General features: G+C 50.5%; 1 long non-coding RNA gene across 4 annotated transcripts; it reads right to left on the bottom strand.

Moving 5' to 3' along the window:
* Positions 1-3,072: 3,072 nt before the first annotated feature.
* Positions 3,073-28,050, bottom strand: LOC149128616 (uncharacterized). 4 transcript variants are annotated; one of them, XR_016222094.1, is made up of 5 exons: positions 27,591-28,050; positions 15,633-15,944; positions 12,422-12,599; positions 9,603-9,678; positions 3,073-3,753 (listed from the first exon to the last, which is right to left on the bottom strand). It is a non-coding gene; the product is annotated as an uncharacterized LOC149128616 (long non-coding RNA). The 4 variants fall into 4 exon arrangements; XR_016222099.1 differs by lacking the exon at positions 3,073-3,753 and having other exon boundaries at positions 7,729-9,678; positions 27,591-27,689; positions 27,894-28,050; XR_016222091.1 differs by lacking the exon at positions 3,073-3,753 and having other exon boundaries at positions 7,729-9,678.
* Positions 28,051-60,948: the final 32,898 nt, after the last annotated feature.

Raw genomic sequence — 60,948 nt, 5'->3', positions numbered from 1 at the left:
TCCTATTTAGGATCAGGAGGAGAGAATGTGTTTGTTCCTCATGAGTGATGTCACAATTGTCAAAGCACTCAAGACGCTCAGTAGGAGCCTACTCCAGTGGGATGACCACTCTGAGCCCTACAAAGGACAGAGAACTGGAGCTATCCAAATCCTAAGACACCTCTGTTTCTAGTCACACCTGAGTCCATTCATTCCTTCCAGGCAATGTTTTCTTTTCCAACCAGACATTGTTCTATAGTATTGCTTGTCCGGGGTACCTCAGCCTGGCAACGACCACAGCCCAGTACAGGCTCCAGGAGGGAATGGGGGCTCTGCTATGATTTAAGACACAAGACTATCCTTGTGCACTCCCCTTGGGAAGGCAATGGCATCCCCACAGCCACCAGTCTACAGCAAGCTTTGTCATTCTCATCTTCACTGATAAAATGATCTTCAGGCAGCTCTTCCCATATCCACTTTCCTTTTCAAAATGCTGAGTAGGTCAGCGCCTAGACCAGTAATAGATGGACTAAGTTGGAGTGAAGGAGTGAAGGAAATCTCTTACGATGGCTAAAGAAGTCATGACTGAAAAAGGAAGTCCCACGTTCATGAGCATCACATCTTCAACATCTCATACTGCAAACTCATCTCTCCTCTTGAGTCTGTCACACTGAGCAAATTATGGTCCTCAAAACTTACAAGTTGGGGCTGGCGCAATGTTGCAGTAGGTTAATCCTCTGCCTGAGGCTCCGACATCCCATATGAGTGCCAGTTCTAGTCCCAGCTGCTCCTCTTCCAATCCAGCTCTCTGCTATGGCCTGGGAAAGCAGTGGAAGATGGCCCAAGTGCTTGGGCCCTGCACCCATGTGGGAGACTGGGAGGAAGCTCCTGGCTCCTGGCTTCCAATTGGCGCAGCTCCCGCTGTTGTGGCCATTTGGGGAGTAAACCAATGGAAGGAAGACCTTTCTTTCTGTCTCTTCCTATCACTGTCTGTAAATCTACCTCTCAAATTAATAAATAAAATCTTTTTTTTTTTTGACAGGCAGAGTGGACAGTGAGAGAGAGAGACAGAGAGAAAGGTCTTCCTTTTGCCGTTGGTTCACTCTCCAATGGCCGCCGCGGCCGGCGCGCTGCGGCCGGCGCACCGCGCTGATCCGATGGCAGGAGCCAGGTGCTATCCTGGTCTCCCATGGGGTGCAGGGCCCAAGCACTTGGGCCATCCTCCGCTGCACTCCTGGGTCACAGCAGAGAACTGGACTGGAAGAGGGGCAACCGGGACAGAATCCGATGCCCCGACCGGGACTAGAACCCGGTGTGCGGGCACCGCAAGGCGGAGGATTAGCCTAGTGAGCCGCAGCGCCGGCCAATAAATAAAATCTTTAAAAAAAAAAAAACAACAAAACTTACAGGTTCCCCCAGGCTGCTGAAGTTGCTTATATAATACCTTTTGGCTGTAGTATCCCCTCCCCTTCAGCCTTGTCAGTTTTCTAAGTTCACCATGCCTTTTAGAAGCCTCTTAAAGCTTCATGTCCTCATGGAAGTATTTCTTGATCCAGAGGTCTCTCCAAGATGATTTAGGTAACCTACTTCTGTTCTTGTGAAATAAACTGTGGGTGCACCTATTTTGTATTTTATGGTAAGGCATTGCAAAATTCTGTTTTCTCTGTGGTTCTTTTTCAGACTTCTAGAACATAATACTGAGCTCAGCCTTCATTCTTTGCTAGCATATGTCTTTGGGGCTATGAACAATGCTTTAGCTTCATCCACAAATAGCGATGTACATTGTCTTCATCATCACTTGTTCCCAAGTATTTTACAATGTCACTTAGGATCTCTTTATGGCCATCATCATTTACAAGTCTGACTTATTAGTTTCTCAACAGATAACCATATTGCCATCACCAAGAACAAGTTCTGTATAGAATCAAAAGTTTTGTCTTTGTTGAGACAGGCTTTATGGCTTATAAATGGTTCTTTTTTCCTTCTTCTTCTTCACACAATTTGTTGAACTCTGCTTAGCATAAATGTGTATAAAATCAATTGAAAATAGATCTCAGTAAATAATAAGAGTGGGAATAAGAGAGGGAGGAGGAAGTTTGCAACTGTAAAGCTGTATAGTTCTGCATACATTCCTACAGACTTACTTCTAAGGGTACAGTTTAAAAACTTGCCAAGAGACCCCAAATTCCATTAAGCCAGGTGATAAAAATGCCATCTCAACTGTTAACGTGATCATACTAAGTGTTAAAGTGAACATATAGATGGGATTAAGTGTTAAAGATATCATATAAATAAGATTAAGTGTCTGGCAATAATAATAGAATTAAAAAGGAGAGAATGTTGCAACATGGGAAGCAGTCCACACAACAGACTCATGGAATGACAATCACTTTAAATAGCACTCTGACCTCATAATCAGCCCTTAAGGCATTCTGGTCTGGCTGAAAAACCCATGAAAGCATTTCAGACATGAAAAACTAAGATACTGGGCAAAAAATATCCTACGTGAAGGATCTCTGTGAGACTCCAGTGGAAAGAAATGGCCATAAAAGAAGTATGTAGTTTTCTCTGAAGGGAGGAGAGAACTTCCACTTTGCTATGGCCTTGTTTAAATACTAACAGAGATTGTGGATTCAAAAGGCTTCCGTAGCCTAGGCAGTGCATGTCAAGAGCCTTGAGTGGTCACTGACGTCATACATAAGAGTGTTAATTATAAACAGGTGTCACTGTGCACTAACCTCCCCTGTAGGACCTCTGTCCTCAATGAGTTGTATTATGAGAATTAAGTGTAAAACTTGTTCTAAAACAGTTGTGTGTGTTGTGTATGCGTGTGTGTGCAAATTGTTGAAACCTTTACTTAGTATAAAGTTGGTCTTCTGTGTATAAAGTTAATTGAAAATGAATCTTAATGTAGAATGGGACTGGGAATGGGAGAGGGAGGAGGAGGTGGAGTGAGTAGGGTTGGGAGGGCAGGTATGGTGGGAAGAATCACTATATCCCTAAAGTAGTATTTATGGAATTTGTACTCATTAAATAAAAGGTTTCTTTGGAGAAAAAAAAGAAATGGTTCTGTTTTTAAGGTCTTACACATTCTTTTAAAAATATTTATTTATTTATTTGAGAAGCAGAGAGAGAGAGAGAGAGTTCTCATCTACTGATTCATTCTCCCAAGGCCCACAATGGCTAGAATTGGGCCAGGCTGAAGCAGAGAGCAAAGAACTCAATTCAGGTCTCCCATGTTGGTGGCAGGGACCCAATCACCCTAGCCATCACCACTGTCTTCCAGGGTCCACATGGCAGGAAGCTGGAGTTAGGAGTCTGGAACTGGAGCCAGGCATTGGACCCATGTTCTCCAATATGGGATGCTGAGTCCCAGTCAGCATCTTAACCACCAGCCCTAATGCTCTCCCCAGGCACGATTGTTTAAAATGTGCTGTGTGTGCTTAAAAAAGAAAGTGGGCCAGCTCTGCGGCTCAATAGGCTAACCCTCCACCTGCAGCGCCGGCACACCAGGTTCTAGTCCCGGTAGGGGCGCTGGATTCTGTCCTGGTCGCTCCTCTTCCTGTCCAGCTCTCTGCTGTGGCCCGGGAGTGCAGTGGAGGATGACCCAAGTGCTTGTGCCCTGCACCCCATGGGAGACCAGGAGAAGCACCTGGCTCCTGGCTTCAGATCAGCGTGGTGCGACGGCCGCAGCGGCCACTGGGGGGAGGGGGAGTGAACCAACGGAAAAGGAAGACCTTTCTCCATGTCTCTATCTCTCACTGTCCACTCTGCCTGTCCAAAAAAAAAAAAAAAAAAAAGTGTAAGGGCAATTAATTCACCAGTTAAAATACCTGCTCCTATATCAAAGTATCTGGGTTTGATTCCCAGCTCCGGCTCTAAACCCCAGCTTCCTGCTATCAGAGGTCCTGGGTAACAGCAATGCTGGATCAAGTGGTGGGGGGTTCCTGCCATTCACACAAGAGATCTACACTGAGTTCCTTGATCCTGACTTTAGCCTGGCACAGTCCTGGCCTTTGCAGGCAGTCAGGGAGTGGTCCAGAAAGGGGGAGATTTCTCTGTGTGTCTGTCTCTTTGTTCTCAAGCAAATGAATAAATTCTTCCCCCAAAAGCATATTCTTTTTTGTAAAGATTTATTTTATTTATTTGAAAGACAGAGTTACATAGAGAGGTAGAGACAGACAGAGAGGTCTTCTATCCACTGGTTCACCCCCCCAGATGACCACAATGGCCGGAGCTGCACCAATCTGAAGCCAGGAGCCAGGAGCTTCTTCCAGGTCGCCCACATGGGTGCAGGGGCCCAAGGACTTGGGCCATCTTCTGCTGCTTTCCCAGGCCATAGGAGAGAGCTGGATCGGAAGTGGAGCATCCGGGACTAGAACTGGTGCCCATATGGAATGCCAGTGCTCCAGGCCAGGGCTTTAACCCACTGTGCCACAGTGCAGGCCCCAAGCATACTCTTTAATAGTTGTATAAAAGGTGCTAAATATAAATTCATTTATTTACTATGCTACTCAAATCTTCAATACTTTTGTCTCCAGGTATAAGCATTGCACAGACGTTGCAGAAGTGGCTCACACAGGGCATCTTGTTGATGCTTCGGGGCTGGACTGCTGACTCTTTGCTTGTTTATGTCCCAAAGCACACATTGCGTTGTTCCTTACTACAGCTTCCTTTACAGACAAGCAGAACAGGACGACCTGGCTAGGCCAGCATAGGCTAATCTCATCATCTGTGGTCCTCAGGCATCACCATGAGGAAACAGAGAAGGGAAGTCTTGCCATGAAGCTGGTAACAAGCCTCAGTGCTGGACACCAGAGGCTAGAAGCCCCTTGACAATTTCACCAGACCAGATCCTCCACTCTTGTAGTTTCCTTAAAAACTCACAAACACTCTTTCAGCAGGAAGATGGTTCTTAGGACTCAGAGAATTAGCTATCGTCCTCACCTACCCATAGATTGTACTTTACACTTCCTTAATCCTCAGCCCTTGTTGGAGCCCTCCATGGAGCCTTCGTGGCTTCCTCACACAGGCCTATTATGCACTGTCTTTCCAAAAAGCACAATCTTCAAGAGGAGTAAAATTATACCCAGTGCTCTCTCTCACATCAGGTGAGAGTCGTGATTTCCAAATCGGCTCCTTCCACTAACTGGGAGCAGAGCTCATCTTAGCAGATATCCAGGGCCTACTGCACAGTGTATGTGAGAAACACGTGAGAATGGTAATTACAGAAACACACACCCACATCGGGGTCACAATGATGCACCTTGCAGAACCTCCTCTAAGGAATACCTTCATACTCAGAATTTTGGAGGACATTTTCCTCCTGAATATGGAGAAATACCTGAACTATAACTTCTGATAATCACCTTCCATCATCTACACACCCACCCAACAAGCATCACTCTGTGGGTGCATGGCTGGTACCAAGCTGGGAACTCGGGACCATGGACGACACGCACACAGGTTCCTGCCTCAGAATGTCCATTGTCCGGTGGGAGGGGCAGGGAGGAGAGAATGATAACCAGGGATCTGGTAGCCCTCAGGATGCTGCTGTCCACTGATCTGGAGCATCACACAGAGAAATTCCAAATGCAAGAGAACAGAAAAGTTAAAATGCATGCAGAACTTGAACTAGCGAAAGAGACTCCCAATCAACTTGCAAGTCAGAGGCAAGATACTGGGAGTGAGGGAGGAGTGGGGGAGTGGATCCCCTGGAATGAGGGGAGCAGAGACAGCACCCACTAAGTGGGGAAGTTAGGGCCCTGGAATTCAAATCCTGCTCCTTCAAGGGAAGGTGGCCAGGAAAAAAAAATATTCCATCAGGTTTTTCCCCAGGCTCTAACTAAGAAGAAAAAAAATATTTTCCGGTGAGAAACTTGAGTCTCCATGCCTGTGTCCCAGGTGGGTGTGGGGTGTGAACTTCTAGTATCAAGTCCCCAGCCCATTAACACCTGTTCTCACGCTGGGGAAACCTCAGCCCAATCTGTAGTAGCAAGCACAAAACTCTTCCAAGGGTACCCCGAGAACAAAAAAGACCCCCACAGAACAAAACAAAGCAATCCCCGTGAAGATGAGCTCACAGCAAAGGTACCAACTGCAGGGGAAAGCCTGCCCAGAGAATCAGCCCTGCCTGAGCCTGAGACAAAGAAATAACCTAAAGGGGATGATCAAACAAGGAGCTTATGAGATAGGAAGGATGAAATAAAGAGGGCAGGTGGATGAGAAACAGAGCCGTATGGAACTCTTAGAAATGCAGCTAGTCAGAAAACAAAGCCAAAACGGGAGGCCCTCAAGGGAAGAATTAAAGAGTAGATGAAAAGAAAGCTAGTGAAATTAAAGAGATTATCAGGAAGAATCCCAGGGAGGTAAAGACAGGGAGCTATGGGAGAGGTGTTCAGGGATGTGCAGCATAGAATAAGAGTTGCAGTGGAATAACATCACAAAGATGTAAATAAAGAAAGAGGTAATGGCTCAGAATTTTCCAGAATTGATGAAAGACATGAATCCTTAGTTTGCAGAAGCTATCCTAAATATAATTTCCCAGAATAAAGAGATACCCTATTTGCTGAGTTGCATGGTCATTCCCGAACATAATACAATAAAATACTAGAACCCAAAGAGAAAAATATCAAGATTAGTTACATTAAAAATACTGGATATTTGCAATGAAAACACAGCCACAGGAGACACTGGAATAATTACTTCAAAGTCCTCAAGAAATGAGAAGTCAGTCCAGGACTCACCAACCAGCTAAATTATGATTCTGGGGCAAAGGCATTGAGGCTCAGTGGGTTAAGCTGTTGCCCATGATGCTGGCATCCCATATAAAATGCCAGTTCAAGCCTTAGCTACTCCACTTCTGAGCTGCCTGCCCCCATATAGGAGACCCAGATAGAGTTCCAGGCTCCTGGCTTCAGCCTGGCCCAGACCTAACTGTTATGGCCATTTGAAGAATGACCTAATAGATGGTAGATAACCCTCTCCTCTCCTCTCCTCTCCTCTTCTCTCTCTCTCTCTCTCTCTCTCTCCTTCTCTGTAACTCTGCCTTTCAACAAATAAATAAATGCAAAAAAAAGAGCAAAAGCAAAAAATCTGAGAGAGCTTATCATCTTTTACTTGTAGAAAGAAATACCAAAAGATGCTTTAAAAGAAAAGCTTAAATGGGGGAGGAAATTGTGTCTGGAAAGAAGCCATGGAGAGAAAAAGTTTAGTAAGGAGGTAGACATAACTACACTTTCTAAAACTCGACAACAATAATAGTGTATTCTGTGAGACTTAAACCAATAACATCAACAAGAAAACTGGGGTAAGAAGACATATGGAGTATGAGAAAGCCAGTAAAGGTTTTCAAAGCAAAGCATATACTTTCGTCATGTAGGAGTGCTCCTTACAAGAGTATAAGGGCAAAACCCATCTTCTAGACCAGGAGTCTGAGAAAATAGGTATCTGACAAAGGGCTGGGTTGTTTGGAGAAGGAGAGGAATTGCAGGCTGTCCTGTAGGGGGGCGATGCGGATCACATCTAGCCCCACCTGATCTTTCCTGGGCAGAATTAAAGCACCCATTCCATGTTCCAAAGTATTTTTGGAGGCATCTCTGAAATAGCATCTATCATTTCACACATTCCTCCTGTGCATATGTGTATAGCACACAGTGGGAAGAAATATCCTGCACTCCAGTTCTTTTCAGAGGACGGCCAGGGGTGCACCTGTCCCCCACCCGCCCACCCCCGCCCCCCATGCTCAGAAGACGTCAAGTGCCTGGCAGTTTCTGCTTCCTGGAGTCTTGTTTCTGGGGAGTGAGAGCACAGTGTCCTTGCTTCTAGCTGGGACAAACTCAGAAACATAATTTCTCCTCCCAAGTTCCCCTAGGCATCCCCTGAGGCTTAGATGTCCTTGAAAATGTGCTCTTGGTGGCTTCTTTCCCTTCCCTGACCTGCTTCCCACACGCTCTGCATTTCCCGTGGGGGCAGCACCTCACCCCCAGGTCAATCGTCAGTACAGAGTGGGGTTTGCCCCTCCCTAGAGGCAAACCCTGTAACAAGTTGTCATGGTGCATTGGGCTTCACACCAGGCACTCTCAGAAACCCCAACACACACACACACACACACACACACACTCACACACTTTCCCTTTCTATTTTGTCTCCCTGAGCTGTGCAGTGCATTAGCCAGCATTTTCCATACACCAGGTGGGGAGTGGGGACGCCCAAACTTTCCTATGGAGCGCTGGTCCTTGGTTAAACCCTTTCACTTCTTTCGGATATCGTATATTCCCCTCTCTCACCAGTTTTCTAAATGGAATGAGAGATCCAGGGGTATTTTGGAAGAAAGAAAAGCCTGTGGCAGACACTTGTGAAGGATTAGGAGTCTCTTCAAGGCCTCAAAGAAAGCTTTCCAGCCACTTCTGCCTCTCCACCACCCCCTTGTTCTCCTCGGGGCTAGAGCCCCTCCCACAGCAGGTGCCGAGCCTTGTCCTGCCTGCACCCAGATGCCAGCCAGGGAGAAGCCTCCGGACTCCCTCTGCAGAGTCTGAAAAGTATTAATAACTGTGGCAGGGAGGATTAGCCATATGCCACCTAATTCCTGCTAATCAGGTTTGAGGCTGAGCTTGTGTTCGTAAGTAACAGATGAGCTGGGCGGCCTCCCCCAAGCCCGGCTGTGCTCACAGCCAGGCCAGCCCAGCCCCACAGCAGGCCTGGCTCAGGGCTGCTCCTGCCTCTCCCTCACGTGTCTGCTGGATTCCTTCTTCTCCCTGCTCACTCCTCAGACCGGACTCCTGTTCCCCTCTCTTAAGTTATCCATTCCTCAGGCATGTCCCTTGCTCTGGGCTTCCGGGCAGACCCCTTTCAAACGGAGGCCTCCCGCCTCTTCCTCTGTCCTTTCTCCTCCCTGCCTGTCCCTCCCCCCACCTTTTTTTTTTACACACACAGACCCACGCACACATAACTTCCTTTGCATCAGCAAATTGTTCTGACCCTTAGTTGCCCTGGGAAGGTCAAATCCAAGGACCTGAGGCTTTCTTCCTTCCCCTACTGAGACCAGCTTCTCCCGGGTGTGTCTTCCTCACAGGCCCCTGACCTCATAGAAAATTCCAAATCAAAAGCTCCTTCTTCTCTCGCACGCTTTGTTCTAAAAGCTGCACAGAAGAGGCTGCAATCTGACAGCACTTCTCGACTGTTTCTCCTCCCCCACCTCTCTCTCCACACTGGGCACTCCAAGGTCAAATGAGCTCAGCCCTCCAGCTGGACGGGATCCTTGTTCCCGTCTCCACATGACGCTGCGCCTGTCCTCTTGGGGACGTGTGTGCACGCCCACACACAAGCATCGGCCTTGCTGTGTACGAGGCAAACAGGTCCTCTGCAGGTCCTCGCCGCGGGGACGTGGAGAGGGTGGAAGCGGCGTGGCACTGGGTGTGAGGCTGAGAGGAAGGTGGATATGTGGTGTCTGCTCACCAGCGGGCTTCGGGCAGCATTTGCAGAAACTATTGAGGAGTGTCTGGAAAGGGCCTTTGCAGGAACGTGCATCAAACGACAGATACGATCTGAGGTGGGAGAGATCTTTGATTTTCGTGATCTACGTGTCTCATGGGTTGTGGATGAAGAACAAAAAGGAAGCTCACCTGTGCTGCTTCGAAGCGTCAGACCCTCACAACATCCAATTTCAGGGCAGCCACAAACATCCAGGGTGTGGTTTTCCTGCAGGAAAGAGCTCCTTAGACTAAGACAAAAGCATCTTTGACCCTGCCCCACAGAGCTCCAGCCTCAAGGACAAACACACACGCAGAGCTCCCCCTGTCGCTCACAGAGCCTCTCAGCTTTCCACTGGCACTTAGGGCTGCTCCTCTCCCATCTGAATCACGGCTTCTCACAGCAGGGTCCAACGGCAGTGGACCTCTCAGGTGCCCTGGGTCCTGCTCTGGGTCACAGACGGCTTCCAGAAAGAGAGGAGAAGCAGCAAGAGCAAAAGTCACTTCTGCGAGTCCTCCCCGACCGGGTCTCCAGGATCCCCCGGGTCAGCCAGATCTCCAGTCTTCTGAGCTATGTGGCTAATGGGGAGGACCCCCTTCCTGTCCTGCACAAGCCATTTCCCCAGCCTCACTGCTCCACCTTGTGGTCGATTCGTACTATTACAATTCTTGTTCCTTCCACCTGTCCCGCCCCCTCCCCCTTCCCAAGCAGCCCTTTAAGGCCAAATGCTCACTTTAAGTGCCTAATCGTTTAGTGTTCTGTGTAGAGTATTTTAATTCTGTGTCCCAGTATTTTAAGAGTCTGTGCTTGTGGACAAGAGCCCAGAACTGGGCATGCACATAAAACAGTCGAAGGTGAATGTGAATTTGTATTCCTGGTGAGGATGAGGAAGAAGAAAGGAGACCTGCCACAGGAATTCCAAATATTTCAAACTGGGCTAGGAAGCGTCCAAGCCAGGCCTCGCCTCAGCTTGCTAGGCAGATGCTTCTACCATCTTCGAAAGCATTTATTTACTCTTCCAAAAAAGGCAAGCAAGGAGGACCAGCAGTCTGGATTGCTACCCAGGGGTCATCTCTTTGCATCCAGGGACCCTCTAGGGAGAGGGGAGTTGAGGACAGAAATGTCCAAGGAGCACCGAAGAGGACTTCAAAGGCCTGTGACCTTGAGAAAACTGCTTTGCTTTACACTGAAGAGCCGTCCCTGAGCCCTTGACCTTGGCTCAGGCCCCATCCACCACACTTCCTGTGTGCACAGACACACAAGGACATTCTGGTTTCCCCAAACAGAACGTTGCTAGGAATGCCTGCCACATCCCATCTGTGCCTTCCAACCCCATCCGTCCTCCAGGCAAACCCAAATTCCTCTTCCTCCATGGGACTCCCAGCCCCGGGCACATCCCCTCACCCTCACATCAGCCCTCCCTGGAACTGCATGGATCCCTCTCCTGGGAGCACTGTCTGGAGCTTCGCGGTATATTCTGGTCATCTGCAATTTTAAATCGTGTCCTCTCCAGGAGACACTGTGTCTATTTGTGGACACTGTGTTACATTCATCTTCACACAGCACTGTGTTCTAGCCATATTAAGAGTGGAGCAGACCTCTTATCAGATGAAAAGGATTTTTTTGCCCTTAAATAGAATTCCTCCCAGTAAGTCTCCACGAATGCTCTCCATGACCCCAAGGTGGGTGAGGTGCTCTCAGGATACTTCTAGAAAATGCATTCTTTCCCTGATTTGCAACAACTGCTTTCTCTCCCACTGCATAGCAGCTCCTTCAGGAAACAGACTACAGCTGCCAAGTCTCCAATGGACTATGTATGGCAAACAGTAGGCACTCAACAACTACCTGATGGATGGAGAGACATATCAGTGAACTGATGGGTGTAGATGCATCAACACACAGGAAAGGAGAGGGGATCAGGGGGTCTCTGAGATTTGTTGAAGCTCTGACACTTTTTGAATAAGGAGCTCAGGGGTAGTAGACACTATCTAGAAAACAACCCAGTGGTCGCTGGAGGGTTGGGTGGTGATTTTCTTTGAAAGGGACATGGTCTTCCTTTTCCATTCTCTGGGGAATTTCGTGTTCCCTGAGCTTAGTGGGGCGAGAACTTGGCAAAATCTCTGGGGCATTCATTTTGTCACCCAGGGAGGGTAGGAGGGTGGATGGGTGGGAGGGGAACTGTTTTGGGAAAGAGTGTTGGGGAGTGTTTGTGTGTGGATGAGTCAGGGCCAGGGAGCTGGGGGGGAGGGGGTTAGTTCTCTCCAGTTGACAGTGGAGGGTGGAGGATCACCAACTGTCTTTGGAAAGTTGGGGAAGTTTTCTTAGTCATAACTTCTACCAAGTCAGTTGGAGCCTTATGTAACTGGAATTTTATCCTCCAGCAGCAGAGTATGATGGCGTCAGAGTGATTGCCACCCTTTCCCCAATAGTCTCACTTCTCCCAGCTCCTCCTGATGGCCAGAGCCAGGGGTCTTTCCCTGTCCTTGTGGGCTAAGGCAGGGTTGTTCTGCTCCCCTTGGAGAAGAGTTTAGATAGTCTTTGCACAGCCTGCAGGAATGGCTCAATGCCTTTGGGGGTGTCTCATTGCTCTCCTTGCAGTTCAACACCAAGAGTGTTGCAAGAAGCCAGGCCCCCATAGCACCCGGGGATTCCTGTGTCCACAAAGCCCCAGAGGCAGGTCATGCATTTTCCTGGCTGCAACCCTGCCCAACGCTGCTGGCAGATGTGACTATCTCTTTTTTCTTATCTCCTGGTTCTCCAGGCGGAGGAGGATGTGTCATGGGCTTCCTGTCTCCAACAGCACAGCTGATTTGCCTATCACAACCTGAGTTCTGTCAGCAACAGCTCCAGATAGGGCCTGACATGATGTGTGTGTGTGTGTGTGTGTGCACGAACATGTGTTAATGGAGAGAGATGCTGATGGTGAGAAGGCAGAAACAGGTTGGGAGGAGCAAGGACGCTGGAGACTGACCTGGATGAAGGGATCTGGATCCATTGGGAAGAGACAGAGATGTCCAGGGGTCTGTGCAGAGCTGGGGGGCCCCCAAAGAGCCTCTCTGAAGTAGCTGATTGCATCCTGGGGCCTGGGTGTGTCCTCCTTTGTCACTTGCTGGAGGAAGATGTTCTTTCTCGTGCTCCAAGGCTGTAAGCTTTGGAAAAGACAAGAAGGGAACTGTTTTTCACGGGGGCAGAATGCATCCTGCCCGCTGCTCCCCAGAAGAGGAACGAGTGGGCACACTTGAGAAACAAAGCTGGGAAACGAGGATGAACTTCCTGACAGTGAGGATGGCCACTCTGGCCCGGTGGCCCAGAGGAAGAACGTACTCCTGGACAGAGCTGCAATATCAGGCATTCAGCCAACAGACATGCACTGAGCAACAAGGGGGAGCTCTCAGCGAGGAGATGGTGGGAGGGAAGCAGCAGCTGGTGGTTTCTGGGGTCTTCTAGCCCAACATGCCAGCTCTGGTCCTTACTCCATGCCAGCAAGTCCCAGAGGACCAGAGAGGCTCCCTGACAGAAGAACAGACCTCCGAGGGGGTGGGAGGGAGAAAAAGAGCGAGAGCGAGAGAGCGAGAGCAAGAGTGAAAGCGAGAGAGGGAGAGAGAGAGAGAGAGAGAGGGGCTGGGCAGTGAGGGAGGGTGTGGGAGGGGCTGGGGAAGCTCTCAGGCTGCTTTCCTATTGATCCCCTGGTTTCTGAGCTGCAATGCCTTGGCAAAGGTGCTGCTGCTGACGGGGCTATGGTCTGAACAAGATGTGGCTTCCCACTCACGCAGACATCCAAACTCTAAGGTCATAAGTTCATTGCACTGAGTGGGGGACAACATAATCCAGCTATGGCGTTTGGCAAGCGGGTCTAGTGGGAGGTCCTTGGAGGGTGGTTTATTATAAGGCCTGAGTGGGGTCCAGCTGCTCTACCTGCTGCCTGGATTGCCATGTGAGCCTTTTTTTTTTTTTTAAATTTTTTAAATTTATTTGAAAATCAGAGTTACACAGAGAGAGGAGAGACAGAGAGAGAGAGAGAGAGAGAGAGAGAGAGAGGTCTTCCATCCACTGGTTCACTCCCCAACTGGCTGCAACCGCCAGAGCTGTGCTGATCCGAAGCCAGGAGCCAGGAGTTTCTTCTGGGTCTCCCACATGGGTGCAGGGGCCCAGTGACTTGGTCCATCTTCTACTGCTTTCCCAGGTCATAGCAGAGAGCTGGATGGGAAGTGGAGCATCAGGAAATGGAACCAGAGCCCATATGGGTTGTCGGTGTTTCAGGCCAGCGCGTTAACCTGCTGTGCCACAGCGCTGGCCCCATTCATGTGATCCTTTTTAAGACCACGTTCCTCTTCTGTCATCCACTGCTCCCATGAGAGGCCAAACCCGTGGGACCACCTAAGCCTGAACGTGAACCTCCAAAATCGTGAACTTCATGAACCTGCTTATTTTTAAACAAAGTGAATTGCCTCAGGTATTTTGCTATAGTGATAAAAAGCTGAGTAACGCCTGCTCGTACTGACTAAAATAGGCAAGTCCAAGGGTGATGGAACCTTTGGTGACTGGGGACAGTGGGATACAAAGCAGAACCTATCTGGGAGAGTCCAAGCTGAGCATAGAGGCTGGAGCTGCCCAGAACCCAGCAGAGGAAGAAAGTAAGGAGGAAGAAAGAGGAAGCGAGGAAAGAGGACTAGGAAAAGAGGGAGAGAGAACAGAAGTTCCCCAGCACACCACCAGGTGCCAGGCAGGGACAGCAGTGGAGATGGCTGGAGGCTGCAACCCCAGGGCAAAGGCTGGGTAAAGCTTTGTCGGGAATGAGACCACCATCTGTATCAAGCTCTTGATGGAGACTCTGTCCCTACCCTCAACGTGCTGAGCCCTATGACCCTGGAATTTCATGCCTGTCCCTAGAGCTGTGAGGACAAAGTCCCCCTAGTTTCCATTAGAGAATTAGGGCTTGGGGAACATCTCCTGTGGCAGTTGGTACCTGTATGCTGTCCTATTCTTGGCTTGGGTCCATTTGTATGATGCTTGCTTAGGGCATCTCAGTCTACAGCTTTTCCTGCCCCGTGTCTAGACCTCTGAATCCATACAGTCAGTCTTGTTGTTCCAACTGCCTCTCTGAGTTTTCTCCCTGCCCAGCTTCTAAGACTGGAGCTTGCAAAGAGCACAGAGGTTATGCCCACAACTCTCAGATTCACATAGCCTGGGCTGCACCCTGTCCTTTGGCACCTACTTACTCATGCTTGACCCTGATCCTGTCCCTGGATGGCTCTGTGTCCACTTCCTGGGGAAGGCTGGTTCTTCTCTTGAGTATGGAAGAGCCAGTGCATGGGATGCCATCTTTGCCTTGTGTCTGACTGCATGGTAAACTCTCCACACGTGCTACCTCTGCTTTCTGTCCATAACTGGCCTCCTAGATCTAATCTTTGTTGTCCCAAACAGAGATAGCACATGATGGTGATGCTGGCCTCCTCCTTTCTGTGCCAAGAACAGCCCGTGCTCAGCCCTGTTTTCACACACATAAATGTCCTCCCACCTCCCGCACAGCGACTCACACTCTCCCACCTCGAGGCCTTGCTAAGTGCCGCCTCCTTCCCCAAGCCTTCCCTGATCATCCCAGCCCACACACCTCTCATCCTCCTCTGCCTCATTGTGCTTCCAGCCAGTGCCTTGAAATTGAACACTTGAATCATAGAATGTGGGAGTTGGAAGGGGCTTAGGGATGACCCCAGGCAGTTGCTCTTCGTCAGGAACGGTGAATAAGCAGCAAGCATGTTGCTACAATATCCCCATAGGCATGGGCACATTGACCACAGCACCCTTGCTCAGCCTGTACCCTGCCTCGGAATCCTTCTCAACACAGCACTCTGGACACTCAATCCCAGCCTTCCATTGCTATCCATGATGCAGATGATACAAGTTGCCTGTAGTTTAGTTGGAGGTCGCTGGAACATTTTGAGGTTCAGGGGCCTCTTCAGGACCAAGGCACTGGGATGGAAGAGCCTGGTCTAATCTCTCTTCAGAACTTGTACTATATACCAGCGGCCCCTTTAATTGTCTTTTGATGTTCTTTGCTTGTTGGTCTTAAACTTCCCACTTGGACTTGTAATAGCAATATCTCTAAGAGCAGGAACAACATATTAAGTTGCTCCAATACCTCTACCCGCACTGAACACAAGACAGGACCATCACAGCCTCACCTGCTGATGCCCTGACTGTTGGGGTTTCCCCAGTTCTTCTAATGTCTCCCTAGAGCTGATCCAAGGGCTGGGGAATTGAGGTTGGGAGGAGACTCAGTCTCTCAGCTGATCGAGCCTGCCCAGGGCTTCCCGAGAACTTCGCCTCTGCCCATGGCAGCCACAGGTAGTCGGATCGCTTGGAAGATGGGACATGTCCTGGATGTAAGGAGCCCAGAGGGTCATCTTTGTCCTGCAGCTTGCCTGCTGTGGTCCTTGGGAAGCCATCCTTCTTCCAGAGCCTCATGTCGCCATCGTCTTGGTGAGGGAGGCGGGCTGTATGTGAAGAGGAGGGAGAAAGGGTATGGTCAGATGCCCACCACTTCTGGACCCTGATGGGCATGGTGAATGTGTCTTGTGAGTCTTTCAGTGGGAGCAGATGGAATAGAGGTGGCTGACTCACACATCCAGACTGTCGGGGATACTTCCCCCCAGCCAGGATCCTGGGGATACAGTTTCCGAATGGAGACTTCTCTTAAGCCATCAAAGGCTGCCTCACCATCTGCCTGAGTCCATAGTTGGAGACTCCAGAGGCCCCTGACTGCCCCTGTGCCTGCCCCTTCCTTGCCTACCCCAGAGTGTCCTGAATCCTCCTCTTGCTCGAGCCCTTGAGTCTGGGCCCTCCCAACCCCTCTCGGATTTTACTCAATGACAGTGCCTCCTGATGGAGCACTCCAGTTGTGTCGCCATCTTACTGGATACTTGCATTGTGATGTCACCTCTGCTTAACCATCAACGTCACTTATTGGCCTTACCCAGAATCTCAGTCCCGCACCATTGCCCCCAGCTTGGTCACACGAGGTTGTAGGGCTTCCCTGGACACAGTGGGAGGCTCAGCACCAGCCCTGCCTCCACCCACCGGTGCCAGCACATTGTGACAGCCAAAAGTATTTGCAGACACGAGTAAATGTCCTCTGAGAGGAAAATGGGTTTGGACTCATTGTCATGGGCTATAAAATGGGCCAATGATAAGAACTAAAACTGAGTACTTAGCTCATGATGTCACTCGTTGAATCTTGAGAACATCCCTGTGGGGCCAGCCCTATCACTATGCCCATTTTACAGATGATTAGAAGGTTCCCAAGCAGAGGGTATGCAAAACTTCCAAGCAATGCCAAGACTCCTTCCATGCAAGGAAAGAAGAGGGGCAGTCAAAGAAAGACTGGACAAGGCAGGACTGGAGCCTGCGTCTGCCTGCTGGCTGGACCTGATTCCTCCCTACTGATCCCAGCTGTACTCTTCAGCACCACAGCTGTGTCAGGCCAGCCCCCTGCCTGAAAAGCGCCTTCTCCACCTGGTGAAATCTACTCATCAGGTCCAGGTAAAGGGATCAGCTGTTTAGCCTAGCTGTTAGGATGCCTACCTCCCGTATCAGAGTATCTGGGTTTGATTCCCCATTCCTGACACATGGTTCCAGTTTTGTGCTAATGAACACCCTGGAAGCAGTGGTCATGGCTTAAGTGAGTGGTTTTCTGCCCCGGATGCTGGAGCCCCTGATTGAGGTCCCAGCTCCCAGCTTCAGCCTGGTCCAATACTGGCCTTTGCGGGCATTTGGTGCATGAATCCAAGGATGGGAACTTTCTCTCTAACTCTTAAATAAAATAATAACATTAAGGAGAAAATGCATGTGTCCTGTTTCCCACGCAAGCGTGAGGCCCCGTGGGAAGAGACCGTGACCGCTCCTGCGTGGTCAGCCTCAGGGGCACACTGTGTCATGGCTAATCTTGCAGTCATCTTCCCTGCTAGCCTTTCTGAAGGCAGAGGTCTGGGGACAGGGACTCCGGCTGGCTCACTGCCTCGCCTCCGCAATGACAACTCGGAATGTCTCGCACCCAGTGTTTGATCCTCAACTGCTTGTAGAGTACCATGAATTACAGTGAGTGGGCGGATAGATGGCTAGCTTGTTCCAGCTGAACCCCAGGGACCACAGTGCCTCTGGGCAGGCAAATGAGACACAGGAGTCCCTTGTCTGGGCCAACACAGCCCTTTAGCTGAGGACATGGCTTACGGAGCAGCATGGGGCTGGATGTCAGCCCCCATAACTATACCCAAGAGCTGCCTGTGAATTGCAGGCTCCAATGACTGAGGGAGCTTGGATCTTGCTCCAGTGCAGCCCTGTATGTCTCTCTCGTGGTCTTCTAAGAATGTGTGCCGTACAGGTGGGGCTGTTCTGGGCCTGCGTGCAAAGTATGTGCCGGTATGGGCAGACAGGCAGCTCAGGCCCTCTCCTGGGTGCAGTGGTGCTGAGAGCACTGGTCATCTGCTGTGACAATGGGACTCGTGTGAGCTCAGAGTCAAGGTTGAGGCACCTGTAGGTGGCCCAGAGCCCTGGAGGAGGCAGTCTGCCCCTGCCTGCTCCCACCCTGCAATGTCGTCACATGACCCCCCTGGCTCCCACAGCCATCAGAGTCGCCAGCCCCCTCCCCCCTTCCAGGCCAGAGGATCAGGGTTCTTGGGATGAGAGGCCCTACCCAGCCTCACCAAGCACGGTCAAGCCTCACACAGGGCCATGACTGCTGGGCTGGACAGGGGGCCTCAGGGCCTCCATGGAGATGAGTCACAGGAGGTGTGTAGTGCCATGCTGGGTGTCTCATGTCCCCTAGCGACCACCAATGGGGAAAGGATTTATGATAGGAGTCATGATGTTGGGGCCAGGGAAGACATAGGCACCAGGGTCATCCCCAAGACAGGGCACAGACCTAATGGCTGTGCTCCCACATGGGTGCAGGCACGCAGGCCCGTGCGAGGTGGGTGTGGGCTGATGTGCGGGCGAGGAGGATGTGACGTGTACACAGTGTTGGCTGTTAGCCAGCCCCATAAGCATTTTGGCAGCTGTTATAAAACTTTCCAGGGACACTTCTGGCCTCTCTCAGCGCTGGCATGCGTGCATGGTGTGCCCACGTCCATCCCCAAATACAACAGTGTGCATCACGTCTGTGTCAGTGTCTGCTCGTTGCACCCCCACACGCCTCCCATGTGCACTCATGGCTGAACTTCTGGCCGGTGCCCAGCTCTAGGCTTCCAAGTAGCTCCTTCGCTTTAAAGGAGCAAAGGCACACCCAGGATTCACAGCTCCCAGGTCCTCTGGGTTGGGAAAAGACAAGGGGAAAAAAGGGCCAAGAGACAAGAGGAGATAAAAATAGCTGAATAGAAGCTCTTCAGATCGGAAAACTCCCTGTTTTAGTGAGTCACCAGTTTTCCAGACTGAAGCCTCTCGCGCACAAACATATACGCAAACACGCACATGCACATGGGAACAGAAACACCAACATGCCCCGCGTCACGCTCACAATGCAACACTGGCGCCCTCCGTCTGCTGCACGCTCGCACTGTCCTCCCAAGGTAAAACCACCAGACGCCAGCAGAGGTGACCCCGTGGGCCTCTGCAGAATGGCTTCTCTCCCAGCTCAGGAGGCCTGAGTCACTCCCATTTCTCAGTCTCCCCTGACTTCTCTGTAATCCCCCTCCCACCTCCTTGTAAGGGGCTCAGCTGGAAGCGCTGGTCTTGCTGTCCTACGAAGGATCATGCTGCATTCTTCAGGAAGCCCTGACAGGGCAGAGGCCAGACAGCTCTCTGCACAAGCGCCTCAGGCACTGGCCCCCATGCCCGGGCAGAGGAGACGGCTCCGGACGCCATGCAAGATTTATGAATGTGTTTTGCTAATTGCATGAGTGTCTCTGCGGGAGGATGGTGTGTGCTTTTGGCCTTAAACAAGGTGAGCCCAGCACCAGGGGTCTGTGGAGGACACAGGAAGGAAGCATACTGAGATCCTAGGGCCACCACAGCTCCTCGCTCCCTTCCCTCTCTCGCTGACACGGAGCTCTGCCTGCGCTCTTGTCTCCACTGCTGCTGGACTTCTGCTCAGCAGGGTCAGCAAGATGGGCCCTCCCCTCCCAGGCTCCTCCAGCTGGGAGGGGGACCAGGCTGGTAGTTTTCTCATTCCTCCAACAGTCTCTCCTTCTTTTTCCTTCTCCCTCCTCCCCTCCCCTCCCCTTCCTCCCCCTCTCTATAAGATTTATTTATTTTTATTTGAAAGGCAGAGATACAGAGAGGCTAAGGCAGAGAGAGAGAGGTCTTCCAAAGCTGATTCACTCCCCAAATGGCCGCAACAGCCAGAGCCGGACTGATCCAAAACCAGGAGCCAGGAACTTCTTCCAGGTCTCCCATGCAGGGACAGGAGCCCAAGGACTTGGACCACCTTCCACTGCTTTCCCAGGTGCGTTAACAGGGAGCTGGATAAGAAGTGTAGCAGCTGGGACTCGAACTGGCACCCGTATAGGATGCACCGCACTGCAGGCAGCGGCTTTACCTGCTAAGCCATAGCATCCTCTTTCCCTTATCCTTCCTGCTGTCCTCCTTGCCTTCACCCCTATCTTGGTGAAACCTAAATGTGCTTTTTAATGGGTGCTTGGGCCCTTAACTGGTCCTCCTGCCCCATGTTTACACTGCTCTCCGAGACAGCAAGACGGCCAGTTATGGCTGCTTTGTCTCAGGGGGACCCTGTGCTCCGGAGGTCAGCTGGGCAGGTATCCCTGCACCTTGGCAGAAGGGGGGGACGTGCAGACAAACAAGGGTGAACAGACTGAGTGGAGAGGTTTATTGAAATGTTTGCAGCAAGCCAGAAGGACTGACGGAAGGGGCCATGATCCTAGCAGGATGTCACATGTCCAAGATCATAACGAGCTCTTCCAGAAGATGGCCCTTCAGCCCCAAAGTCCCTCTTCCTCTGGCCTGCCTGGCAATGCTGGGGCTTTGGCACCAGAGCCTCTGTGTGCCTGCCGAGTCAGGGGCCGTGGTTGTGGCTTGGGGGTGGGCTCTTCACTCAGGCTGCCCTGGTGGGACCCACTCACCTGGAGTTCATGTCTCTGGGCTTTCCTTTCTTCAAGAGGAATAACAAAAGTGACACCCAGGTTGTGGGGTCCTTTTACATCCATAGTGTGTAAAACAGTGTCAGGCACCTGGGCCGCACTTCACGGATGCTGGATTTCGGAGTGTGATCCTGGTCCCTCAGAAATGCAGGGCTGAGAAACCCAGTCCCCTTCTTCCGAGAGATTCTGAAGACCAAAGTGGAAGGGCAGTTCCAGGCCTGAGCTCTCCCCACTCCTGCCGCACCTGCTCTTTGCCTGTTTGGGGGACCCTTGTCTCTGGCCCCACCCCGTGTCCCTTCTGCCTCTGAGTCCTCTTCGGAGCTCTGGCTGGACATGATCAGGAAGGTGGCTATTTTTAGACCTGGGCAGAAGCAGCAGCTGTGCCCCGCCTCCCAGAGCTCATCTAAGGCAGCGAGGCCACCAGAGACCCAGTTTTCTCGGAGAGGGGCCCTTCCTTCCCCAGACAAGCTTCCTCCCACTTGCTTACTGTGCCTGCCTCTCCTTCTCTTTGTAAATAATGTCTGTCTTTATTTGAGAGGCAGAGAGAAAGAGAGAGCAAGAGCGAGAGAGAGAGAGAGAACTCCCATCCATTGGTTTACTCCCTAAACGCCCACAATATTTCCTGGCTGGAACGGAAGCCAGAGCCAAGAACTCAGGCTGGGTCTCCCAGGTGCCTGGCAGAAGCCCAATGGCTAGAGCCATCACCTGCTGCCTCCAAGTCTGCATTAGCAAGAAGCTGGGGTCAGGAGTGGAGCCAGGAATCAACCCCTAAGTACTTGGATGTAGGAAGCAAGGGTCCTAACTGCTAGGCTAAAAGCCCCGCCTCCGTTCCTGCTTCTTAATCCTCAGTGGATTTAGCAGCTGAGCTGCTGAGGCTGCAAAGTGGGGCCGAGGGAGGGAGAGTCACAGCATGGAGAGCAGCACAACAGCCCGAGCCCGCCCCGTGCCACGTCAGGTCTGGGCCCACTTAGGCTTAGAACTCCTCTGTTTCTGGCAACAACACACATGCAGACTCCTGCAGTGCAGTCTCTGAGACAGTGGATTTCCCAGTCTTGCTCTGTTCGCAGGACACAAGGCAACTATGCACAGCTGCCCCTATTCCCCTCTGCCCCTGAAACCAGGCTTCCCCAGGGAGCTCAGGCACCCACGGGACCCACCACACACAGCACAGACAGGCCTGCACTCTGCATTCAGTTATCTGCCTTGGCTTCTCCAGGATGATAAGTTTCTAACACCTCTCTAACAATAGACAGAAACGGTCTGGAAGCTCAACATTGAATTACAAAATAATTCTTGCAGTTTTTGCTGCAGGGCTCCCTTAATGACATCATTCTCACGATTTTTGGAGACCAAATGGGAGAGAGCATGGGAAGAGAAATACTGCGGAGATGAACAAGTCACATGGTTTGTGGGTGCATCTGACCCAGGCCTTCCGGGATGCCTTCCACAGGAGAGCACACAGGCAAGGGTCCTCCCCTTGAGGAGCTCCCATCTGGACACAGACACTCCTCTTTCATAGTGAACAATGTGCAGTCCTCTAACCCTTTGTGTCTCTGAATGCTGCTAAGGTCCCTAGCAACTGATTGCTTAGATTCGATTTCCCCTGAGCCGAGATTCTCGAAGCTCAGTGCCTCTCAGCTTTCCCCATGTCATGCAGCTCTTTGTAAATCAATTAAAGCTGTGAACCCCTCTTCAGAAAGATGTCCGGAACACAGACATTCAGAAATCTGCCCACGGTTTGAGGGGCTGTGAGCTCCAAGAGGCTCATGCATGGACTTTGGATTTAGAGCCCTTGTTCTAAGAGTGGGAGGCAGCTGCTGGGACCTGCACTGATGGATATATCACCACATTTCCCAGCAAGAGCTATGCAGCTGAATTTTAATCACAGCATTCTGCCAGCGTGGATTAGGGGAAGCTGGCTGCTGTCTAGTCTTGTGAAAAATTTCTAAGTTCCACCACACTGTTGAAAAACCCATCTGCAAAAATCCTAATAAGTTATCATCCTGGCGTGGTATTGCCCCAGATGAGCTCTGTGACTTTGGCCAGACCCCTTCTTTCTTTGGGGTGGGGGTGGGGTGCTTGTGACTAGGATCCTGAAGTAGAGCTACATCTCTTCCACTCTGAATCTCTGCATTATGGCTGTACAGGTGCATTCTCTAAATCTCTGCATTGTGGTCACACTGGTGCGTCCTCCACTCAGAAGAGAAGGGCACTCCGTTTCTGGTGCTGCAGCCCCCCAGAGGATGGGGACTTGAGCCCAGAAAAGAGCTCCCAGCTTCTGCAAGTGTCCGTGCTGGCCATGTTCCTGCCCACCCCTTGTCCTCTGCCCTCCTTCCAGGTCACTCTTCCCCCCTGCAGCCGAGGCTGGCTGCTGGGGGCAAAGCTGCAGGGGCTGCTATGGGGCTCCAGGATTTAGCACCCCCATTTCATGATTAAAGCTGAGGTTGCCATTGCTGTGACAGAGGTTATAGACCTATAAATCTCCGTTCCACGAGGAGAGCTCAGCACAGCCCAAACACCGGAGATGGAGGAGAAGTGAGGCTTTGCCATGGTGGCTGTGGCAGACAGACTCCCTGAGCAGCAGAGCTGAGTGAGTGGGTGTGCAAGTGCTCTCTACACACAGGGACTTGTGGCAATGTCTGGAGAGGGGCACTAGGGAGACCCAAGGCCACCTTGCTCAGGGGAGTCCTGTCCCTGCCAAGAGCTCTGGCTGGAGCACCTGCCCTGTGCTACTCTTAGGGGCATGGTTGTGAGCAGCTCTTTATGTTTTCCATCTTAAGCCTTCTGCCCTAGCCTAGCATGAAGTGGCTGGGCTCAGGGTCTGACTCTAGAATTGGGTTACAGGCATCATGAGGGGAGTGCAGCGCTGGACTGAGAGAACTGGCTAACTCCAAGTCCTCCCTTTGAAATCCATTCCAATTTTTCCTGTCTCTTTCCCAGGGCCTCCTCAGCACCTCTGGGCCAGAATTTAAATGTGATTAGCCATAATTGATCTGCCTGGACTGAGGTCCCTCCCCCAACTCTGTCTTCTGCGGAATTGGAAGCAGTGTGAAGAAGGAGGTACTGCAAGGTAGCGTGGCTTTGCCAGAGCCACTGCAGCCTGGGCACATTCACTGTTTGGACATAGGTAGGAAGGTTTTCTGTGAGTCACTTCGAAAGGAGGACAGAGAGGAACTTGAGTTAGTCTCAGCCAGCAGTCCTAGGAAATGCCTCTCCTTTGTTTGCTAGCGTTCTTTTCTTCTTTTTAATTTTTATTTATTTGAAAGAGAGTTACAGGAAGAGGTAGAGACACACAGAGAGAGGTCTTCCATCTGCTGGTTCACTCCCCAAATGGCTGCAACAGCCAGAGCTGAGCTGATCCGAAGCCAGGAGCCAGGAGTTTCCCCCAGGTCTCCTACAGGGGTACAGGGGCCCAAGGACTTCGCCCATCTTCTACTGCTCTCCCAGATGCATTAGCAGAGAGCTGCATTGGAAGGGGAGCAGCCAGGACTCAAACTGGCACCCATATGGGATGTCAGTGCTCCAGGCCGGGACTTTAGCCCATTGTGCCATAGCGCTGACCCAGCTGCTAGCATTCTTTATACACACAAACTCATCCCTGTACACAGTCCATGCTTGTATACTCAAGCATACACATTTATACTTACACACACATTCTTGGACCTATCTCCCCACATTTGTGAAAAATTCCATTTCCATGCACTTTTTGAAGTCCTTTCATAAGAGCATATTTATACCTACAGACAGAATGCGCTTCCTATACGCAGATACTATGCACACAGAAACAACAGTCTTGGGGTTGGAGTTGTGGTACAGCAGGTTAAGGCGCCACCTGTGACATTAGCATCCATATTAGAGTGCCAGCTTGAGACCTGGCCGTTCTGCTTCCAGAGAAGGTGGTCCATGAGTCCAAGTACTCTGGCCCCTGCTGCAGGTCTTTAGATCACCTCAGCCTCAGATCACTCAAGAATCAACCTCTCAGGGGGGTGTTGAGGCATAGCGGCTTACGATGCTACCTGTGATGCTAGGATCCCATAGGAGTGCCAGTGCCAGCCTTGGCTATTTCACTTCCAGTCCAGCTCCCTGCTAATGCCCCTGAGAAGCAGCAGAGAATGGGTCAAGTGCTTGAGCCCATGGGAGACCTGGACAGAGTTCCTAGCTCCTGGCTTCTGCCTAACCCACCTCTGGCTGTTGGGGCCATCTGAAGAGTGATCCTGAGGATGGACGAGTGCTTTCTTTTTCTGTCTCTCAAATAAATTATTTTTTTTTTAAGGAAAGGACAGCTTTTGCAATTCTGCCATACCCAGAAGCCATGCCCATCCACATCTGGCCACCTCCCTCCTACAAGCCCAGGGACCCCATATTCCATATCATCATTCCCTCAATTTCCCTACCTCATTCCTTCCTCATGCACCTGTCCCTGGGTGGAAGTTTCTCCCTGAGTGGCAGTGCCACAGTCTTCATGCTGTTGAGCTTCGTAGAGCTGTGTGAGGGAAGGGAAGGATTCTGGTGCCACGTGTGTGGGAGCCTGGGTTCTCTGTTCAGCTGCATTCAGAATAAGCTGTTTCCTGCATTTATTTTTGTAAACCTTCAAATGCCTTGTGAAGCCTTCTGTAAGTAGGTATTCAAGTCCTACCTCAGTTTCCTCATGCAACGGACTAGTGCTTTATCACAATTAAAACAAATACGGCAATAAGATGTGGTACACAAGAAAGCAGCCTGAAAATCATCGACTGCATGATAGTCTGGCTATTAGGGTCATTTGTCTCTTTTCATTGAGTAAAGTCCAAGAGCTGGTAACATCAAGGGCAGCATTTTCCCAGTAGGAGTTGGACTCCAGTGCTGGTCTCACCAAGAGGCCCTGGTCCATGGCCCAGTGAATCAAAGTCAAATTTTTACTCCCAGACCCTCTTTCCCTCCTGCCAGTAGCATCTTCACCTCTGTGTTTGTCCAACCCAGACAGATGCAAACCACAGAACCTGAGTAAGGGCTAAGAGGCTCCTGCATTGAGCTGAGCATCTGCTCTGGGCACAGGGCACACGTGGGCCTGGCTTCTAGCCTTCCAAGGGCTGGCACCTTGGAAGAGCTCCTCTCTGCTCCCGGACATCGGTGCTTTGCCAAGCAGCTGAGTTGGCAAGAAACGCTGTGGAGTGATGAGTTTCACAGACCAAGCCAGCGTTGGTTCTTGCGTCTGTGCTTCCCCAGGTAGGTCTGGGTCTGCCCAAGGTAACCCCCAATAGCCTGCATGGGCATGAGAAGACCAGATTTCTGCCTAGCCCAGGAACCCCAATGCTCCAAGCCACAGTGCCTGGTGCAGGATGAGGGTGGCTCTGGAGGAGGGAAGGCAGGAAACCGGGGCCAATGTCAGCTTTGGAAAGAGGCCAGCAGATGGCACGGGGCTGGCCTGTGTCCAGCCTGAACGTGTGAGAGGTGAAGGGTCCATTATTCAGGGGGACTTTGGGGTTTTGTATTCAGCTCAGGGCCTTTATTCCTTGAGCTCAGTACAAACCGTCCTGAGTGTATTTTGGCCTCAGTCTGACACCTGGAACTTGGCAGTGCCTTTGAGCATTTGTGCACATGCTTGGGGAGGGGAGAGGCTGAGGCTGAGCTCCGGCAGAAGCTTGGGGGTCCCCTAAGTGAATGTGGGAATGAGTGTGGATGGGGTGGAAGAGGGCCCCGGGGAAGCCCATCCCCTGCACAGCCCTGGTTTCTACAGTGGGTGACCCTCCTCCTGCCCCCCGTTCTGCTGCAGTACCTGGGTAGCAGGGCCCAGCAGCAGAGGCAGGTCTGGGCGGGGAGGAGCCTGCAAACTCCGCAAAGCTCCAGCCTGGCCCCGCCCCTTCCCTGCCGGGAGCTCAAAGGGATGACATCACCTGATCGAGGGCTGCAGCCTGGATGGACTTCCTTAGCAGGGCAGCAGCCGCCGCACCTGCAGAGCTCAAGGACTGCCTGGGTGTGCACGTGGCATCGCCCTGCCCCTCTCCTCAATCCGGTCCAGCTTGAGGGGCCTCTGCTCTGGGGTCTTGGGGCTGGCGCCTGCCTGTTCAGTCTTTCAAGTCTCAGACTGTGTTTCTTCCATCAGAGACCAAGTCTTTGGGCAGCCAGCCCGAGCACTTTTTTCCCCCACCCTGCCAAATGCCTCTTTCTCTTGCCAGCCCGAGCCGCGGCTCTGTTCTCCTGAGGCTCCATGGAGAGGGATGAGATCACCTACTCTGACCAGACATCAGTCAGCCCGCGGCAAACCTGACGGCCCTCTCCCAGCACCCTCTCCCACCCCAAACCCTACTGGGTGCTTGTGTTGCCTGCTTGCAAAGCATATGCTTGGCTGGTTGCTTGGTGTCTGCTGTTTATCCGTCTCTTCCTACTTAACTTCTGTTTCTGCTCGGCCCATCTGGCTCCCATGATACCTGTCTTTCACTCCTACTGCGCCTGCCCTCCAGACTGTATTCCCTGCCCTCCTGCCCCTCCTCCACTGCCTTCCATCCCAGGACTGGCTCTTGTCCATCTGGGGCCACCGGAGGGACCCTCGACCTTGGGTATGTGTGTAGGGAGTGCTGAGGAGCCTAATGGTCAGGCTGTCATTTGGAGGGTGGCATGAGAGTTGTCTGTGGACTTGGTGTGGGGTGGTGGTGGTAGGCTCCCAGTTCCTTCTGGGCTCCTGTCCTGCCAGAGGGAAGGCTTGGCTTGGCAGGGGCATCACCCACATCAAGCTTGCAGAGTGGCCTGTAGGCAGTAGCTAGAGACCCTGAGACCAAGGAGGTCCCTGGGTGCTTCTGATGCAGCCAGCGCAGTGGCCACTGAGCCCCTTCCTGCCCAGAAGTTATGTAGTTTGATGGCTCAGGTGTGGTAAGGGGCTGCAGACGAGCACACTGGGCAGCCAGGGGCAAGAGGGGTCTGGTACAGAAGGGGTGAGCCTGCAGCCCCTCCCTCTAGCCAGCAGTGCTGCAGGGCCGTCCCCACCCCCGTGTCTAGCCTCTTGGCACCGGGCTCCAGAGCCAGCTGCTTCCCCTCCCGCCAGCATGCTCCCCTGTGTGCGCCACGGCTCACACTCACCCTCCAACGCAGCCTGCTTCCTTCCAGGCGTGATGTGGCAGCTCATGGCTTCCCCAGGATTCACGAGGCCTCTGATGGAGATGGAGGGGTGGGTGGAGCCTGTAAGGGGATGGAGGAGGAGACATGCAGCCCCCACAGGGCCAGGGTTGCCACGCACCTGCCTCCCTGGACCCGGGGTTGCTTCTCTAGGAGAGGTCCGGCTGCCGGGGAGGCCGCGCTGGGCCTGGAGTCAACAAGGCTGCACGTGCTCAGGACCGTCAGCTGCTGCTCCCATGGAAGCATCTGCTTCCCACGGAAACCCACAGGGCTTGGCTGCCAGGCCTCGCTGCGTGCCCACTCCGTGGCTCTGTTCTCTGTCTCTGTCGTCCCATCTGCCTGCTCCACCGGCAGCCTGGCTCCGTTCCTCCCGGCCTCTTTATCTCTCTTTCTGAGTCCTGCCCCTGCGTTCCTGCCTTCCAGTATATCTGGCCATATCATTTCCAGGTCCCCACCCCCCACCCCCGCCTCCGCCCCCAGGCCTTCTCCTCTTTGTCTTTATTCCTCATTCTTTTGCTTTTCTGCTGCTTTCCCCACAGTCTCTCTCTCCCTCCCTCCCTCTCATACATATTCAATGGCTCCTTGCAAATTCACCTCGATTATTCAACTTGTTAAAAACCTAGATCTGCTTCAGGAATAAAACTTCTTGGTCTTTAGGATCCTGTCTCAGACCATAGTCCAAATTAATTGGCTACAAAATGAATAAACACACCTACCTTCCACCCAAACAGGGCTCAGTCTTTGCAGTGCTGCCTCTTCTGGCTGGGAGCAAGGCAGCCACAAAGTGTGGAGGCCCTACGGGCAGGCCACAGCGCCCCTTGCAGGTGACACTAAACAACGGGGCCGTCTCCCCTTTACAAACCCAAGGGCTTCGGTCCCGGAAATAAACTCAGGATCCAAAGAGTCTCATCCTTTGGTGCTTTCACAATCCTCCTGCATCCGCTCTGTTATCCTCTTACAACCCTCATGGGAGGTTCATAAATGAAGAAACTGCTGTGTCAGACCAGAAGTCACGCCGCCAGTGCCAGCAGCATATGAGGAGCGGGGCCGCGCTCAGAATCTTGGCTTCTGGATTTTGAACCCTTGGCTGTGGCCGGTGAATGCAGAGACGGAGCTTGGGAAATAGGGGATGTGGCGACTCAAGGAGCAGGGGGTGAGGAGCTTCATGGAGTCTCAGCCTCCAGGGAGATGCTGGGGGAGGGGGGAAGGAGGGAGAGGGTGTGAGTGAGTGGCAGGTGCTGGCACCTCCTGCTGCCTGTTTAGTGTCACCATGACCACCAGAGGCAGGAGGGGAGGCTGGGTGGCCATGTCCTGTGTCACTTGCCCAGGCCCTTTGTCTGCTCAGTTATCACCTGGCCTCACAGCCGTTTTTGTACTTCTTCCTCCTGCCCATCCTCAGGCCCTCTGCCTGTTGCCCCCATATGTCCTTTGGCCCTCCCACCCTTCCCATCCCTTTACTGTTGGTGTTAGTTTGGCGGTTGGATGCCTCCCAAAGACTCATGTGCTAAAGGCTTGGTCCCCAGCGATTTGTGTTAATGATATTTAGAGGGTGGAAATCTGTGGTATTTAGAGGCAGGGAAGTTGCTGGATTGGAGTGGGTCATTAAGGTGGAGCCCTCATGATTAAATCTCGCTGGGTTTATGACCACACAGCACAGAAATGTATGTACTCCCTCTCGCCTGCAAGAACACCATCATCAGAGGCCAAAGAAATGGAGCCACTCCAGAACTGTGCACCAAAATAAAACTCCTTCCTTCCTTCATACGTAGCTTGGCTTGGGTGTTTCGTTATAGCAACAAAAAGCTGACTGATACAGTTCTCTTAGCTCTCTGCCTTCTCCTAAGCTTGGGGTACGAGTCAGCTTTCTGTTGTGACAGCTGACGTCCCTGAGGGTAGCAGCTTAGGTGGGAAGAAGGCTCACTTAGGTTTACAGCTGGAGGTTCACAGTTTAGGACTGGGCGGCCCCGTTGGTTCAGGCATCTGATGAGGTTCGCGGATGGCTGAGGAGCAATCTATGGTGACCAGGAAGCATGTTTGGCTTACAGACCTAACCCTCCCAGGAGAACCACCTACTGAGGACACGCCTCTAGTGGCCCAAAGACCCTCCCGGGGGCCCACCTCCCAGATGCCATTATTAGATCAAGTTTCTACCTTTAATCCATTAACATTGGTCCATTCGGGACCTAAATCCTACTTAAACAATAGCACTTGGCATTTGCCTTTTCACTATCAAAGCAGCCAGCATAGACTCAAGGTACCCAGGAGTGACCTGGAGTGGGGTCCATCCGGGAGGGAGGAACTAGGGCTGAACTGTCACGTGCCTTCACCAAAGCTCCTGACCCTAGCCTCAGCCCTCAGGGAGCTCCTGACCCTAGCCTCAGCCCTCAGGGAGCTCTGTGACCCTGGCCTCAGCCCTCAGGAGCTCTGTGACCCTGGCCTCAGCCCTCAGGGAGCTCTGTGACCCTGGCCTCAGCCCTCAGGAGCTCTGTGCACCTCTCAGCTAGGGCTGCTGCCCAGGAAGGTGGGTCCCTACTGCTTTCACAGCACGTGTCTGCTAAGAGTGCCATCGCTTGCTTGCATGGACACCACCAGCACGTCACAGCTTTCAAACCCTTGCACTGGGTTGCAGAGATGCAGGAACTAGTTTGGTCCAACTGAGGCTCTGCTGGGAGAGGCCGTGGATGGTGGTCATAGGGCCACCTGATTTTCCCCGTCCTTGGGACTCAGATCTCAACCCCTGAGCTCTGCACACCTCTCCTTTATGAACATTGTTCAAGCTGCAGGCGCCACCTCTTCCTCAGTGGCACCTGTAGCAGGTTTGCTCTCCAGCCACACAAACCCATGTAGGGCCCCATTCTGAACCCTTTGACAGAGCTCCTCCTCCCCAGGGAGCGCTCTTGACAATGCACAATGCCCAGTGCACACTGCCCTCTGTGTCCCCAGTCCCCAGTCTGCTGCTGTCTCGTTTTTACATTGGGAGCCCCGGGCCAATGTTCTATGGTTTTTCTGATTTTTTTTTCTTCTTTATTCCTGTCCAGGCAAAAAAAAAAAAAAAAAAAAAAAAAAACCAAAAACAAAGACACTGCATGTTTTCAGCACTCATTTTCACTGCAGAGGGATCTATTGGCAATCTGGGCCACTTTGCCTTGTCCTTACTGGGGAAGTGTGTACCAGAGTATCCTTTGGCTCTCCTTGTGCTGTGAGTTCTGGGCTTTCACATACTATAAGGAAACAGGGCAGGGGCTTGACACGTGAGCCTGCCAGAGCCTACTAGGCCAGGAGACCCTAGTGGTGCAGGGGAGTGGTGAATGCAGTGGGAAAAATGAGTTTCTCCCTTTAATTCCACGTGGGAGACCTTGCAGGAGGTTGACAAAGCAGCATCCGCTGACATCCCTGGCTCAGCTCAGCTGGTCCTGCTGTGAGGCCTTGGGCTGCTCACTGAATCTCTCTGAGCCTCAGGTTCTTATCAGTCAAGAAGGAGCAATAATAATCCTATCTCACAGCATTGTTGAGAAGATTAAATGAGGAGCTAGAAGTGCAAGCCTTCTGTAAATTACAAAGAGCTGTAGAGAAGTTATTATTTATGGAGCAGATGTGGAATGCTTGGTCGTCAAGAGTAAGGGAGGAGAGGAGGCAGCATGACACACTTGCTCTCTAAGAGGCTTAGTGATGGAATTAGGAGAAAGAACTCGGGAACAGGAGCTATCTGGGAGCCCAGGGGCCCCAGCACCGCCTGTACAACCTCCCTCTGCTGAGGGTGTCACCACTCGCTGGTACAGACGACGCTGTTGAATGTCACAGCCTCGCACTGGGTCGCGAGGATGCTGGAACTAGGTAGCTATGACCAGGTCCAAAGGCCCTGGGAGAAGAGGGCATGGGTGCTGGGGCTGTAAGCAAGCGCTCTGGAGTCTTAGGGCTGCTGGATTTTCTCCGGCCCTGGGAAGACAGCCATAGACGACGAGGTACTAGTATAAAATGAACAGCTAAAACGAACAAGGCAACATTAAAACGTTGAGAAGCATTAGATACTCCGGTCTCCCCCACTGCAGGAGGGCGGAGCCGCCTTTCACACCCCTCTCCCTGCTGCTTCCTGGTGGAATTCTAAGTTGCTCCTGGACAAGGGCCTTGTCATGGCGGATTACATTTCTGTGTGGCGCCTCGCAGACACATCCTCCTAATACATATTACTTGACTGAGTGATTGGAAAAGAACAGAACAAAGAGAGAGGGAAATCAGAGGTGAGCTGTTTTATGTAATCCTTTGTGTAGGAGACCTGAGCATCCCGCGTTCTTACTGATGGGGCACAATTTAAATTCGACTTCCTGCCTGAGAAGAGAAGAAGCTATAACAGCAACAGACCAAGTGCCTTGTGCTCTTTCTGTCTTGGTGGGTCTGGATAGGGTCGGGGCGGGGTTCAACGGCAGGGCCGTTGTTAGGTAGGGGCAGGGGGGATGTGGGATAGAATTAAGGAGCTCAGAGAAGCGATTGTGAATCTTAGACTACAATAGTTGTTACAGACAAGGAAACTGAGGCCTGGAAAGGCTCAGTGATTTACTGAGGATCCCCCAGCTTGTTGGCGGCAGAACTGAGAAAAGAGCCTGTGTCTTCTGACTCCCGATCCCGAGTTCTTCCCATAATGACAGACTACTTCCTAAGGATTGATCCTGCAGTGGAGCAGGACCCCTAAGTCAGGCTGAGCTTGAGGGCCACTGCTGGCACTGGACAAGGAAGGTCAGCCTGAGATCGAAAGTAGTACACTAAGGCACAGGTTTTCCCAGCTCCCACAACACCCCCCACCCTGTATGACCTCAGCAGGGGCTGTGGGTGTGAAAGCTTCCGAAGTCTGCAGAGCTCAGTGAGGAGAGGTTGGCTAAGGCCCACCCTGCATGGGGACAGCCTGGGGTCCTAGCCCTTGGCTCCAGACTTCCCTGGCGACCCCTCCTCAACATTCAAGACTGGTGAGGACCCCACCGCCCTCCCTTCTACCTGTGATTGGAGACAGAGGAGGGCTGAGCGCCTAGTCCTGGCTTCTGGCTGGCTCCGACTCCTGCTCTCCTGCCTGGACTGAGCTGGGAGGGGAAGAAGAATGGGAAAGAGAACTAAAAATAACCGTAGGAGGAATGGTGCCCATCTGGCGTGTGGGCGAGGGAGCCTGGGGAGGGCGGTGGACGGCTTGGACTCCAGCAAAGAGGCTTTAACAGGCCACGCGGAGCAGCCAGTGCTTGAGGGGTCAGAGGATGGAAGAGATGGACACAGATTGTGAAGCAGTTAACTTTGAGCATAAATCCTCTGTGGCCTGATTCAGATTCCCCGACCCCAGTGAATTCAGTTTCTCGCTCAATAATCTAGATTGAGAACACCACCAGTCGTGTAGAGTTATTGTGATGATTAAACTAATAAATGTGCTAGAAGTCTTGGAATACAGCAGGTGCTTCTCAGTGCCACTTCCCTCCCTTCCCACTTTCCCTGCCAGGCCCAGTCACCCTGTTTGCAGGTGAAGCTTCTGAAGGCACAGGAGACCTGCCTCCTGGAGATTCTCCTGCTAGCTATTTTAGCAGCGGGGGTCCAGTGTGGCCCCTGCAGGGTCCTTCCTCTTCCTTGTGGAACTTCCTGGGAGTCCCCATCAGGTGACTAGAGCTCTGGGCTACACATGCAATTGCACATGCTATGCAAAGCAGCTAAGCACAGCAGTCAGCCCAGTGGATCACGGGGCCCTACCATCAATCATATCATCATGCTCCTCTCAGGGTTGCAGGATGTGTGGCTGGGAGGGACACTCGGCCATGAGGGCCCTGAACCCCAAAGCTCACACTGAGGTGCTTGCTGTAGTGGTGTCCTTGGACCCTCAGCTGCCTGCTGGCTCATCAGTGAGAAATGCAATTTGTAAGCAGACAGATGCAAGTTCAAATCTCAATTTTACTACTTTCTGGCTAAATGACCTTGGGGAAGTGCTTTGGTCTCTCTAAGCCTCAATTTCTGCATTTGTAAATGTAGGACAATAAATATCTCACCCAACAGCTTGCTTGGAAGCTTAAGTTGACATTCGAATGATGTTAATCACCACTCAATAAATGGAACCAAGGATGGTGCTTTTAGATTATGACAGTTCCAGAAAGCACCTATAACAAGACTAGTCCTCCAATGGCCTTAAAACTATGGCAATGCTTCATCAACTTCTGATTTCATTCACACCCTAGCTTTCTTTTCTCTCACAGACAGTGAGAGGGAGAGACAGAGAGAAAGGTCTTCCTTCCATTGGTTCACTCCACCGATGGCTGCAATGGCTGGAGCTGTGCTGATCTGAAGCCAGGAACCAGGAGCTTCTTCCCAGTCTCCCATGTTGGTGCAGGGGCCCAAGCACTGGGCCCATCTTCTACTGCTTTCCCAGGCCATAGCCGAGAGCTGGATTGGAAGAGGGGCAGCCGGGACTAGAACTGGTGCCCATATGGGAGGCAGAGGATTAACCTACTGCTCCACAGAGGTGGCCCCAAGCCTATCCTTCTTTAAGTCAGCCCTGGGGACCATCCATAACCCAATGTCTCACCCTTGCAACCCATCTTCTGAACGACTATACTATAAGTGACCAGGTGTCACCTGCTTGCTAGCTTACTTGGGATCTCCCCAGTTGCTCTGCTTCCTAGAATGACTCCTGGGCAAGGAGATGGAGCTCATCAGCACAGGCCCCTGGCTGAGGGACAGGCGTCTCTGGGTACCAGGGCTGTTTACTCAGCAATCGAGGCCTCTGCTCACAAACTGGCCCAGGCTCATCATGGACTTTCAGCCTCCAGAGGAGCCTGCTCACCAACCTTTCACCCCACCGTGCCCCTTTGCCCACTCGCAGCAGACCCTGTCACTTCAATTAGCCACTTAGGGAGAAGTAGGCACAAGTACAGGCTGGGGAACCTGTCCAGACCGTGACAAATAGTTTCCCAAGCCTGCCGTTGCCATGGCAGCCAGCTGGGAACACCGTTTCCAGGGCCCGAGGCGCTCAGACATGCATGGGGGGTGCTGCCCTGCTGGGCTGCTGCCCACTCTCCTTCCCCCACCCTGGCCTCCTGGCTCCCTTAGCAACAGCTATTGCCATTGCCATCGCAACCACCGTTGTGGCTGCTGTGCTGGGGCAGTGTCCAGGGACCTGGGGTGGGGATGGTAGGGAGTGTGCGTATCATTGTGGTTGTGTGTGTATGTGTGTGAGTAAGACAGAGAGAGAGCGTGAGCGAGCACCTAGGGAGAGAGCTGGAGAGGAAGGGGTCTGGCAGTCTCAGCCATGATAATAATGATAAATACAATAATAATGATAAGGATGCTTCCTGATTATGTAGAAATGAGACTCATTAACTTGGGCTCAAATGGACCTCTTAGTGACCTAATGATCACCCTGAACTTTGAAAAATGTGCTTGTGTGGATTTTCCTGGAGAAATAGTTTACAGTTCTTCTAAGACTCTCAAAGATGACAAAGGTCCCCGGTAGGTAAGAACTGTAGAGACTTTTGCTTTTCAGAAATAATTTTCTCAGGAACTGATTGATTGGGCAGCCTTGAAAAACAAGCTTAGGACAGGGATGAGCACTGGGTAGGAGCATGTAGCTATCCTGCACCTGCTCCAATCCACAGGTCTCTAAGATCTAGCTAGTATTTGTCCCAGAGTGGACCTCTGGGCAAAAAGAGCAGTGATACTGGGGCCCTTCTCAATATTCTGGCCTTCTCCCCACTCCTGCTTTCTTACAGCTGTGTCCTGCAGTCCACTTTGTGCCGCCAGGACCTGATCTCAGTGTTATGGACTCCTTCCACAGCACACCAATTAACCCTCACACATCACCACAGGGAAGGTTCTCAGAAAGAATTATTGACTTCAGAGGCAGAGTTACAGACAGAGAGAGGGAGAGACACAGAGAGAGGTCTTCTATCTGCTGGTTCACTCCCCAAATGGACACAATGGCTGGAACTGGGCTGATCCAAAGCCAGGAGCCAGGAGCAGGGGCTTCTTCCGGGTCTCCCACATGGATGCGGGGTCCCAAGAACTTGGGCCATCTTCTACTGCTTCCCCAGGCCATAGCAGAGAGCTGGATTGGAAGTGGAGCAGCTGGGACTTGAATCGGTGCCCTTATGGGATGCCGGTGCTGCAGGTGGATGTTTAGCCTACTAACTGCACAGTGCCGGCCCCTTGGTTCTGCTTTTGATTCCCGTTTCCTGTTAATGCACATCCTGGGAGGCAGCAGATGATGGCTCAAGTACTTGGGTCTTTGCCACCCACGTGGGAGATCCAGATTGAATTCCAGGCCCCAGCTGTTGGAGAGGCATCTGGGGAATGAACCAATGAATGGAAGCTGTTTCTCTGTCTCTCTGCCTTTCATATGAAAGTGAACAAAATTAAAATAATAAAAGATGAGAACACTGGAACAACAGGAAGTCCTGAATTTGCCCAATTCACACAGTAGCTGGAGAAGTGGCAAGGGAGGGGTCAAGGGCAAGACTCTGCCTCTTGCAGGGTCTTTGAGAGTGAGGTGACTTGGGCTCCTACCCTCTCAGCTGCTGAGAGAGAGGTAATTTCTGTTTTGAAGGGCATTTACGGAAGTCAAAGAAATCCAAACTGTCCTTGAAGTCTTAGAATAGTACCTCTCACCAAGTAAAACAGTCAGATCCAGGCAAGGATCTTCCCTAGTTCCCAAGCTCACGTGGTGGTGCGACAGGGGGAGCCGTTCAGGGGGTGTTTTCTCATTCTAATGCCAGTGCCAGCACTTGATGTAACGGAGAGACGAGACGCAGGCTCTTGATGCTGCACGGCTGCTGACCGAGTGAGTGTGGGTGACTTAAAGAGTGGGGTTAGCTATGCCGCCATGTTTCCCTGGAGGACAGCCATACAGGAGTGGCTACTGGTTGTATAAAGGGCAGACGAAGTGATGTCTGGGCAAGTTCTTTGTAAACTGCCATGCCGCGGAAATGTACTCAGTACCCTGGCGCTGCATCCCCACTCGTGCCCCATAGGGTGCTGTGCCCTTCCCTTGGCTGGTAGCTCAGGGCAGGAAGCCCAGTGTGATACCCCCTGAGGCAAGCAGCTGGCCTCGTGCCTTTGGGTACCCATATGCCTGGGCCAGCAGCCAAAATGAGGATGCTTAGGAATTCCATAGAGGCAGCTGGGTGCCAGGCTTCGCTGGCAGTGGTGGGAGGGAGGCAGGTGTGCATGTGAGGTCAGAGAGGGAAGTGAGGGTAAGAGGGGAGGTGGAGCCGTGGGATGCCCTCCAAGGGGGTGTGGCAGCTTCTCAAGGAAGAGAAAACACAGCAGGTATTATCCAATCAGCTAATGGAAGGTGCACAGTCCTCTTCAGGCTGCTACAGGGAGAGATTTCAAATCCCCTTTATTTTCTTCTTTTAAGATTTTTATTTATGTATTTGAAATCCAGAGAGAGAGAGAGAGAGAGAGCAAGAGAGAGAGAGAGAGTGATCTTCCATCTGCTGGGTCACTCCCAAAATGACCGTAATGGCCAGAGCTGGGACGGTCAGAAGCCAGGAGCCAGGAGCTTCCTTTGGGTCTCCCACGTGGATTCAGGGGTTCAAGCACTTGGGCCATCTTCCACTGCTTTCCCAGGCACCTTAGCAGGGAGCTGGATCAGAAGTGGAGCAGCTGGGACTCGAACTGATGCCCAGATGGGATGCTGGCACTGCAGACAGCAGTTTCACTCACTGAGCCACAGTGCTGCCCCTTCCCCCTGCCTTTTGCTACAAGAAGACTGACAGTTCTGAGCACAGATGGTGAGGGGGAAGAGAGTGGGTCTTTACTCTTGCACCACTTGGCTGCTGGGGGACCTCTGGGGGGCTCTGGGGGAGACAGTGTACAACCAGCATCTTAGAGAGCCAGGCAGCCTGATGGTGGAGTGGCAAAAGCAGAGCATGGAGGCAACGCTGTGAATGACTCCCTGCTCAGTCAGAGGCTGTATTTGGAGGTGATTAATCTGTGGAGGAGAAGCTGCCGGGAGTCATCGCTGACTCAGGCCCGAGGCTGGCTGGCTTTTGTCCCCTCTCCCATCTCACCTGCCTCACTGGCAGCCACAGCTGGGGCAGGAGGCGGCCTGAGGAGGTGTGTGAATCAGAGGCAGTTCAAGACAGCACGTTCTTACTCGGGAGCCTCTGAGGCTCTGAATCAGAGTCTTTAACCTTCTGTTTTCCCACGGTGATGTGAAGAGGTTGAGGGTCTTCTCTGGGCATGAGAGGCAGGAGGCTGGGGTGAACCTGCCTGGCTCTGGACCACGGCAGCGATAGAGGGAACAGCCAAGCCAAGGCTTCAGAGTTAGAGACCTAGACTTCATCCAAGCGGACACTCAGCAGCTCTGGCTGGCCAGGAGCTCAACAGCTGACACCCACCTCAGAGGCAGTGTGGGGGCTCCACGAAATGGTGTTTGTGAGCCATCACAGGATTGGGCACCCTTCACGGCTCCCATTCTGGGAAAGGCCACACCAAGCACATACCTTCAAAGGGGCAGCATCCTATTTTCTTTCAGTCCTGTCTTCTTGATTCCCAGAGAAGCGAGTAAGCTGGATCAGTAGGAAGAGCTAGGCTTGGCTTATGCCCAGTTGTCACGATGGAATGGTCACATAGGTGACACACTGCTGCAAATATCCAGGAAAAAATACAGCAAATATTTAAGAAAAGCAACTGCTAGTATTGGCAACCAACCTTCCACCTTCGGGAAAGGCCCTAAAAGCCTACATATCCCAACAATGCCCAGTTGGCTTTGGAGGAGTCGCAGGTGGCACTACTTTCTGCTTTCAGTACCAAGTCATGGGCATTCTGGAGAGCTGCATATGGCATAACCAAGGCAGACTACTCTGGCTGTCCTCAGGGCTGGGGAGAGGACTGTGGCACAGGGCAGGAGCAGGATCTCGGATAGGTTCATCCAACTCCTGGTTTCAGGCTAGGGCCACACCAAGCATATGCCTTAAGAGGAGTTTTAACTCTTTTTCAACTTTTCAATTCGATTTTTCAAAGTTGCCAGGATGTGAAAGCGAGATGATGGACATGATGGGCACGTGGACAAAGTTAGGAACATCGCTTCTTTAACCCTCTGGGACGTGTGAGCCAGAGACAGCAGTGCACTTCCACACAGAACCCACCTTCCAGATGCCCCACCTTGGTGTGGGAGGCAGGCTCCTACCAGGTGCATTCTGTAATGCTCCCAGGTGCCTGTAGATGCTCTTGTTCACCCTCTTGTTCTAGTGTGCTCACTGCTGCCCTGACGCTGGCCCTGGCTCTCCAAGCATTCCAGGAACTCATGCCGTGAGCTGGCTTGTTTCCCAGTGCAAACAATTGATGCAGAGCTTCCCTTCCATCCCCCAGCTTATGAAATTGGGAAAAGCAAAGGTCATTGTCTTTTTTTTTAGGAGCATCCTTAAGCGGGTATGGATTTTGGATCTACTGGGATTCTTTCCTGCAGGCTGCATCCAGAACATTCTGTGAGCTGCAACTACTCTGATCAGCAAGATGATTTCACCACTACATCACGTAGCCAGGTACCCAAGATCTGTACCACAAGGGGCACCAGAAATAAAATCCCAATTTTTTTTTTTTTTTGGACAGGCAGAGTTAGACAGTGAGAGAGACAGAGAGAACGGTCTTCCTTCTGTTGGTTCACCCCCAAAATGGCCGCTACGGCTGGCGTGCTGTGCCGCTCCGAAGCCAGGAGCCAGGTGCTTCCTCCTGGTCTCCCATGCGGGTGCAGGGCCCAAGCACTTGGGCCATCCTCCACTGCCTCCCCGGGCCACAGCAGAGAGCTGGACCGGAAGAGGAGCAACTGGGACAGAATCGGCGCCCCAACCAGGACTAGAATCCAGGGTGCTGACGCCGCAGGCGGAGGATTAGCCTAGTGAGCTGTGGTGCCGGCCAAAATCCCAATTCTTCCATCTACTGCCCCTCCCTGGAGAGAGAGGGCTGTTGGCTGCTCAGCCATCCTTCACAGCTTGGAGGAGTCCAGTTCTTCCAAAGTCCTGCTCCCCACACACTCATCAGCCTCCACCAACCACAGAGCAATAAATGACTCTCTCCTGTGAAGCTTCCTCTTCACTTAACATTTGTGGGCTGCAGCTTCTTGCCATTTAGTGCGTGGACAGCAGCAATCAGTATATAGATGGAACTGCTAATATAAGAAGAGCGAGTGAAGACAGGGAGAACATCGTGGAACTGAGCTGGCCTCCTCTAGGAGACAGCTGCTCAGCTGCCTCTGCCACCTAGCACCGGGCAGGGGAAGAGTCTTAGTGGGAGGTTTTTATCACATGGTTCCCCAACCCAGGCCCACCCCTCCGCAGGAGCAGAAAGGAAAGGGGACGAAAGCTGGATAGGGCTGCTGGCCATGTTCCAATTCCTCCTTCATCCACCGATCAGCAGGGGCTGGGGTCCAATTCGGCTCTTGCTGCAGGGATCCCCACTGCATACCCTGTATTTGTGAGTTTTGGTCTTGGTCCTCCCCAATCACCCCTACTTTGACTTTCTGCCAGACCTGATCTTTGCCGAGTCCTGTCGAATAAAGCATTTAACATGCAGTATTAGTTTCCTGAATGTGTGGGGGCAGGGCAGTGAACTGGGGCTCAGGATCCCACTTGGGCCAGAGGCTTAGAGGGCAGGTATGCCTAGAATCATAGATGTAGAGTATACATTGGGGTTTCCATAAATGTGAGATAACACCTCGTGAGATGAAGTGGTTTGTCAAGGCTCTCGTACACTGGTTTGAAGAACAGGAAGAAAACTGAGACCAACAACTTCCTAGTCCTTTCTGTTTTCCATGGAGAACAGCAATTCTACCAACATTTGTGTCATTTCAGATCCTTCCTTAGGTGCCCTGTATGTGGTCCTGAGGGTCATTCTGGGGTCTTCCCTGGCTTGACTTCATGGTGGGGGGGGGGGGACACACATGGGTGTCACCATGGAGCATTAAGCCTAGAAAAGCACCACTTTGCTTCCCGGCTCCTAGCAGTCTTTGCAACAGTCCTCTGAATGATGTTGGGAAACTCAAGCAGTCATTTCCTTTCCGTCTCCGTGATTTCTCCTGCAACTGGGGTGGCTGACGTTTCCTTGCACTTGGACTTGTCATCAGCACTACTCCCACAGCTAACTGGTCTTGAGCGTGTTCCCCCACCCCCACCCCCTCACCGCCTCCATGGGGCCTCCTCCACTCCACCTGTTGTTCCTTTCTGTGCATTGCACAGCTGGGCTTGTCATCCTCAGTGGTGCTTTCCTACCCTTAGGCTGGGTGAGAAGGCCTGGGAGAAACTGGAAGACTTGCTCATGCCCAGAGGTGAGGGGACATCTCTCAGCAGAGCAGAATGGCAATGTAAGCAATTCTATGGGCATCCTGCAAACTTCATCGCATACCTGCTGTGTGCAGGACACCGTGCTGCCCTGGGGCTGCCTCACCTCCTACACAGGGTCTCTGCCCTTGGAGGAATGCTGTGCTGAATGAGGAAGCAGGCAAGCAAATCAGCGTCTTTCCTGCAACACAATGGATCTATCAGGCCACAGGGCCCGGGCAGAAGGCATTGTAGGAACAAGCTGGAGGACAGCCAAGTCAACTTGGGGAGTGGAAAGCTCTCAGAGACAGTGGAGCTGTGGAGAGTGTGGAAGGGTGGGGTGGGCCGGTAAGACTGAGGGGAGGACAAGTCTGCTCCTCTTCATGCTGGGAAATAGAGCAGAGAGCACTGGCAGCTGCCATTTCCTTACAGTCATTATTCCAGGGCCTCCATCTGTGACCTTCTGGCAGGGGTGAGCTGTCACGCTGGAAAGAGGACCCGGACAGTCAGAAGAAGCACATGTGGGGCTAGCTCTGTGGCACAGCAGGTAAAGCACTGTCTGCAGTGCCAGCATCCCACTTCCGATCCAGCTCTCTGCTGTGGCCTGGGAAAGCAGTGGAAGATGGCCCAAGTCCTTGGGCCCCTGCACCCATGTGGGAGACCTGGAAGAAGCTCTTGGCTCCTGGCTTCAGATCAGTGCAGCTCAGGCTGTTGCCGCCAGCTGGGGAGTGAACCAGCAGATGGAAGACCTCTCTCTCTCTCTCTCTCTTTTTCTTTCTTTCTCTCTCTCTCTCTCTCTCTCTCTCTCTGCCTCTCCTCTCTCTGTGTAACAAAAAAGAAGAAGCAGAGCATGTGAACTTGGGGCCCATCATGACCTGCCACACTGTGGCAGGTCACTGAACTGAAACTCATTGAAAAATGAGAGAATTGGACAAGATGTCCCTGAAGTCCCTTCCAGCTTTCCCAGGCCAAGGCAGAGAGCTGGATTGAAAGTGTAGCAGCCGAGACTCGAACTGGCACCCATATGGGATGCGGGTACTGCATGCCAGCCCCTCCCCCCTTTCAGCTTTAAAACTGCCTTCTTCCTCCCAAACATACAGCAAAATCAGAGAAAAGTAATAAAGGCTCACAGACCTTGAAAGCCAGATTTAGGTCAGAAAAGACGGTGGCAGGAGGATGGGCCTGTCCTAGTACAGGAGGGAAGCAGCTGCTTCTCCCTCCTCAGGTCAGGATTCCCTCTGCCTGGGAGCAGGAGGACACTGGGGCCAAAAAAAAAGGATGAAGAATTGATTGAGACGCCAGTGGGAACTCTTCCTGTCACGATGTTTCACTCCAGCGCCTTCATTTCTATTATTATACCAAGTGATTTATTCCAAAAACATAAACCCAGCAGCAAAAGAGTAACTGGCTCCCCAGGGAGAGGACTCTTCCTCTCCCTTGTCTTCCTCCTCTTCCTCCTCCTCCTCCTCCTCCACCCACACAGGCTGTCTCTAGGCTCAAAGCACCTGCCCCTTCCCTGATTTGAGCTAAGGGATCGGGTGGGCTGTGGCGAGTGTGTGCTATCATCTTGAGCCTGCCCAGGCTGCACGGCCCTCACACACACGTTCTGTTGTAATGTGGTTGAGACTTGGGGCTACATCTTCCTCCTCTTGTGGTTTAGTGTCCTCACCTCTGAGATGGGGAGAAAAACTCTTGATAGGGTCCTAGGGGAAGTTCTGAGACTTGGATCCCCATGAGATGTTTGGTTAGCTCACAGCTATGGTCCCTCCTCATGCAGATGTGGGGACACTGGTGCTTCTGAGTGGTGCCCCTTCTCCCACAGGGCCGTGGCGACAGCACTCTGCAGACCAGGGGGCTGACCATAGTAGATTGTTCACCGAAGGCCTGCAGATGCCTTGCTATTTCCTTTGAAAACAATAAACTTGGGGGTGTCTTTATCCTCCCAGTAACCCATGGGATGAGAAGTAACCCATACGTGGGGGATGGGAAGGGCAGAGCCTGTTACCATGGCATCGAGAATAATCACTTACTCCTCTGAAGCTAGGGGACATTCCATCATTTGTCACTCAGCATATGCTAGCTTATCTTTTAGTGATTAAAAAATTTATAACCCTTCTGTATTTTAAGCCTTTCAAGGGAAAGAGTGGAGGGATGCCCTGTAGGTTTCCCATAAATGATTGGTTTTGTCAATGCTGGTGATTACAACCATAGCTTCAGGATTTATGAGTCAATGAAAGAACTGTATTCATGACCTGTTAGTACATAAAGGGACCCAAGTCCCAGGCTAGCTTCAGTACTGGCTTGCATGGCATAAGTTATAAGGTTTTGTCTTTAAAATCCATTCTCCTGTCTTTTAAGATGTATGAATGAACGGAAGATCTGTGTCCCTTATCGTTCGGTCTTTAGTCTAAGGATGAGGAAACCAAGGCCTTGGAGGTTAAGCCACGTGCCCATGGTCACATGGGTAGGAGTGGCAGAGCTGGGGTTGGAACACTGAGTGACTTCACAGCTCATTTTCCGCCTACTACTTGATACTTCTTGGTGAACTGACAAAGGCAGGGGCTTTCCCAACAGCTTGTGAATGCCACTGCAGATCCAGAGACAAGAGAAGGGAGGGGCTCACAGTGACACAGTGACACAGCTGGGCATGGAACCCTAGCTCCAGATTACCAGCTCGGCACTGTCACTCATGCAGGCAGCTCACACACCCTCCAGCTTCCAAAAAATAAAATAGTTTTTCCTTCTGCCAAGTTCAATGTGTTGAGAAGAATATGCAGAACTCTGCAAACACTATGCATTTATTCTAACACAAGAGGGCTGAGAGTTTTCTGGTTCTGGAGCAGAGACTGGCACCAAGGCTCCCATGGTTCCTGACTCTCCCTCTGTACCAAGAGGAGGAATGGTTACACTCACATTCGTGTCGACAACAAAAGTCCACTGGACTCCCTTTTGGGGGCTACGCTATGTGCGTAGGGGAGGGGGAGTGATGGGTTCAAGGGTGCTTTTTTCTCTCTTGCCAAAGGGATCTCCTTGCAAAGCAATTACGCTGTGATGTGCTTTGAGGAGTGCTTTCTAACCACGGAGAAGCCAGCCCTGGATTTCAATGCTATGCCATTTAGCACGGTTCCCTTCCTACCAACTGTCTGCTATGACACCATGGAGCTAAATAGCAGAGCTGCTGAGATAACAGTCAAGGGAGAGGGAAATTAAGAGGCATCAACAAGGGAAAAGAGATTTTTTAAGCAAGGAAGGGAATGAGACAGTAATCAATAAACCGGACAGAAGCAAGATGCCTGTTCCAGGTGGCAAGAAGCAGAGATGTCTTTTGTGTGGTAAATAAGTCTGGGATGACAGCCATGTGTCCAATAGAGAGGGCAATGTGGTAATAGCAACCTGCATTAACACAGGCAGCTGGATTTTTGAGACTTCTCATCTACATGCACTTGTTCGAATGCGTTAGTGCCCTACAAGAAGAGGCAGATCCCAAAGTCATTTCACACATGAGAAAAAGTGGGGAATTTAAAGATTTATTTGAGAGGTCTTCCAACCACTGGTTCACTCCCCAAATGGTTGCAACGGCCAGAGCTGGGCAGATCTGAAGCCAGGAACCTGGAGCATTTTCCAGGTCTCCCATGTGGGTTCAGGGGCCCAAGGATTGGGGCCATCTTCTACTGCCTTCCCAGGCCATAGCAGAGAGCTGGACCAGAAGTGAGGCAGCCGGGTCTCAAACCAGTGGCCATATGGGATGCAAGCAATGCAGAGGGTGGCTTTACCTGCTATGCCGCAGCACCGGCCCTGAGGAATTTTCATAAGTAAGGACAGGTACACATCTGGGACTCTGTTGCAAGGCTTTTTGACCAGGCTTCGCTGCTCAAGCCGGTGCTGCAAGATTCAGTAAAAGGACTCAGCCATGCAATGTGTTTTGCAGATACTGGAGGGCAGTGCACAAGTCTGCATAGGGAACAGTTGTAATAAGATCCTGCCCTGCTTCCCACCTGAGCCATTGCCGCTCTGCAGCACCATCCACATCCATCACTGTGAGGGAGCAGACAAGTCTGCCCTCCCTGTCATACGCCTTGTATTTTAAAGGGACACTAGAAATGTGAGCATGAGTATTGTAACAGGGTCAGTGTCTCCCAGCTCACCTTGTGAATTGGGGCATGAATAATTATGCAAGGGCAGCCATGTATTCCTACGATGTAATCTCCTCTTTTTCTTGGACAGGCAGCCATGCAGGTCTCCTCCCATCTCCTTGCAGTTGGAAAGTAGTGGAAGGTCTCGGTCCTCCTGCCATATTTTCTTCCCTCTGTCTCCCCCCAGCCCCATCCTCTCTATTGAACCCCACCAAGTACAAAGTTCTCCATGAGTTTTCTGTGAGCGTGCATTCTGCCTGGCCCATAATCTAATGTTTATGACATCAGAGAAGTCCAAGACTCCAACACAAATACAGTCTTGTGCATACAGCAACATTTCAGCTGGCAGATATTGTATGTGATGGTGATCTCAGAAGAAGTAGTTGAGTTGAAAAATTCTTATCATCTGGTGATGCTGAAGCCATGCACAATGCATCATTCACACATTTGTGGCAACATTGGTGAAAACCCACCTCCTGTACTACTGATTGTATAGAAGTACAGCACACACAATTGTGTGCAGTCTGTGATACTTGGTAACGATCATAGTTGACTATGGTACCTGTTATATACTTGCCATAATACACATTTCACTGTTATTTTAGAGTGTACTCTCATTAAAAAGGTTGCTTATAAAAGAGTTTGCTGTATTACACTGACACTGGCATCATGCTTCTCATGTTTACACGGCTCTTGATTGCATCAACAGACATGGAGAGTGATTGACCTATTTATTCCATATAGGTTCATGAAAATGTGCTCTGATGTTCACATAACAATGCGGTTGCTTAGCAATGCATCTCTCAGAATGTATCCCATCGTGAAGCGATGCATGACTGTAATTGAGAAAATTGACCTGCTGGTTCCTAGAGGTGCAAACTTACAAACTCAGGGATTCTCCATTTGGAATCAAATTCATCTTAAGTTGGATGACAGCTCTAGAATCAGACAATGTTAGAGCTTGTAAGGGTCTTAATGACTTTTGCCTAAATTCTGTATTAACAGAACAGGGCACTGAGGTACAAAATGTTGAGTGATTCATTGAAATTCACTCTTTCTCAAAGCACTTTCCATTACTCCAACTCATCCTTACTTTCAGGCATACTTGCTTTCGAGCCATCGCTCTTCTCCCTAAGCATCGTGTAAGGGAAAGTGCTTGTAAGCCTGCTATGGAGAAGGTGACTCATGTGTGCATCTCACAAGACAGGGAACATTGCCCTAGCATCAGGAACTTTCTTCTCAGCACATTGTCATTTTCTTGTTGCCCAATTTCTTAAGCTTTTTCAGTGGAGAAGAAAAGGATATCCATGGTTATGCATTTTCCACCAGTGTCAAATCAGCGAATCTGCCTTTTATGTGTCTTCCACCCTTCCTCTGCTCCAGACTTCCCTTGTTGAAGTTAAAGAATCAAAACTTCCAAGCTTGTAACCTCCTAAAGTCAGATAAAGGTTAGCCCATTGGAGAACTGATTCTTTGCCTAATGATAAAAAAAAGTAATATCTTTAAAAGCTTTTTCTTTCGTTGCATGCCAGAGTTCAGGTTGATTCATGAGGCTAGATCCAGCCTAGCCTTATGGCACCCAAGCATGTCGAGAGCCGAAAGGAGACAGAGAGCAAGGCAGGGATCCTTATCTGTGGGGGCTGAAGGATACAGGTGCAGTGGGCAGGTTTTGGGGGAGACCCCCAATTTTCTACTGTATAAGTCTCCATACAAGAGCATCTTGGAAAACATTTGTGAAACTGCCAAGAAGCCGGGCTAAAAATACCCATGGACAGCCTAGACCTACTAGAAATGTGGAGATCAGTGTGAGGTCTCCATGAAAGGTGTGAGACTCAACCCGGAGCCAGACTGCAGCGTCTGGCTCAGGCTCCAGGAGCCTGGATGTAGTGGGAGAGGAATGGGTGCATCTGGATTCAGACTCTCTGTTTCATTTTTTAAAGATTTATTTATTTATTTGAAAGTCAGAGTTACACAGAGAGAGGAGAGGCAGACAGAGAGAGAGAGACTCCCCAATTGGCAGCAACTGCTGGAGCTGTGCCAATCCGAAATCAAGATCCGGGAACTTCCTCTGGGTCTCCCAGGCAGGTGCAGGGGCCCAAGGACTTGGACCATCTTCTAGTGCTTTCTCAGGCTATAGCAAAGCGCTGGATCTGGAGTGGAGGAGCCGAGTCTTGAACTGGCGCCCATATAGGATGCCCATGCTTCAGGCCAGGGCATTAACCCGCTGTGCCACAGCGCCTGCCCCACTCTGTTTCATTTTTGAATAGGTCCAGCCCATATCCAATCATATGCCTTAGAACATAAGTGCAAGAACATACCCATTCATTGGGGAAATTCGTATTATGCATGAGTTGTTTCCCTACTTCTTGGGAGAAATTCATGTTTGAAAGATGAACTAAATATTTTAGACTAATGGGGTGCCATTTGTTGCATTTTTAAGGATTATAATATTAGCCATCAAGAATGAATACTCCCTTAAATATTTCATATAGTTTATTTTTCCCCAAAAAAACTGTGAATTGATTCATTTGAAAGGAAGAAATACAGAGGGAAGAAGTGAGGGGGGGAGAAAAAGAGAGAAAGAGAGAATTCCCACCTGCTTATTTACTCCCCAAATGTCTAAGAGCCAGAAACTCAATCTAGGTCTCTGATGTGGGTGGCAGGCACCCAACTACTTGAACCATCACCTGCTGCCTCCCAGTGTGTGCATTTGTAGGAAGCTAGAGTGGAGTAAGGACTTGAGCCTCTGATACGAGACGTGGATGTCCCAACCAGTGTCTTAACTGCTGCACCAAACGCTTGTCCCCATGGATTTAATTTTACTTGAGAAATAACAATTGTAGATATGTACAACGTGCTACATGTTTTTATGTAAATTTGCACTGTGGAAGTGCTAAATTGAGCAAATTAACAAATGCATTACATGTCGCTCCCCCTCTTCGCGGAGGAACGACACAGGACCCTGCGCTGTTCTTTTGTCTGCTCGGCCCTCCCCGGGTTTGCTGATGGTTCTCCCCGGGTTGGCTACCGACCCTTCCACCTCTGTGGAAGGGCTGTTCCCCCTGCCACTTTCCCCACTTCCGCGGGGGAGCAGCACACCGCCGGCCGGCTCTCTCGGGGGCTGCTCAGATGTTCCTCAGGTGTTCCTCTTAGATGTTCCTCATGCATGTTGTCTCTCTCCTCCTTTATAGTCCTTTTCCACCAATCCCAACTCTGCTACCCACACGCCGAGTACGCTGCTCTCCTCCAATCAGGAGCAGGATCAGCTCCTGCAGGTCATCACTCAAGTTGGCAAGAGGCAGCTGCGTAGAAGCTGTTTACTCCTCTCCCAGCACCATATTGTGGGAGAGCAGATGCATAGAATAAGACTTAATTCCAGTAACTTAGTCTAGTCCGAGTTGCTCCCCACAATTACGTCCCATGTTTACCATTTAGTCATGAGAACAGTGAAAACCAGGGTGGGTGTTGTGGCACAGTGGATAAAGCAGCTGCTTGGGACACTTGCATCCCTTAGCAGAGTGTCTGGAATAATTTCTGGCTCTGCTTCTGAAACACCTTCCTGCTAATGTGCACCCCAGGAGTCAGCAGATGATGGCTCAAGTGCTTGGGTCCCTTCTTATCATGTGAGAGACCCAGATGGAGTTATGGGTTCTTGGCTTTGGCTGAGCCTAATCTCAGCTGTTGTGGTCATTTGAGGGAGTGAAGCAGTGGGTAAGAGATCTCTCTGTGTGTCTCTATCTATCTCTTTCTTCTTTTCAAATCCATTTTTTACAGATTAAAACATTTGCAATTTTATTTTCCTGATTTTCAAGTGTACAATACATAGTCACGGTATTGTCTGATGTATCTCTTTGAGCTTACTCCTCCTGTCTAGCTGAAATTCTGTCTTCTACAGCACCTCCTCACAGCTCCCTTTGTGTGTCAGCCCACCCCCGCAACCCTGGGCCCCTGCCCTTCACAACAATCTTAATTACCTTGATTGGCTTTCCAGTTCTGCCACCCACCTCAGAATCCTTCTGATTCTTAACCATGTGCCCCTGACAATTATCGTCTCTAGTCTCCTTTTTCCCGTTATGAACCTTTTGCATGTAGGCATGGGAAACATTTAAAAAATTATTTATTTACTTATTTTATTTGAAAGGCAGAGACACACAGAGAAAAACAGAGACAGATCTTCCATCTGTCACTCCCCAGATACCTGCAGCAGCCAAGTCTGGGCCAGACTGAAGCCAGGAGGTGGGAACTCCACCTGGGACCCCCTTGTGGATGGCAGGGACCCAAGTACTTGAGCCATCCACTGCTGCCTCCCAGAGTGCACACTAGCAGGAAGCTGGGATCAGAAACAGAACTGGAACTTGATCCCAGGCACTCTGATATGGAGTCTTAATAGCTGTGCCAAAGCCTACCCCTAAATATGGGGAATATTTTACTACTGAATCTTCCCTCGTTCTTGTCCAGCGCTCCCACCAACAATTCCAGTAGCGCTTGGCTCTTTCTCCGCACCTTTCTGTCCAGGATGTTTCCAAATGCCATTAGCCTCTACTCAGTGTCTATCCACTTGAGGAGCACAAGACAGAGGAAGCTGGGGGGTAGAGGAACAGTCTTACCTCCTTCTGAGGGTTCACCCAGGACCATGTTCTTCACCTTGGTGGAAAACAGGCAGACCAATATAACTTTTCAATTTTTAACTGATGTTTAATAATTCTATTTATTTGTGGAGCACAGTGTGTTATTTTGATATAGGTATATAATATGTAATGATCAAATCAGGGTAATTAGCATATCCATCCTCTCAAACAATAATCATTTCTTTGTGTGGGGAAAGTTCACATTTCTTTCTTCTGTTTTGAAATCTACAAGAAAGTGTCGTTAACTACAGTCACCCTACTGTGCCATAGAACACTAGAATATTTCCTCCTGACTCTATTCTCTGTCTCCATCACCAACCTCTCTCTCTCACTCTTCTCAACCACATTGGTAATCACTCCTCTACTACACTTCTCTGAGACTGGTGTATTCTGCTTCCACATATGAGTAAGAACATGCAGTGTTTGTCTTCCTGTGCCAGGCTTAGTTCACTTGGTTCATATATATTTTTTAAATTATTATTTGAGGCAAAGACCCGCCTTTGAGAGCAACAAGACATGAGTTACAATCTGCAGGACACAGAGAACAAAGTTAAAATGGTGAAGGGATGCTTGAAGCATTTCTATGATGCATGGATCAAGCTAAGTGTGTTTGTCACCCTGATGTAATTTGGTTAATCTGTCCCTGGCTGTTCCCTCAGGAAACTCTTCTTCCATTGTGCTTCGATTATTTTCAAAGTCTGTTTCTTTCAGAGGACAGAAGGGCAGATCCCTGGGACCTTCTGATTTTACCATCTTGCTGCTGACAGTGATTTGTGAGAGATGGGTTGCACCGGAGGTCAGGAGTTGATGCCAGAGAACCAAGTGCTATTGATGAACTTTTGGGCAGTTTGTCAAAAATTTAAAATATCTGTTTTATTTGTTCAGCTTTGACCCACTTGTATCATTTTCTTTCTGAGTGCTGTGTGGAAATACATTGTGTATAGAGAATATGTCAGCATTACAAAAAGCTGACTTTCAGGTTTGCTTGGGGCTGCGTGAGCTTGGCTGTCTCTAGGCGCTCTGCTGTGTTTCATGGTTTTGGTGGAGAAATGGCAGAGCATGGCAGCTGGGAGCCAGAGAAGTTCTCCTGTGGCCCCCAGTGTCCCATCCTCATGAGAGATGATGGTCCGGGGCCCCCGGGTTCAAGGATCACTGCTGCCTTTGAAAAGCAGAGCCACCTGCTCCATTGCACGCCTGTGAGATTGGTAGAGTGACTGTCAACCTCCTTCTCCAACACTGCTGGCATCATTTGTAGATCCTGAATCCCTGATAGAAGAGATTGTCTGGGTCACTCAATCTCCTGGCTCCTTCCTGGACTTGCTGGTCAGTGGTTCCCTTTCACTATGGAGCCCCTCCAACTCGGGTGTTGCTGTTTTTCACAAGTCCAGGAGTGGTCTGAGGGTCTGAGCACCAGCCTATTTGACTTATGGACACTGCACCCCCCCACCAATCCTACAGCTTAGCCAAGCCATCCCTCTGCATCCATAACCACGAACCCTGCTGGGACTTTTATCAGAAGTAGCGCTATTCTACAGTATCCTGGCCAGGTTATTTGAGTAGGCTGTATCTTTTGGAGTCTATGTCTCAGGCAGGAGCTGGAGGAGGCTCCTTTGGGAGGTGTTGAGGATACTTCACTAGAAAATACAGGCAGAAAAGCAGAGGTTTTGTTTAATAAATACCAGTTCCATGGCAGGTATTTAGCACAGTGTTTAAGATGCCACTTTGGGGCATGCTGCTGGGGTACAGTAGGTTAATATTCCACCTGCTGTGACAGCATCCCATATGGGCAGTCCCAGCTTATCCTCTTCCAATCCAGTTCTCTGCTATGGCCTAGGAAAACAATGGAAGATGGCCCAAGTGCTTGGGCCTCTGCATTTGTCTGGGAGACCCAGAAGAAGCTCCTAGCTCCTGGCTATGCATTGGCCCAGCTCCAGCCATTGCAGCCATTTGGGGAGTGAACCAGCATAAGGAAGACATCTCTCTGTCTCTCCCTCTCACTGTCTGTAACTTCACCTCTCAAATATTTTTAAAAAAGATGCCACTTGGTTAGCTCACATGTCATGTCAGAATGCATAGGTTCAAGTGCTAGTTTCAATCCTGATTCCAGCTTTCTGCTAATGTGCACCATGAAAGGAAGCAGTCATTGGCTCAAGTACTTGGGACCTTGCTACCCACATGGGATACCTGTATTGGATTCCTGTCTCCTGCTTTGTTCTAGCCCAGGACAGTTCCCAGATGTTGCGAGCTTGTGCGGGTGTGAACCAGTGGATGGGATCTTTCTCCCTCTCTCTCTTAAAATAAATAAATACAGTTATATAAATCAAAATTGCATTGTAATTATTTTAATTAACAGAGAAAGTGAGGGGTGTGAATAGATGAGGGAAGACATAGCCTGCTCCCACAAAGGATCTTGACTCCTTTCTGGGAAGTTGCTGTAAGTTCTAGTGTTGTCTGTACATGAATTGGAGCAAGAGCAGAGTCCAACGAGCTCCCACTGCGGAACTACTGGGCTCCAGAGAGAAAAGGGGGCCATTGGAGGAAATAAAGAAGGCTGCATGCATCCGGGGCTGTGGGTGTGGCAGCAGGGGCTATAGCTGGGCTATTGACACTGTCTGTCTGCCCATGTGTCTGTGAGGACAAGGATGGTGTGAGCTCCAGGGCTCAGGGAGAACAATGAGTGAGGCAGGAAAGTGCTGAGAAGGGGAGACGTTACCATTGCATCCTTGTCCAAGACCTGACACTTCCCCATTCTTGACCAAAGAGAGTAGATTCTTTGAGATGTTTGTTTCAGCTGCTGAGATACACTTTTTAAGATTTACTTATTTATTTTGAAAGCCAGAGTTACAGAAAGAGTGACAGGGAGACAGAGAAAAAGAGAGAGAGAAAGAGAGAAAGAGAGAGAAAGAGAGAGAGAGAGTCTTCCATCTGCTGGTTCATTCCTCAAATGGCTGCCATTGCCAGAGCTGTGTTGGTCCGAAGCCCGAGTCAGGAGCTTTATCTATGTCTCCTATATGGGTGATAGGGGCCCAAACATTCGAGCCATCTTCTGCTGCTTTTCCCAGGCCATTAGCAGGAAGCTGGATTGGAAGCAGAGCAGCCAGGACATGAGCTGGCACTCACCTACGACGGCAGCATCACAGGCGGTGGCAATAACCCTGTATACCACTAGGCTGGCCCCTGAGATATGCTTCTTAAATTGCTTCCTGAGACTCATGTTCTTTGTCTCTGAGAACTAAAAAGGAGCAAAAACATGAAATACCCATGAAATGCTGGCCAAATGTTTCTAGTGATGTTTTCTCATTGACTATCAGACAAGAAAGTGTATCTCAGAGACTATGGAACATGTCCCTCACATAAGAGCCAGAAATAGGACTTGCACTCAGGACTGTCAGACAGTACTTTGAGTGCTCTTTACATTCTAACATAAGCTCCTGGTTCACTCTCTTGGAAGTGGTTCCATGGCCTAGATTCCCAGGAGGAGGTCATCTCCCCAGGAAATGTGTGAAAGTCTGAGAATGATTTAGGGGTGACACAACCAGCGCCCAAAACCACGGAATTGAATATAATTGTGGCTGGAAACCACACAATACATTTCTTTTTAAAATTTATTTATTTGAAAGGCAGAGTTAAAGAGAGGGAAGGGGAGACAGAAAGAGAGTCATCTTTCAACCACTGGTTCACTCCCCGAATGGCCACAATGGCCAGATCAAAGCCAGGAGCCAGGAGCTTTATCCGGGTCTCACACATGGATGCAGGGCCCAAACACTTGGGCCATCTTCTACTGCTTTCCTAGATGCATTAGCAGGAAGCTGGATTAGAAGTGGAACAATATGGACACCGGTTCTAGTTCCAGATGCTCCACTTCCAATCCAGCTCTCTGCTATGGCCTGGGAAAGCAGTAGAAGATGGACCAAGTGCTTCAGCCCCTACACTCAAGTGGGAGACCTGGAAGAAGCTCCTGGCTCCTGGCTTCAGATCAGTGCAGCTCCAGCCATTACAGCCATCTTGGGAGTTAAGCAGCAGATTGAAGACCTCTCTCTCTCTCTCTCTCTCTCTCTCTCTCTGTAACTCTACCTTTCAAATAAATAAATAAATCAAAATAAAAAAGAAGTGGAACAGCCAGGATTCAAACCGGTAACCATATGGGATGCTGGTGTTGCTCTGCCACAATGCCAGCCCATGGAAGGGGGCACTATTATTACCTCCAGTTTGCAAATGAGGAATCCGAGAGACAGATCTTTTTTTATTTTGTAAAAAAGATTTATTTATTTACTTGAAAGTCAGAGTTACACAGAGATAGAAGGAGAGGCAGAGAGAGAGAGAGAGAGAGAGAGAGGTCTTCCTTCTGCTGGTTCACTCCCCAGTTGGCAGCAATGGCTGGAGCTGCGCTGATCCGAAGCCAGGAGCCAGGAGCTTCTTCTGGGTCTCCCATGTGGGTGCAGGGGCCCAAGGAATTGGGCCATCTTCCACTGCTTTCCCAGGCCATAGCAGAGAGCTGGATCACAAGTGGAGTAGCTGGGACTTGAACCGGCACCCATATGGGATGCTGGCACTGCAGGTGGGGGCTTTACCCACTATGCCACAGTGCCGGCCCCCAAGAGACAGATCTTAAGTAACCCAAAGGGTTTGCAGTCAGTAAGGGCCAGGTCAGAACTGGAACCCAGACAGAGCTCTCAGTCACTTTGCAAGGTTGCATATAACATTAGAGGGATGTCTTCCAGAATCTACAGGGATCTCAGTGTCGCTCATCAAACTGAACAGATGGAGGCAAATTCTATGTCCCCATCTCTTGAATCTGGGCAGGCTTGTAACTGCTTAGAACAACAGACTAAGGGGACGTAACACTAGATGACTTCGCAGGAAGGTCATAGAAAGCAGTGCAGCTGTTTTGTCCACAGGACACTCCTGGAGCCTGGGGATTGACCACCATGCCCTGAGGAAGCCCAGATCAAATGGGGATGACTTTTGTAAGTGCCCATGAGAGTTAGTGGTTCCAAGTGAGCTCTCAGTCAAAAGCCAGTGGGGACCAACACCCATGTGAGGAAGCCTTCTTGGACATCCAGCCAAGCTGTCTTCATTCTTTTTTTAACTTAAAATAAAATTTTTATGAGAGGGAGAGAGAGAGAGAGAGAGAGAGATCCCATCCACTGATTCACTCCCCAAATGCACACACCATTAACAGGGCTGGGTTAGTCAAAGCCAGGAGCCGGGATCTCAGTGCAGCTCTCCAGTGTGGGTGACAGAAGAAACCCAATCACCAGCTGCTGCCCAGGGTCTGCATTAGCCAGAAGCTGAAATCAGGAGCTGGAGTGGGGCTTTGAATCCAGGTACTCTGATAGGGAAGCTATTGTCTCTGATATGGAAGCCAGTATCCTAACTGCTAAGCCAAATGCCCCTTCTGAGCTGTGAAATGACTGCAGCTTCAGTTGGCATCTAAATGCAATTTCATGAGAGAATCCTAGCAAGAACTGCTCACTGGAACCCTGTCTTTCTTCTTTTCCTTCACCCCACAGTTGTTAGTGAGCAAAAACTGTTGTTTTGAGTCACCAAACTGTAGGATTGCACAAGTGCTATATGGCAATACATGACCAGAACAGCACAGTTTTCTGGGCCAGTCTCCCTATAGCACCTCACAGGTAGTCGTCCTATGTTAAACGATAACACCTGCTAATACTGCAGGAAAAACAAACTTTGGTGTCTACCATGTTCCAGGCATGCTATCAAATGCTCTTAAGAACTATCTCAGGTAGGCATCAATCATCAATCATTTGAAAGATACAGTAACTAAATCATAAAGAAGGCAAATAACTTTCTCTACTTCATTCCAGATTCACAGTACTTCCTGTGTCTCATAGTTTGGACTGAACTGATCAAGGTAAATTTATGGCAGAGCAAGAAGCAAACTGCTACCTCTCTGACTATGTCCACCTTTCATTTATAGAGCATCTTCTACCTCCTAGAGCTACACTGGTCTCAATTTGTTCTAGGATATGTGATCTTTCATGGACCCTTTAATCATTATCTTTTCCATCCCCCACAGAAAGAAACTGAGGCTTGCAGAGGCTGAGTCACTTGCCAAGGTCCCCCAAGTGGTAAAATTGGAGCTGATTTAATCTTAGGTGTGCCTGAGGTCAAGGCTAAGCCTCTGTCCTTACCATGCCTCCAAAAAGCTTGTAATGCACAAAATAAAAATGTTCTGATTGATGAATTATCATAGATCAAACACCTGTTTACCTACTACCCAAGGTCAAGAAAACAGAATATTGCCAATACATAGTCTCATAGTCTCTCTCTCCCTCTCTTTAAAAGATTTGTCTATTTATCTATTTATTTGTTTGAAAGGCAGAGTTAGAAATAGAGGGAGAGAGAGAGAGAGAGATCTTCCATCTGCTGGTTTATTCCCCAAATGGCTGCAATGGCCTGGCCGGGAGCCAGGAGGTTCTTCCAGGTCTCCCATTTGAGTGCAGAGGCCCAAACACTTGGGCCATCTTCTACTGCTTTCCCAGGCCATTAGCAGGGACGTGGATTGAAAGCAGAGCAGCTGTGACTCAAACCAGCACCCATATTGGATGCCAATGTTGCAGGCAGTCACTTAACCCACTATACCACAATGCTGCTCCCCCATAGCATCTCTCTCTCTCTCTCTTTTTTTTTTTTTTGACAGGCAGAGTTAGACAGTGAGAGAGAGACAGAGAGAAAGGTCTCCCTTCCATTGGTTCACCCCCAAATGACTGCTACAGCCGGCGCACTGCGCTGATCTGAAGCCAGGAGCCAGGCGCTTCCTCCTGGCCTCCCATGCGGGTGCAGGGTCCAAGCACTTGGGCCATCCTCCACTGCCTCCCCGGGCCACAGCAGAGAGCTGGACTGGAAGAGGAGCAACAGGGAAAGAACCCATGCCCCAACCGGGACTAGAACCTGGAGTACCGGCGCCGCAGGTGGAGGATTAGCCTAGTGAGCCGTGGCGCCAGCCACTGCTCCCAATTATTACCCCTCCCACTGCCCCAAAGGTAACCATGACCACTGCCCGTAGGAAAGCGATCGTTTTTGTACCATCTAAGCTTTCACCCCTAAAGACTAATACTTTTGCCTGTTTATAAATTTTATTTAGACACAATCACTAAGTATATATTTTATGTGTTTTTTTTTATGAAATATTATGCTCTGAGATTCATCCATGCCGTTTTTTTGTGGCTGTATTTTCATCAGTGTATAGTATTTCATTACAGGTGTACCAAGAAACTTCAAAAGATTCACGGAAAACAATTAAAACATGACACAATTTCCATAAACTTTTTGAATTCCCCTATTCTACCACAATTTATTCTTTTCATTGGTGGTGGACACTTGGTTTGTTTTCAGTCTGTCTTTCCAGTCATGCCACCACTGTGACATTTTTACAGTGTCTTTGGGAAGACGTGTGCACACCTTTCTGAAGGGTATGTGTCTAGCATCACAGGGGATGCAGGAGTCAACTGTAGTAGGCACTGCCAGTCTTCCACTGCAATTATATGATTTTGAGCAGCTACCTGTAGCATACTAGCATTCCTCTTGTGCTACTGCCTTGTGAAAATTTTTTACTCTCAGTCCTTCTAATTTTAACTACTCCGATGGGTGTGTAGTGGTACCCTATTATAGTTTTACTTGTATTTTCTTGATGACTGAGATTTTTTATTCATTTAATGGCCACTATATTCTCTGCCATGAATTGCCTGCTTGGGTTTCTTATTCATTTTTCTTTTGGGCTATCTGACTTTTTCCTAAATACTCTAAGAAATATATATATACATACATACATATATGGTACTTAATATACATTCTCTAATATGTATTTACTTAGAGCGTATGTGTTTATATATGTATGGGTACTGACATATATGTTTACATGCATGTGTGTATTTATATATTCAACCCTTTTGTCACAGTGAGGAAACTTCTGCTAGCCCATTAGGAAGGGATTTGAAACTGATCTCCAGCTTCTGGTATTCAAGAGGAAGGTATTCAGGGGTGGGTGATGTGGCAGAGCAAGTTAAACCACTGCTGGGGCCTGTGCTGTGGCACAGTGGGTTAATGCCCCGGCCTGAGGCACCAGCTTCCCAACTGGGAGCTGGTTCCAGACCTGGCTGCTCCACTTCCCACCCAGCTCTCTGCTGTGGCCTGGGAAAGCAGTAGAGGATGGCCCAAGTCCTTGGGCCTCTGCACCCGCGTGGGAGATCTGGAAGAAGCTCCTGGCTCTCTGTTTCGGATCAGCACAGCTCTGGCCATTGTGGCCAATTGGGGAGTGAACCATCGGATGGAAGACCTCTCTCTCTGCCTCTCCTCTCTCTGTGTAACTCTGACTTTCAAATAAATAAATAAAAATCTTTTTTAAAAAAGAAACTGTATAGGCAATGTCTGATGATGAATGGATGATATTGCTGAACTGTAAGAACGCAAAGAGTGGATAGTGAGAGAGAGAGACAGAGAGAAAGGTCTTCCTTTTGCCATTGGTTCACCTTCCAATGGCTGCCACAGCTGGCGTGCTGCGGCCTGTGCACCGCGCTGATCCAAAGGCAGGAGCCAGGTGCTTCTCCTGGTCTCCCATGGGGTGCAGGGCCCAAGCACTTGGGCCATCCTCCACTGCCTTCCCTGGCCACAGCAGAGAGCTGGCCTGGAAGAGGGGCAACCGGGAAAGAATCTGGCGCCCGACCAGGACTAGAACCGAGTGTGCCGGTGCTGCTAGGTGGAGGATTAGCCTAGTGAGCCGCGACGCCAGCTGCAAACTCTTTTTAAAAAAAATTAAAAAATAAACCACTGCTCAGAGTGCAGGTTTGAGTCCCAGGTTCTCCGCTTCGATCCAGCTCCCTGATAATGTGCCTGGGAGGCAGCAGACAATGGCCCAAGTGCCTGTATTCCTGCTACCCACTTGGAAGACCTGGGTGGAGTTGCTGGTTCCTGGCTGTGGACTGGCCCAGCCCCAGCTATTGTGAGCACCTGGGGAGTGAGTCCGTGGATGGAAGATCTGTCTGTTTCTCCCTTTGTCTCTCTGTTGCTCTCTTTTCAATCAATCAATCATCTGAAAAATAGAATAGTTAACTTTTTAAAAAAGTGGGGCGGGGGAAGAAATTCAGATTCCTTTATTTTGGGGACAAGAAGGCCTAAAATAGGACAAGACATGCTACAGTTCATGCAGAGTAACTAGAATTGGGCCTGGCACGCTCTTCCAGCTCTCAGCAGGAGTGAGGTGACAGAGTCTGCTTCCACATCTGTCTTGGCTGTTGTGGCTACTGATCCCTGATCCCTGATCCAGGGTCTCATAACAGACTCAACTGTGAGGTAGCTGGGCAGAGGCAGCAGAGCTGGCCAAGGCTTGGTGACCTCTCCGGGTGATTCAGTGGCCCCCAGCCGGTGTGGAAAGCATCTGTCCCTTGGCTGACGCGGCGGCTCACTAGGCTAATCCTCCGCCTTGTGGCGCCGGCACACCAGGTTCTACTCCCGGTTGGGGCGCCGGATTCCGTCCCGGTTGCCCCTCTTCCAGGTCAGCTCTGTGCTGTGGCCAGGGAGTGCAGTGGAGGATGGCCCAAGTCCTTGGGCCCTGCACCCCATGGGAGACCAGGATAAGTACCCGGCTCCTGCCATCGGATCAGTGCAGTGCGCCGTGCGCAGTGCGCTGGCCACGGCGGCGGCCATTGGAGGGTGAACCAACGGCAAAGGAAGACCTTTCTCTCTGTCTCTCTCTCTCTCTCTCTCTCTCTCTCTCACTGTCCACTCTGCCTGTCAAAAAATAAAAAAAAAAAATAAAATAAAAAAAGATGATGCTTGGGACACGTGCATTCCATACTGGAGTACCTGGATTGGAGTCCCAGCTCCAGACCTGATCCCAGCTTCCTGCTAATGCACACCCTGGGAGGCAGCAGGTAATGGCTCAATTAGTTCGATCCCTGCCAGCCATATGGAAGATTCAAATCAAGTTCTGGGCTTCTGGCTTTGGCCTGGCCCAACCCTGGCTATTATGAACATTTGAAGAGTAAACTAGCAGATGAGAGATCTCTCTTTGTCTGTCACTCTGTCTGCCTTTCAAATAATTAAAATAAATAATTTTAAAATTATGATAATGCATAAAAAGTTTCAACCACATCAATTTTCATGGCCACATGGAGGCTGATGTCTAGATAGAACTTCTTATTTAAAGGTCTTTATGTGGTAGAGAGAGGTTAGATACAAGGGAGGGTCACCTCATCACATCATAGCCTTGTAGAGGGCATTTCACGGCAAGACAGTGAAAAGCTGCCAGCTTAAGTCTCTTCCTGCCTTGTAAAGCCGCTAACTAATGCCATCATAGGGCCCCACCCTCACGGTTTTGTTTTATACTTACCTCTACAGGCTGCACCCGCAAAACCCAGGAATATATGATCTTGGAGATTAAATTTCCAACACATGGACTTTTGTGGACAGCAGACTTACAGGGTCAGTGCTCTCAGGATTCTCTCACAGCCTTCTTCCTCTCTTGCTCTCTGAAGCTGGGCTCAGGCTTCCGGTGGCCAGATCGTTTGCCTACGCCTCTAACAGGAGTGCAGCTTGTTGGACAGTTTCTACTTCTCTCTGCTCTTTATACCTTGCTGGCTTCTTCCCTCCTTCTCTTTGTTTTGATTGGAATTTCTGTCCCAGTGTCCGCCTCCATGGCCTGAAGTCAAAATTTTCTTTCAGCCCAATTGTATATGAGTGGCAGCCAGCGCCAAGCGTGGCTCCTGATGGTTCTTGTCCCCTGGCATCACATCCTTGGTGGTCCCCGCCCACACTGAATAGACTTCACCCGAGTAAGCACAGGAAATTGCAGGTAGCAGGTGGGACTGCCAAGATGAGGTGGGAAAGGCAGTGTAGCTTGTACCTGGCTCTCTCTCATAGACCCCCTTCACTCAGGGGGTGTCAATGGCCATGCCACGAGGACACTGAAGTTGCCTCAACAGAGAGGCCCAAGGAGAAGCACAGGCTTTCTTCCAGCACCAGAGCTCTCCTCCCGGGCACATGAATGAGCCACCTTGTAAGTAAGTCCTCTAGCCCTGGCCAAGCCTTCAGACGACACCTTAGCTGTACCCTCACAAGGTTACCCGAGCCAGACAGAGCTAACAAGCTGAGCTGTTTCGGGTGGCTTCTGGATTCAAGACACCAAAATGATAAACACAATTGTTGTTAGCCTCTAAGTTTGGGGTGTTTCACCAAAATAGAGAATGTGTTTTCCATCTCCCCTGGAGGCAGGCTCTTCTCATCATATCCTTCTCAAATTGTCTTTTGGTGGAGCCAACTCTTAGTG

The sequence above is a fragment of the Oryctolagus cuniculus genome, chromosome 1 (genome assembly GCF_051225735.1).
Source record: "Oryctolagus cuniculus isolate XC-2025 breed Fujian yellow rabbit chromosome 1, ASM5122573v1, whole genome shotgun sequence".
Lineage (NCBI taxonomy): Eukaryota > Metazoa > Chordata > Mammalia > Lagomorpha > Leporidae > Oryctolagus > Oryctolagus cuniculus.
This window is presented reverse-complemented; position numbering and strand designations above follow the sequence as displayed.